Below are 72,089 nucleotides of genomic sequence, written 5' to 3'. Positions count from 1 at the left end.
AGTCAACGAGGTAATATTAGTGGCACTGTTTAAGGCAAGGATGAATGTCTTGGGACTGAAGGAAACACAGGGACAGTAACTGACCACAACATTTGAAGGAGTGGCATTTTCCACATGAACACACAACATGCTATCCTGTTAGCACTTGACCACCTGCAAACCTGAAACCCAGAGGTATTAATCTAAAATGTTCCTAAAGTGAGACAGTTTTGTGAATGGGGGGTGAGTGTGTGTAGGGGGGTCGCTTGGAATACGCATGCAAATGAGTTGGTAATTGCCAGTTCTTCAAATTGGCTGACATGAGCACACATCTGCTGCAAGTGTGTAGTACGCAAAGTGCTTGCTAATTAAAATGTTTGAAAGTCAATTTAGGAAATTGAAATTATTAAATGTTAATTTATGTAATTCAGTCACGTTGGGAATGAGTGGTGAAAATGCTGTGTGTATAGTGCTTTAGAGTGCTGTTGGCAGGGAACAACAAGGGGAGGTAAAGCGCCATATTTATGGTCCACTGTCAGGTTGATGATGCTGCATTTATTGATGCAGTAATGTTTAATTTAGCTGCTATTACAGTGATAAGCTATTAGTAGCTGTGCCTTAGTGCAACATTTTTATGGTGTTATAACGATAAACAGATGCCCTTGAATGTCACACAAATGCACTAAAACCTTTGTGTGTTAGCTGAAATGTTGTTGAATAATTTCTTCGTGCATAATGTGACAGGTATGCGAATTGCAGCTGATGTAGGATTTTTTGGGTGTAATTTTATGCAATTTTGTCCCAATAATGTGATTAAATTAGGTTAGATAATGGATGTCATAAAAACAGTAGAAGCACTCTTTTAATAAAACTGTCATAATGCCAAAGGGGGGTAATTTTTTTAAGTATCTCAAAAGGTGATTGAAGCCAAGTCCTTAAAGTGAATTATAACAACATCACTCAGATTTAATTGAGACATGTTCATCTACAGGCATATCTGAATCAAAATTAATTTAAATAAAAATCTGCTGGGAATGTCTAAAAAACTGCTCTTAAAACAGCATTGATGTCATTCCCATTGTATGCAATGTCAAGGGGAAAGACACTGAGGATAAACTGAAGGATCAGACTTTGTGCTTGTGACCTCCAAAGGCCTGCTTCTGGAGCTCCTCCTTTGGCAGATGATTGAGTGTCCTTTGGTTTTATGATTAATGTCCCCTTTTTTTTTTTTTACTTTTGTCACTTAATATGGATTATGCTTGTGTTTGGCCCTAGTTCATGGGATAAGCCATTTCTCTCATAAGGACTCCAAAAACTGGGATGAATAGTAGACACTTATTTTCACAGCTACAGTAATAATGGGAGTATAGGCTCTGTCCAATAGTGTAACATGAGATGGAAGTGAGTGGAAGAAAGTGTACAGTACATGATCAAATCCCTCTCCGAGTCCATTCAATGTCTATACAGGTTCTCCTAATGAAACATGAGTGGTGATCAACCATCAAGTGTTGAAAGCTTCAAGATTGACAGCTGAATATTTTGACTTCAGTATTTGAGACACGGACTGGCTGATAAAAGAGAATGAGTTTGGCTGCATAATGTGTTGTTGACCACAAACATGAAACTATTGAAATTAATGCAAAACATGCATGTAGTAAGAATGACAAGACAGAAGCTCTTACAAGTTAGCTAAAGCTGTTGAAGTTTTTGTTGAGTTCTTGTCAGAGGTGAAGAGAAGTTGCAACTCCACATCACAATTGCACGTGTGTGCTGTGAAGATTGCCAGCGGGCCGGAATGGTATGGAGCTTGTGTCTGCTGCACTGCTGATCAATGATATCACTGCAAATGCAGAGCAGAATAACACTTCAAAGTAGCAGTCAGTCATAGCACAGGTGCTGGTCGGCTTTATTAGCCTGTTTTTCGTCTCCCTCCTCTCAATCGCTCAAGTTCCAAATATCATCTAGTTTCATTGTTTTTTATTCCTAATAAGCAGCTTTACAGAGCACATGCTACAAAACAGACAGCGCTCTCGTAATGGCGTTGAGGTGCTGCTGCAAATTTATCATTATAATGGATCATTATACATCTGCCACTTTGTAATGACGGTGAGACTTAAAAAAAACGCTGCATGATTAAGCTCGCTGACATACCCCCTCGTATTTTAGTTTGGAGAATTATCACACTGTGGCATTCGTCCCGCTACCGCGCTGCAAAAGAGGTGGAGAAATAGCTTGGGCAATTTAGCAGCACCAAGTTGTAAAACTTGCCTCTAAGGACAGTGCATCAACAGCCTCCCCAAGGATTTTACGAGTTGGGGGACAGTACGGGCGAGACCTTGTCTTTCCTCTTAACAGGGCGCACCTCAGTGTCAGGGGAGATTAAGTGAGGCATCTGGGGGCAAGAATGCAGTTCAAACCACGGTCACTTCCAATAGTAGATGCTAGGTAGAGGGCCAGCTATTGGCCCAATGCCCCCAATTTGTCACAGGTTTTAAGACCTAATAAAGGCTAATTCTATGGGACAGTAAATCAGTCTTGAGTGTTGGAGGGTTGGACCAACTTTACGTAAAGCTATTTATTCATAATTGTAAGATGCCAATTTGTGCTTACTGAGACAGCAAATGAGGCATGAATTTAGTCATTATGATTATGTGGCGCAAAAAAAAAAAAAGAAAAAGAGTATGACTTTCCCACATGCATTTTACAGCAATTTCAGGTCAGTTATAACTGTCAACATGTCCTGGGGACAGGTAGCAATTCCTATTCATAGAAAATGATTAGTGTAAAGCTTTGTAGTGCATAGTTGTACTTGTCACGTAGCTAATTAAAACTAAAAAGGGAATTGTAGTGGAACTAGTTGTTTTATGCCATGCTCAGAAACTGCATTAGGATTTAGTTGGTAGGCTCAAAGGTTGCAATAGACAGTTGACTAATGTTGAGTTCATTTATGCTAATTTGAGGAACTTTATATGCAGTTGAAGGTTGAGAGTTGATATCAGTAATTGCCCAAATCTTGTCTAACCATGCCAAATTATGCCTTACTTTCTATTGGATTTCAAAAGAGTTGGCTATAAATATGGTACATTAAGTTGCAATTGTTATAGTTCTGGTGTGTTGCTTGAATTGCGTTGCACTTATCTGCAAACTTCCCACATTGAGATTAGAACATAATTGCACTGTACACAAGGCAACAGCTGTTGTTGTGTAAGAAGTAATTTGCTTTTGAAGGAGTACTCTAAAATAAGATTGCATTGCTGTTCTCCTTTCTCTCTGACACTCCACTGGCTTTTACTCTGACTTTACACATAACTCTCACATAGGCTACTTTGTGCTATACACATGCTCATTTTCCAGCATCCCCGCAATATCAATTGGAGGATTGTGAGGCTGATCTGAATGTCTTTAAAAAGGGCAACAATGATTTCTGTATGGTCTAGTATGGAGTGATAGTCTGGGAGTGTTTGAATATTCCAGAAAGTAATGGACCCTAAGGAACTCCCTAACACAGTTATTATTTTGAAAGGGCTATCTTCATTTAACTGTACCAAACTTGACAGTTGTCTCAGCTGGGGAACACATAAAAGCAAATGTTGGATTTAGCACTTCTATCTGAGTGCAGTTTATTTCTACGGCAGTGCTTTAAAACAAATGATATGCTGTATACTTTGCTATCATATCAGCGTGGTGGGCATTTTAGTGTATCTGGGACTCTGTGGGCAATTAGAACAATCTGCATGAGCTCCATCGATTAGCTGTACGTCCAACAAAATGTGCAGTCGAAGTCGGAGATCTAATGAGATACATGACAGGTACTAATGAGCAACGCTAGGAACCTCTTAGCTCTCTCATTGTGAACAAAATTATCATTAAATCAATGCAACCAGGATTAATACAACAGTGCTATCACGTAGATCGCAATATCTGTAAAAGTTTATATAGATAACAGCCTCATCAATCTCCTAGCATGATTATGCCACTATATTGCTAAAAGTCTCAAAAGATGCTAATTAATCTCAAACAGAAATGGATCAAAATGCCCCCTGATATCTTTATGTAACATTTCATGCTGTCTTGTGGTGGCGAGAGAAAAGATCACACAATCCCTTTTGACAGCATGGAAACCGGCTTTAGTGGCACCCTGGAGTGGGGGAGAGAGAGAGAGGGAGAGAAAGAGAAAGGGAGAGAATGCTTGCATGAGAGCGAGAAAGAGAGAGAGAGAGAGAAGGGGAGAGAATGCTCACACGAGAGAGAGAGAGAGAGAGAGAGAGAGAGAGAGAGAGAAAGATTGTTCCCTTCTGGTGGCCCTCACCATGACTGGCAGTTGCGTTTCACAAGGTCGTCTGAACACCACAGCAATGTAAAAGGTTAGGGTGTACAACAGGCTCAAGGCCCTTTCTGCACTTATGTCCCTTTGGATTTGTTCTAACTCAGTAATAGCTCACAGAGCGGCCGACGCACGTCCACGTGGATGCAAATGAGTCATGCTAACTGATGTCAGACTTCTCCATGGCTAAGCAAACGCATAAAGGGGAAAATATCGGGGATCATGCCAGGTCATTTATTAAACAGTACCTTACCACTCTTGTGTCATCAGCTCATTGGTTTAAGTGCACATCGAACTGGCATTTCAGTGGTGACTCGAGCGTTTAAGAGAGAGTCGGACAGTGTCATCAGCTAACAGGTCAGTTCCTCTGGCAGCGATCAAAAAGACAGGATGATAGACTCCACCGTGCCCATTTCAGGGTTGGAGTGGATAATAGTTTTTGTCAGCATAAACAGTTTTTGTGTGCGCCCGCGAAGCCATGGAGATAATCTGACTCAGCACACTCATAAATATCCTCTCCCTTATCCCTGTGAGGAGATGGGGCCGAGGCTTACCAGCCGTCCATCCACTTCTGCCCCACATGGCCCAATACAGTCACAGATCAGGAGTTGGTGTGGAAGGGAGAGTTGCCACACTTGCGATTTATTTTAGCGAATCCTAAAGTGATACATGTGGTGTTCATCTAGAGGAGTCTTGTTTGTGTTTTTTTGTTTATGTCTGCACACATGTAGACTAGAGTGATCGTAGAGGACAAAATATAATCAAGAGGCACTTTGAAATCCTTGTTTATTTAAACATGGAGACTGGGAAATAACAGCTTAGGAATAGGGATGTCACTCTCACGGAAATCACTTTTTTTTGCCTCCTCATTTTCAAAAGATGTAAACAAAGCAGCTGGTAAACAAGTCATGTTGTCCGTCAAAGTCGGTGCCTTACATCGACTCAACATCTCCCAACAGCCCCCGGAGAATGTTGTTTCAAAGCCTTCAAGATGTGGATCAGCATGCGTGTCTTTCTCCGGGATCAACCACTTTGTCAAAACTAGCCGAGACAAAGGCCTGGGCCTGCGGCCTTTGGAAGTTACTTGACTGGGGCTGAGAGACCGAGTCAGTCAGAGGGCTTCTGTCCTCTGTGGCCTCTGCTTTTGTGGTTCTGCCCACACCTCCCTCTCAACAAGACAGTGACAATGATGCAGACAGATTTTCCCTGGCCAGAGATAAATCACTTGCGCTTCTCGACCATTCCAGTGACCCCAGGGGGCATAGTGCTACCTCGAGAAGTATACTGTGCAGGCAAATTGTGTGCTCCGGTCTGGCATTTTGCATAGTTGCTGGAGAGAATAAAAAGCTATGTGTGTTTTTATTTCCATTAATTCGTTGTTGACTTACAGGCATGTGATGTGACCACATTTACAGCCATTTGCAGTGGCGTGTTTTCAGGCAGTGATGACAAAATTGCAAAACCAGTGACCTCTGCTTTTGTGGTTCCATCTGCAACATGGCACTGACAGTGATGCATAGATGTTTTTTCCCTGGCCAAGGACAAATAATTCTTTTACCTTTTGGCATGACCCTGCAGAATTCAAACTGTTACCAAAGCAGATTATATTTGTTGTGGCTGGAGAGAGCGATGAAAAAGTAGGCTACTCCTCTTGTTAGTCACTGCCGTAATATGGCAGCTATGATATACATACATTGACATCAATTTTGTAATTTCAGGTTTTGAGGTATGGACATCAACATTATTAACAACCTAATTTGTAGTTATTTAGGTGTCAAGGAAGAGGGAGCATACAATCTAGAATCAAAACAATGCTGTTTGCAATATGACACGAGATAGTGTGGTGTTAAGTTAAGTGCTTGAATAGCCTATTTGTGTATACGTCTCATATTCAATTGTGCATACATACCCCTATTCTCATTTATTTAAATCTCGGTCTACGTAATGTTATGAAATCTCTGCCCTCTCGCTGTGAATGGATGGAATGTTCGTGTTGGATAATTCAGTGCAATATGCAGAGTGATTGCTACTGTAGCTACAAAACGCTCAAGTGGAGATGTCCTGAGATATTGCCACTTGTGATGGCGAAAGCCTCTCATCCAGTCAGAAACTCGACCTGACAGTAGTACAGGAAGGTATTATAAGCAAAAAAATAAGAAATACGTCATTGACATTATATTACTTGAGGTCTCCCATGAAGTTACGTCAGTTGCAAACTGCAAGAGGATGGAAATTTGACCATTTTGACTGCTATCCTTCCCTAGACGGAGATTAGCTGTTCACGTTAAACATTAAGTCAGTCCAAGTCAGAATCCAATAGAATTGTTCCATGACCAACATGCAGAAGCTTGTCTAAAAACAATGTTGGTAACTATGGTAACTATGGAGAACTGTTGGCACTGGCATTTATGTGATAGCAGAAACACTGATTTTGTGATTTAGGGAGTTTTTTTTTTTTTATGTGGTTCAAAAGCAGAAAACGTTAATTCATCAAATTAATTCAATATGTTGCCCAGCCCCACTTCTGGTTCCACTGTTGTTTATGTTAATTTAATGTTTTCTTAAAGCTTTAAGCTTAAAGCTGTTACAGATGCACATCACCACCACTCTGGTAGAAATGCAACTAAGGGAAAGTAATAGGAAGGAGAGAGATGCTCTCTTGCATGGCCATATATTAGACCATGCTCCTTGAGCTCTACTGAGAAGCAGAAAAATACAGCCAGTTATTAAATTAAAGGCAGATATGTATCTGCAACTTCAAAACCAGGCCAATAACACAAAAAATATGTAAGATATCAAATAATGAAATAAATGTTGCACAGAAAAATGGATGTTATTTCACCAGGGATGAAATGAAATCCTTGATGTGAGCAAAGGTGAGGAGATGAGATTGTCAGAGCATCTTGACATTAAAAAGTATTCCATTGGTAAGGCATAATGAACGCTGTCTCCATCTTTCCCATGTCTTGGTTCTTTACTTTAATGCATAATTCAAATGGTGAGGGACAATTATATTATTTATTGAAAACCCCAGCAAGGGTATTACCAAAGTCACTTTCTGAAATCCAAGACCAAATATTACCATATTGCATTTATCAAAGAAAGTAAACCTTTCTAATCAAGCCCTTCTTCAGGAGATAGGCCCTTTTTCCAGCAGTGTCCTTCACACTGAAAAAAAAGCCCTGATGAATCTTCAAACTAAAAGCATTATCAATGCAGATAAAGGCTTCTGTTGCTGAAAAATGCGCTGAACAGGCTATGTAAATCTAGCGTGAAATTAAGTATGCGTTTTTATTATACATACGGCACCTCTCATACATAAAATATTGCCACAATGCACAGCGCTTTGCACACTTTGGCACCAGCGCTTGGCCATTGCAATCTGAATGCACCAAAGCACGACAAAACAATTTAAGGCCTAAAAATGCTTAACTATAACAGTCTCAGACAACCACTGTCTGCAATGATTTTAAGTGTCACCATAAACGGGTCGGCTGCAGCAGTTCTAACATTTCTAAGCTCTATAAGTATTCTAACATTTAGAATCCTAGCTCCGAGTATTGAAATGCCACCATGTTTTATCTGTTATTTTAGAGATTTTTGAATTCTAAGCCCAATCATAAAGGTTGCTATGTGGTTCACAATGAAATCCATCTTTTGTCATTCTTCACTCACATTGACACACACAGGCACACACACACACACACGCATTTCTCTCTCCCTCTCTCGCTCTCTCGCTCGCTCTCTCGCTCATTCATTCACTCACACTTGCTTTGATGCTGCTATTTTAACCATCACTGAAGTGTCGTAACTATTCATACCACTAACAAATCAATTATGTCTCCATGGAAACATGGACAGCCAGAAACCTTTTTTTCTCCCATAATGAGGACCAATGAACATCAGGCTTTTTTATTTATTGCAGTGCATTTCCTATGATGTCACCACACTTATGCATTACAGTAATACTGTAAACATGTTCATACTCTTTAGCAAATGAGAAAATATGATTGATCAGTTGCACAGTTTTGTTTTGGTCCCTTGTTTTCAACGGCTTATCAATTGCTCCAGTTAATGTATAGCAACATATGCAGCAAAAAGCTGTTCATGTTGCTTGCGTAGCAGATACTCTGCAGTGATATCTGCCTGCAGTTTGGAAAACATTTTTCATGTTTCTGCTGCCGGCCTCCTCTCAATTTAATAAGACCTTGTTACCAGCGGAAGTTATGAGCAGAAATGTTCACTCCCGGCCAGTCATCAACAATTTTCTCCCGTAGATTTTTCGTGATGGTGGTGGTGGTGGGGGTCGGGGCATGATGGGCAGCGCTGTGCAGTGTGTCCTCCAGTGTGAGCCACAGCCATTCGATAGTATCACTTCCTTTGAAAAATTGTGCTCATGCTGGATGATGTCAAGGGGTTTCTCCTGCGGAGCGCGGCTTTGAATTATTCAGTCCGGCCACAAGGACACCTGCTGTCCCAACAACACAGCTGGAGCTCTTCCTCCCTGCCTGCCAGACACACACACACACACACACACACACACACACACACACACACACACACACATTCCCTCTCTAATTGTAGTTTGAGGGCTGAAGCGCGAGGAGCATCTGTGTGCTGGGAAACAAGGGTGAGAGAGAATAGAGGAAAAGAGTTCTACACACCATCTCCTCCAAGGGGTGATCTTATGGAGGGCTGGGTATGCCACTCCAGGCCGGCTTTTGTGGTATTGATCTGAACAGCTGGACCAATTAATCATGTGGTCATCGCGCCTCGGCTCCATTGTGTAGAAAGAGCAGGCTTCAGCGAGAGGCAGAGGTGTGTGCACTGGCTTGTATCATCCATGCCAGGCTGGGGGGAAAAGACACAGTAGACTTCCTGACCTTGAGATTTTATTATTTCCATTCTCTCTCTCTCTCTCTCTCTCTGTCTGTCTCTCCTCTTGCCTTCATCTTTTACTAGCAGGGTAATCAGACTGAAATGGTAATGTAGACTTCCGACTTCAGCAGAGACTGAAGGTCTCGGGAGAGCACTTGACGTTTCTTGTATCCATTGACAGTCGAGCATAAATGAAGTAAACAAACTCGTCTCGATAAATGAGTCACAGTTGTTGAGACGAGTTCAAATCCAGTTGGAAAATTCACAGGGGTGAGGTATTTAGAGACATAAATAATTAAGGCATTCTTCTATGTGTCAAACTTGTAATGAAATCACCTTATTCAAAAAATGTCTGAAATTCTGGCTCTTAAGACTCTTCAACCACTTTTTTTTTTTTTAATTTTAGAAGTTGACAGCGGAAGACAAGATAAAATGGCATATCGGTGTGTCAAAAAGCATACAGTAAGTTGCACCTGGCAGCTGGGTTGTGTTTTGCACAGAGCTCAGTGGCAGCCCTGTTTACACAAGCATAGTGTGATGACTGCCTACTCAGATCCTTGAGCTGTCAGTCTCGAACTTAGTCATACTGAAAAGGTGAGAAGTCTTTAAAACATTTATATTGCGGTTATGTACCAATAGTGTCAGCAACTGCTGTGGATTGTGTTACACACGGATTGTGCAAAATAACTCTGCTGGAGGAAAAAAAAATCCTGTGAGTGACTTAAGTATAGTTGTTATTGTGGGGATTTTTTTTTTTTAGTTTTGAATATGGATGTTTTTAAAGAATTAGATGAGAATCAGGCCTTCAGAGTCTCAAAAGGCAGTTTTTACATGTACTGGCAATGATGTGGTTTTCTCTGCTCAACCCCATGAATGCAGCAGTCATCATCAGTATCAATGGCATCATCAACAGTGTTATCAGCATGGATTCTGGTCCTCTAAATAATCTGTTGGTGCTTGAAGCTTTTTATCAATATTTGATTTTGTAGACTGTTGTTAGCAGAGCACAGTCCAGCCCTGGAGTTGTGCTTCTTTCTCTTTTTCTTTTTCCCTTTTTCTTTTTTAGGTTGAATCTAGTTCCTCCAATGCACCATCTGTAGAGGTCTTTTTCTTTCAAATCAGAGGTATATCTTCTGTCTTCAGAGTAGGCTGCCCTTCACATTAAACACTATGTTCTAGTCTCCAGCTACCACAAAATACTATGAAATAATTTTAAGGTTAAGAGCTGTCAAACTTACTTCAGAAATATTCACATGGAAAAAAAAAAAAACATGAGATCACTGAGATGCATGCTGGTCTTTCTTCTCCTGCAACGTAAAGACCGAACACGGGAAAGACAGACCACTGCACACAGTTTGCAGGCGTTGTTGCTACCGTGACCCTCTAGCGATATCTCTGCTTGAAACACACCGTACAAATATGTCCTGTCATGAACCGGTACTCGAGTGCGGTGAAGCCAGCAAGAGCAGGAGAGCGAGTACACCAGCAAAGTCCCGTGTCTCCACAGTAGAGCACCGGGGGGTTGTTTGCGTATTGACAGAGCGGCCCCAGGTGGGGTCGCGGGGTCATTTCTTTCCGCCACGCGACTGGCCGTGTCTCACTCCGGTGACCTCTGTCTCCACCGGTCATCAGTCCTAAGGATGGCAGATGTGTCTTATTCAATCCACACTGTTAGTGTGATTTAAAGCGCCGTGGGCTCCTCGCTCCACAGCACCGCCACAGCATGCAGCATGACACCTGGCCCCGTCCTCCCTAATGACCTCATTTGTTTCAGGTTCTTTTCCTCCCTCGCTCGCTCGCTCGCTCGTTCCCTCCCTTGCTCCCCGCCAGATAACGCCTCAGCCGAGGAGAGGGAGAGGTGCGGACATTATTGCACTGGACACGAAGCACTGCGATCTCGCGGAATAGATTCACCCCGTCCGACCAGACTTTCGACATGGTAATTAGGCACACTGGCGGCAGAGGAACAGGCTCGAATGGAAACAGGTTTTCAATTAATGATCAATCTAGTGGGCGGGATTTGATTGCACTGATGTCACGAACACTGGGATTTCTCCCACTGCCAAGAGCCCTCGCTAACAAGTCGCGGGGTAGAGAAATGAAAGTGAGTCGCCTGGCCAGACCCCGGTTTCTATTTCTGCCCCGCGAACAGGACGGGTTGACGTTTGACTAAGCGCTGGCCAAAAACCAACACCGTAACATGCAATTAAGCGCTGATAAATTAGGCCACATTTGCAGCGAGTGACACGACACTTTGTAGGACCGCAAGGAAGATGAGCATTAAGAGAGGCCGATGACAGATCGGGGGACTCACGCTGGCCATGGCTCCTCCAAAGCAGACTAATGAATAGTGATTTGGGGTGAGCCTGGGATATAATTACGGTATCCACCTCTCCTGCTCAATGAGGCTTGGTCCTCTGGGGAGAGGCCCATTTCCACCAGGTAATGGTGGAGGGAGACGGCGGGCTGACTGATCAAATTGTCTGGTCCATGGCAGGTTTTTGCTTTCCTGATTGTCCCGAAAGACATAAAGCGCTGACCCAGGGATCTTTTTTTTTCTCCCTTGCTTCTCCCTCTGTTCTTTGCCTTTTTTTCCCCTCTCCCCCTTACTTCCTCGGGAGTGGAGCGAATTTAAAAGGAAAGCTCTCCCCAGACACATTGTTTGGGTAGCGGGCCAGGCTGCATTTGATTTATGTGGTGCTACGGCAACATGAAAGTAATGAAGTTCTCACAAACACATGTTTGGGCCCAGAGGAGTGAGTTTCCTCGGAAATAAAATGCATATCTAACTGTTCCATCATTGCCTCAGCATGTAGCTACATAACTAATGCACCCATGTGTGTGGAGGGCTAACCCACTTTGCCACTGAAACACCACAGTGCCATCTGGAAGTAGGTCCCAAATGTGCCCCTCAGAAGGGCTGAGCATCTTATAGCTAAGTGTTGTAGTATATGTGTAGCTAAGAGAGTGAGATGGGAGCTGCATAGTGTGTGTGTGTGCTTGTGTGAGTGTGTGCATGTGTGTGTGTGTGTGCGTGTGCGCCTGCCTGTGTGATGGGGTGTGATGTTGTAGAGAGGAGAAAATGAGAGGCTGGGATTGACTTTCAAGATAAACCTTGAACGCCCAGTCCAGTACAGCATGTCCAGTAAGCCTACCACTGACTGCTCAAGAATGCGTCATGGGTACACCATGCGATCAGTTTTTTTCTCCCTTTCAGGGCAAGCTTGTCACCAGGTCCCTGTAGATAGTTTGCATTGTCTGTGATGGTTTATCAATACTGGGAATCTTAAATCTATTTTCACACTGCTCAGTGGCACACAGGGACTTGGAAACCATTCTACATCGACCCCTCTCTGTAACTCATGACAGTATGACTGAATGCCCTTTGCTCCACTGTTAGATTGTCTTTGGGTCCCTATGGAAATTAACTTCAACATCAATGTTTGTTCACACTTACGTGTACAAGTTAGAACAAGACTGTAAATAGTTATATTTAATTTAAACAATCAAACATTTTCTTATGATATTTTAGAAATGACAAGTTGTCATTAAACATCTTCCGAATGAAGGAAGGAAATAACCACGTGCTGGGGCAGGTTTATTTAGTGTCATAATGAATTCAGTATAATTTGTTGCTCTCAAATATTGACTTTTGCACATTTTCTGCTTAATTGGTCCCAGTCACATGTGCAACCGTGTTGACAACCATGGCACAACCTGGTGTAATAAGCGAATTTCAAGCACATCCATGTACATCGCATCCCAAACTGACAAAAGAATGATATCGTTAAAACACTGTATAAGGGCGATTCAACCGAATTCGTGCAAATTGCTTTCCCGGAACCAAACAACTAATTTAAAAAGCATTAACGTTTTGAACACTGTTGGAAGCGTGCCGGAGGTTAGGGAAGCATTGATCACATGTGTGGTGGCTGGTGTGATGATTGGGCTGATGGACTGAAGCAGGCTCATAGGTATAGGTTCCAACAATCTCTTACAGATAATGTGGTAGTGGGCATGGGATGTACAGTAGTCTACCCCCTAACTACCACCAAGGGCCTCTGGAACTTGTAATTTACCGCTGAAGTTAAGTGTCCCACTCCGCCCCTGTGTAAGAAAGACCCTTTTTAAATTTTCTTTATTTATTTTATATTTCTATTATTGTGGGTATTGATATGAAATAACATTATAATAATTTGTTGTATATCTGATTGTTAGGGATGTAACGATTACCAGTGTAATGGTAAACCATGATAAAAATGTTGACGATAACAATTATCCGTTGATAACCACGGTCTGGAAACCATGTGTTAAATTCCTTCAGCTTCATTCAAGCCTGCTTTTGACATACAGTAGGCCTGGTATAGGCTACTAGGAAACAAAACTGGTACCCTACTGATGTTGTCTATTGATGGATTTAACCACGATTCAGAAGGTGGAACATTTTTACAGCAAACATGCGTATCATATAGCCACTCTGCATCTTTTTATGTAGGCCTACATTCATATAAAATCCATTTCACTAACACAGGGGTTCCCAAACTTTCCCATGACAAGGCCCCCCAAATACCACTAGATTGTGGCCAAGGTCCCCCTTTTGCATGATGTTGTATTGAACCCATCAACGATACGGCAAATGTAGAAAAAAGTAAATAAAATAGCCCTATATAGGTGAAAATCTATTTATTTTATTATGAGTGGTTCGAGAGTTATGCATGGAACACACAGACAGACAGACAAAGTAACACACAGACAGACGTTCCTTGCAATAGATAGATAGTTGACCTTTCTTCCATGATATTTGAAAGCAACACAAGCTGACAGCTGGAGCATTATGTTTGCTTTGTTGAGAGAGTAGCTGTAAATGCTGATGAAATATGTAGTGCATTGCATGACATTGCAATTCCCACCTGCAGGTCCCATACCTCAAGCACACAGGCGCTAGAAATGCTCAGGCTCACAATGGATGTACACTGTTGTACTCCATTAAGTGTGTGTGTGTGTGTGTGTGTGTGTGTGTGTGTGTGTGTGTGTGTGTGTGTGTGTGTGTGTGTGTGTGTGTGTGTGTGTGTGTGTGTGTGTGTGTGTGTGTGTGTGTGTGTGTGTGGACATGCAGAGGTGACACGGAGGTGAGTGTCTTCATCCCTTTCTCGGACTCCCCTGTGCCCCCTCTTCCCCAGATGGGTATCAGGTGAGAATATACATGCCACCGAAGCGCTCCATATCCGCTGTCTCACCCCATTCATCACCCTCGCCGTAACGTTGGGGAGAAATATGCTGCGGGAAGTGTCATCTTTCATGGGAGTCATGAGGTGAAGCTCCCATTTGTTTTGTGGACATAACGTTCCTCTAATTCCAAAGAAGAGCCCACTGGGTCAGGGGGCCCACAGTTAAACAGCAGAGCACACTGCAAGTGCAGAGCTAAGATGGAAGAAATAACACAAGCACCCACGCAAACAAACAAACAAACAAACAAACAAACAAACAAGCACACAGGAGATAAGTAGTTGATTAACTCTGCTCCTGTTTGTCAGCTGAGGCTTTGCCTTTGTGTGGACATCCGAGGGCAGTTGCTCTGCCTGGTCACCATCTCAGCTAGTGCAAGTCTGGCTTGTGCTCCTGCCCTCGAATGCAAATTTCAAGTGGGCATCAAGAATGCAGGTCTTCACACATGAGTTTGACAGTTCTGAAGATGTGAAAGATTATCTGAACATAACTGAAGATGTGAACATTTTTGATTACATTTAAAAAAAATAAAAAAAATAATGAAATCCAAAGAATTGAAATAACATGAAGAATTCAAACACCATGTCTTCATGTGTAATGCATGAAAATGCTATAAATTATTTATTTTGGTGATATTTCCTCAGGGAGGTGAAGTGTATTTTAAACAGTGGGGCGCAGTGTTCAAGGTACAGTGAGAAGCCTAGTGACTTCTGATCAATTTGCAAGTCAATACCACACTGAACAAGTAAAATTTTTAAGTTCATGAAAAATTCATCACAACTGGTGAAAAAGCATGTGTTGTACATCTCCTGGTTAAAACAGACACATGTACTATTCACATCAATACCCTGTCGAGCTAAATTTCTGAATGATTTATGACACTATAGACAGGTGTCTTTATTCTTATGCCTAGATGGGATTTCTTAGGTCAAAGCGGACACGTTTGAACCCCTTCTGCTTAAAATTCAAGTCTGAAATCCAATACCTGTTCTCTAGCAGCATACATTTCAAACTAATTGCGTCATTAACAGAGAAACAGTGACACGGCAACATTTTTCAGAGCTTTTGAAAGTGTGAATAACACTTTCTGTCAAAGAAAAGGATTATATGCAGGTTTCTGTAAAACCTTTACACACCTCAGAGGACCGCCTTTTTTTGGTGTGGCAGTCTTGAAAACATTTCAGCTCGTGCATTATATAGATGTTGGTTCTACAATTGGTTTAGGGTGATGAGTTGCTATCGTTTGCCAGTCTAGCAAAACAAGTCAAGCCTATCTTGAAACAATACATGAGCACAAGAGCATGCAGAGCAAGACTGTTTATTTGCAAATGTTTGGGCCAGCAGAGACATACAGTATTCAGAAATATGGAGCAAAGTTGTTCAGATTATATGTCTTTGATTAATTATCACAGATGCATTGTCTGCAACGAAAGACCTTGTGCATGTAGAGGAGTCATTGTCTGAGACCGCTTTCAGAGGTACTGAACAATATCTAAATGCTGGCGCCAGACGTACGATTTTACCGTTAAACGCTAGATTTTCTCTTTCTATTGAGTGTGTTCCCATTATATCCTTTAGCACGGATCACAGGACATAAACTCCCCTTTAAGAGGTAATTATGGTTTATAGGGTTTTGTAGCCTACTTTATCTCCCTCAAGGTCATTTTATGCTCATAGGCAGGATACACTCCACTGCCAGGGAGCTTCCAATGATAAACAAATAATGCCGTCATTATGTACAAATGATGAATGGGTTATCATAGATAGATACCTTACTTATGAAACTAAATTATTTTCAGCAGGTAAGCCTTGTGCTGTTTTATTCCACAAGTTGTGGTTCATGGGCAAACACTGCCATTGAGTCCCTGGAGACAAAACAATTGGCTGGATTAAGAAGCAAAGCCAAATATATTCATTCCCCTGGAATTTTGTGTCTGAACAACATTAAAAATGGAAATCCTTTTGATACTCGATGTAATGTTGCAAAACATATTCAACTCAAGTTCAGTAGTTGGTATTTACTTTCCAACTTAACTTTTTACGCCTGTGTGATATTTCTAAGTATCTTGTGCCGTGTTTTTGCATCCTTTGCAAAATGGGTTAGACCACTGGCTCTGGCTGGAGGGACCTTGTGGCCTTCAAAAGCGCTATGGGAATCCCTGCCCCCGTTATGAACTGTCACTCCAAGTGCTCCTATCCCACATGGCTGCTTAAAACCATCTCACTTGGCTTCAACATCAAAGGTATTCATAAAGTGTTGGATGGAAAAACACCTAAATAGATGCTGAGTGCCAAAAATATATCAGAACTCCCAGCGTGCATCCATCTCTCTAGCTAGTATGAGCACAAACTGCAGTACTGTAGTCTGTGAAACATCATGTGCAGTTATTTTATGGGGGATGGTCAGATTCTACTGTGGTCTTGCTGTATGATGGGGCTTCATTCAGTTCATTACATGTCTTGTATTGTATTGTCAAGGGTTCTAACTCTTTCCTTTTAGATGGAGGCAACACCCTTCTAGGCCTTCATCTTTTGAAAATGACAAGTGTCTACATTATAGATTCATAAAGAACTGTGATCTCATAAAATATTTCACACCCTATCAACCCTTCTGAATTGAAATCAATGAATTGTCTTGTGATGGTAATAGAACTGCTCGGTGATTGACAGCACATTGACCCCTCAGCATTTCTGGGATCTGGGGCCTCATTTATAAAACTTTGCGCAGGATGTACGCCAGAAGATGGCGTGCGCTCAAAACTCAGAAAGTGCGTGCGCACAGAAATATTCTGATTTATAAAATCGTGCGCACGCACGTTCCACGCCAATTTCCCTTTATAAATCAAGCTCTACTCTACATTTGCGGCACCTGTGCGTACCTCAAGACACACCCATAATTGCTTATAAATATTCAGCGAAACGCCCTTAATGAATATTGATGTCTGTGGACAACATGCCAAAAACAGCGGGAAAGACAAAAAACGCAACTTCATTGACTGTTTGTGGGTTCATAAATGGCGTGAGCAGCCACCGTTTCAGCGGATATCCACTGTCACCTACAACATAACTTGAATGAGTAAAGGGTGAATGTTTAGAAATGGTCGAAAAATTGCTACAAATTCTTTTAGGATTTACACACAGGATTTAAACACGATTCGCCCGCACCTACAGTAGAAGCCACCATCGCGCACAGCTCCAGCATTCAGTCTGCGCCCAACGCTACAGTATGTCTCAATATGAATCAGGCCAACATTTGTGAGCAACATGTCCGTGTCACATATATAACTTGGACATTGAGGGAATGAAAATGCTTCCTGTTAACAAAGGCACATTTATTTTCACTCGGTGGTCTTATAGCAATATGATAGCAGTCAATAGCACGGATCACATTTGGGAAATTAGACTGCGTTTTTATTTGCCTGTTCACCATGTAAGGAAAGTTGATGTAGTTTGGTGATGAAGCAGTTACACCTCCTAACACGTCTGGCTAAATTCGGCTGAAGGTTGGCTATTCCAGTCCGGTCAGCCAGTTCTCGATTCAGCCAGTGGCAAGAAAGCCGATGCAAGTCAGCACTTACTGTATATAGCCTACCATTTGCAAGCTAACAAGCAACATGTTTGAGCCTTGATTATTGACAAATAACAAAACATGCATGAAAGCCATAAGTGGATAATTAACAAAACATACATAGGCATAGCCTATCAGCATGTCTTTCTCGCATCAAATATGATGGATTTTTTTGACGGGCGCACGAAACAACAATCAACCACGTTTTAGATTTTAAACAGGATTAGGTTAAGGCAGTTATGTCATTGATGCGCGTCATTGCGCGATGTTATGCTTGTGTTAAACTTCAATTATTGAACCAATTTCGGGTCGTTGTACTTGTTTCCTCCTGAGGTCGCAGTTTCTGCTTTTCCCTTTTTTGTGCGTACGCATGGGTCAGAGCTTGCGTGGAGGTGCGCACATTTTCCCGTCAAGTTCACGTTTTATAAATACCAAAGCTTGCGCAGAACGAGGCGTACGCATTCTTTTGTGCGTACGCATCGTTTATAAATGAGGCCCCTGGACATGATTAGAAAAGAGTGAATGATCAGCAGATATTCTGAGATATTCTTCCTAGTTTTACCATGTTTCCTTCTCTCGCATACTGTAGAGTTAATATGAATCATTTCCTCACCCATTTGCAATTTTTTACGCCCTAAAACTTAGTGCCCCAACTGACTTCCCCAGTGAACTGACAGCACTACATTGAAAAAAGTAAAATTCACCATTTCACATGATCATTTTTGTGCTTAAACTGGGTTCCATTATTATTTTTTTAAAATTAAAGTTGCACTGTAAACAGTTGCACTGTAAACTGTTCACACCATGTGTGTAGGAACCAGGGGGGTCGGGACCCCCTCAATGTTGGACCCCCCACTCCCGAAAATAAATGCTGCAAAGTACAGACGTTGTTGATTTCTTAGGCTCAATTATATCCCCCTGAGTTACGGCCCCATAACTATAGCTATCAGTGCACATCGGAGGTCTTTCACAGAGTGTTTTAAAGAGTTTCCCGAAACGAAGCCCGTCTCAATAAGCATGGAGCACTTCCTCACCTTGAGTGTCTGAAAGCTGCCGTAGGCTGCTCTCGCAGTCTATATCTTTAGTATACTGCCTTCTTTCATTCTTTTCAAAAACGTTAAGAGGATTGCGGCCTATTGTGGGTGAATACAGTAGGCTACGATAGCCTAAATAAGTTTTGGCCTCATCTTACAGACAGCTGTCGATTTTTAATGCTACATCACTTGCGAAATCGGACGTGGCACATAGCCTATCTGGTTACCTGGATTTAATAGGCTATAGCAAGTCCATACACTTTGTTCATCCTATATTATATGCTTTTAAAATGAAATGTGTAACAATTTGCCTTTTATAATCAAGAGTACACACTGCCACGACGCATAGCGGTTACGGGCGGATATGAGCAACCGCATTAAAGGCTTTGGTTGACTTAGGATAAACGGGCAGAAGGCCTGTTTGCAAACTACTTCAAACATGCAATAATCTAACAAATGAAAAAACACAAATTAATTATGAATACACACTGTATTGTGTCACAAATTAAGCAATGAGTTTGTGGCCACCTACAGTGGGTACGGGTTGAGAATGCACCTTCTCCCGCGGGACTCCCGAAGAGATCCCGCAGGCCGTCAAGCCGATTTTTTTCGAGGCTAAGGCAATGTACCCAAACAACCACCAGGTGGCAGAAAGTTTCAACTGCATTTAATGATGAAGACCGCATATCCGTCAATAGTCGACTCCTTAATCTCATTGAATCATTAAAATGAAGGTGATGACTGGCGAAATCATTCAAACGACACTTCAATGAACCATTGTTGAAATGAATGAAAATGGTTATAGAAATCGCCTACAGCCAGCGTTATAAGAAATATATAAGTAATAGTTAGTCTTCTTCCGTATTAAACAGATAGCCTACGGCACGCTCTTTGTTCCGTAGGCTATTTTAAGGAACTACTCAATGCACACACACTGGGTAAACTGGCGCGCTACAAACATTAAAATGTCAAATCATATTTATTTCTCTTTGTCGCCATGGTATTGGGGGAAACGCGGAGAGACGAGATGGTCAGTCCTCGTATTTTTTCTTCGCGCTTCGTTATAAGAAATATATAAGTAATAGTTAAAGTCTTCTTCTGTATTGAACAGATAGCCTACGGGACGCTCTTTGTTCCATATTTTAAGGAACTACTCAATGCACACACACTGGGTAAACTGGCGCGCTACAAACATTAAAATGTCAAATCATATTTATTTCTCTTTGTCGCCATGGTATTGGGGGAAACGCGGAGAGGCGAGATGGTCAGTCCTCGTATTTTTTCTTCGCGTTTCGTTATAAGAAATATATAAGTAATAGTTAAAGTCTTTTTCTTTATTGAACAGATAGCCTACGGGACGCTCTTTGTTCCATATTTTAAGGAACTACTCAATGCACACACACTGGGTAAACTGGCGCGCTACAAACATTAAAATGTCAAAGAAATATATAAGTAAAAGTCTTCTTCTGTATTGAACAGATAGCCTACGGGACGCTCTTTGTTCCGTATTTTAAGGAACTACTCAATGCACACACACTACAGTGAAATTAGGTCCGCTTCATCTGATAATTTGCTGCGCAATTGACCAAGCAACCGCGGACCGACAGAAAAAGAAAGCAAACGTTGCTGCTATCGGGAGGAAATGCTTGCTAATTTGATGTGTTCAAACATAGAGCCATACAATTAGGTGTGTCTGTTATTATGATAATTTTCGAGCATAACTGCTTGTCCATAGCTCAGTGACAGGTGTTAATAGCCTTGCCATAAGCACTGCCCAGAACAACATGCTCGGATTCACCAACAGAGTCGCGGCAACGTTGGTAGATACGGATGCCTGCTCTTCAAAGCCATCACCACAAAGGAGCACTACAGAGCCGGGTGCAAAACCACCAACTGGGATGGATCGAAGGGCAAGCAAGCACTGCCACACAACGTCAAGACCTTTGTGTTGTCAACACTAAGCAGAAAGTGTCCTACGATGGGGAGAAGTGGCCGCAAGGACTGCATCGATAAGATCAACGAATGCCTTCGCAAGCCCCGAAACCCTGGCGATACATTTTCTTTCCTTTAATTCAATAAAACATTGTTTATCTGAAGAACTTTTCCGAGGTTGTCTTGTCTACCAAATCCTAAACTTAAATAGAGTAAACATTTTATCTTATGAAAAAACTCTTAGGGGGAACAGTTAGGCAGCCCTTCCTCCATTATCGTAGTAGGACTATAGGCAATTTATTAGAGGGGTCAAAACTCATAAAGTAGGCTAGACTAAATGTGTCACTTTAGTGATTGGCTCTTTCAAATGCAAATTAGGTGGATGGGCTTTTGAATGGGCCTGCTGCAGGTGAGAGGACAAATCCTAAGAATTTATTGTTTTTAGAAAGTGCCATTATCATTGCCATATTCTCTTAAAACATAGGCTATATATTTGAAAACGAGTTGATTAAAGGCTTCTAATGGTGTTTCTATAATATGATAAAAGCAGAGATTGAGATGTGTGTTTGGAACAGTTTTTCAAATCCCCCGGGGGTATTTAGACTCCAGGGTGTTAAGCACTCATTCACAACTGTCCCATCGCTAAAATTGCTCTCTTGTGTTGCGTGATCACACAAGTATACCTGTCGTAGTGTGCTTTTAATTTGATAGGCCTAATTATTATCTCCGCCAAGGATATAGGATGAACAAAGTCTATGGATTTGCTATCCAGTAGCCTAATAATTAGGCTATGTGCCACGTCCGATTTCGCAAGTGGTGTAGTAGGCCTAGGCTACATTTAAAAATCGACAGCCGCCTGTGAGATCCATTTCATGAAGAGCAATTGTCTTGTGCGATCATTCTCCCTCCCCCACACTCGTCCCCACACCAGTTCACTACATTATAGCCATATGCGGCACTGAGGACGACACTTGAGCCCGACACTATGTCAATGTAAAAATGTGTGTGAGTGCGCGCTGAACCACGAATTAGCATATTAACTTTTCTTTTCAGCAGACATCGCAAACATACAAAGAATCTCAAAACAGGAAATCTTTCATTTCTTTTAATAAATCAATGCTTTTGTTTTGATGGATTCCGGAGAGGTTCTTTGGCTGGGTTTCGAACCCCGTTCGCTGGCGTACGATACATATGCTTCAACCACTTGCGCCACAGTTGAAGGTGAACTTCGTTAGGCTTTATTCGGTATATGTACTTGAAACGTTGCCGGTTAAAATGAACAAGCCTCCGTTTTAAAATAGCTTAGGCCTACACATTTCTAAGTATTCCTATCATGTAAATGTTGCCAAAATGTCCATCTTGTCCATCTCTTTCGTCTTCGCCTTGACGTTGACAATAATAGCCTATTCACGGAAATGCGGTCTTGTAACCGTAATGAATTCATGAATTAATCTAAGGTTGCCTTTCGAGTAGCCTATTTCAGGTTGAATTGAAGGCTATTTCCTTCTGATAGGCCTATAGGTTTCTAAAACCATTTTCATTCATTTCAACAATGGTTTATTGAAACGTCGTTTGATTAATTTCGCCAGTCATCACTTTCATTTTATAGGATGAACAAAGTCTATGGATTTGCTATCCAGTAGCCTAATAATTAGGCTATGTGCCACGTCCGATTTCGCAAGTGGTGTAGTAGGCTACATTTAAAAACCGACAGCCGCCTGTGAGATCCATTTCATGAAGAGCAATTGTCTTGTGCGATCATTCCCCCTCCCCCACACTCGTCTAACCAGTTCACTACATTATAGCCTATATGCGGCACTGAGGACGACACTTGAGCCCGACACTATGTCAATGTAAAAATGTGTGTGAGTGCGCGCTGAACCACGAATTAACATATTAACTTTTCTTTTCAGCAGACATCGCAAACATACAAAGAATCTCAAAACAGGAAATCTTTCATTTCTTTTAATAAATCAATGCTTTTGTTTTGATGGATTCCAGAGAGGTACTTCGGCTGGGTTTCGAACCCCGGTCGCTGGCGTACGATTTATATGCTTTAACCACTTGCGCCACAGTTGAATGTGAACTTCGATAGGCTTTATTCGGTATATGTACTTGAAACGTTGCCGGTTAAAATGAACAAGCCTCCGTTTTAAAATAGCTTAGGCCTACACATTTCTAAGTATTCCTATCATGTAAATGTTGCCAAAATGTCCATCTTGTCCATCTCTTTCGTCTTCGCCTTGACGTTGACAATAATAGCCTATTCACGGAAATGCGGTCTTGTAACCGTAATGAATTCATGAATTAATCTAAGGTTGCCTTTCGAGTAGCCTATTTCAGGTTGAATTGAAGGCTATTTCCTTCTGATAGGCCTATAGGTTTCTAAAACCATTTTCATTCATTTCAACAATGGTTTATTGAAACGTCGTTTGATTAATTTCGCCAATCTCTTTCATTTTAATGATTAAATGAGACGGATATGCGGAGCATTTCTCTCCCTCTCCATTGGCCAAAACGTTGCTCTGGCATCTCTGCTGGACTGACTGAGTTATAGGCTACGTCGAGTGAGAGAGCTGTGAGGTAGGCTGTAAACATTCGAAAACTCTGCAACTGCAATCTAACATGCCGAGCGTCATGTCTCTTTTCTCCGCTTGTCACCAGCGCGGTGTCCTCGGGTTTTTCCATGAGCCGAACCTTCATATTATTAGGGCGGTCTATGTTGCCCCCTTGCGGTTGCAGTTTTCCCGATGCTTCGGGAGTCCCGATGTGCGGGAAAGAAAGGAGCATTCTCAACCCGTACCATCTGTAGCGCGCAACTTACGCGCTGAGGTGAAGGCCCGACAGTTGTTTATTAACACAAAGCTTCTTAAAGCACAAACACCCCCCCAAAGTTCAGTGTCCATAAGTCCAAACCATAAGCATAAGAATCCGACAGTCCTAAACGACAAAGAGATCTCCCAGAAACGAAAACCAATGTTTATCTCACAGTTTGTTGAGTAGTCGTTCCAACACTGATGTACAACGCAATCTCAGCTTTCGCGTTCGTTAGCTGTATTCCCATGAGAAAAAATCCACAAGGAAAGGGTCACAGCAATAGCCTGACGAGCCAGACCCACAGATGTAGGGTCTGGACACTCACCGTAGACAGGGCGCAATCGGAGGGGTGGGATAAACATTTGTCTTTCAAATTCCCTCCCCGCAATAGGATAACGCTAAACGAATCATCTTCTTGTTTTCAAGTAGCAGGATGCGTAACCTTCCCTCTCCGCGCAATAGGATAACGCTAAACGAATCATCTTCTTGTTTTCAAATAACAGGATGCGTTACCGTCGCAACTTCTGGTCGCATGTCAGTCACCATTATGTTAAGCCCACCCACCGACTCTATACACGCTGTGATTGGAACGCTGGTGCTGGGGGTTCTCAGCTCCCTGGCTCAATGGATCGTGCCTAGACTGCCCCGCCAGCCAAATTACATTTGCTGCCGCTAGGGGCGTCTAGATTTCTAGGCTATCACGGCAATGCAGCATACAGGAATATCCTAACCACGTAACTTTGTTGAGATGGCCCCATACAGGTGACAATAGCCACAGTGCGCTCTCCCCACGCCTCCATTTAAACTTAGGGCAAACCCATTTATTCGTGCCCAAAACGTGCGTCCACCTGTCAGCTGACATAAAATTTACTTAGATGGCGTATGAAAAGTCAAGAAGAAGAAACACATTTTCATATAAGCAACGTTTATGCAACCATGTAAAAAGGTGATTTTAGGCAACCTTTACAAATGTGCTGCGGGGAAGCATTGGGGGAGTCAGTTTAGGTTGTCCTACAGACATAGCTGTGTGCGTTTTCAGGGAAGAAATGTGTTCTGAATATGCACAGATGTTCTTCCCAGTTCCAAAAATAGGTTATCAAAGAAAAAGACTGAAATACATATTTTCAAAGCGACATCTTACAGAGGGCCATTAGAACTTCAGCAATAGGTTTTTATATCTTGTGTGACTTATAATTCGCCCCCCTTTATTTATGAATATAAAAAAAATTCCAGCTCGCACTCCGCGTGCGACGGACCTCAGTCTTGTCCCCCCCAATGCTAACTACGTTCCTACGTGCCTGGTTCACACATCACATGTTCATCTCTAGGTCACTCACAAACTAGAATTATAGAAAGGCATGCCATTTTATCTCCAAGCCATAATTATGAGAGATGGATGTTCCATCACATTTCAAATGTGTGACATTTCCAAGCACTTAGGAAACTTTTCAAACACTGAAATGGCTCAGGTTTATATTCTCCAGAGAGTCACCGCTCAAGAAGGGAATATTTTACCTGCACTCTCCTCTCTTGGGACATCTTAGAAGACACAAATCATGTCAGCTTGTTCTCAACTTCACCTCACCGTCAGGCGTAATGTCCCCTGTTCAGAGAAGGCACTAGATGGGTTCTTATGTTTAGTCATCGTATCCTAGAAAGAAAATGTGATGATATGATATGACATTAAGACTGACCAAATCAGTGGGCACATTTTGTGTTGCTTGACATCTTAAAATATAATTGAACTAGGGTTGGGACTTTAGATGAATTTTCATGTTCGACTAATCATAACGTTATTGAACAATTAATCGATTATTTGCTAAATCATGACGTCACATGGCATTCAGAGCCATGTAAACATTTGCCCCCACCCATCACTCCCACATGTCCAACACGCACACAATTGATATTAACGATGATATTTAAAAAAAACCTTTATCAAGAAATAAGTTGTTTACAACAAGTCGTAAACTTTATTTTACAGGGCATTATGCCATCCGACTTAGGTCCTATTTGAACATGTAGGCTAGCGATTGCAACGCTCACTGGTCATCTCCGGTGCTGGTTTCGTTTATGGTCGGATGAACATTTTGTTACCTTGCCGGTCGGCCCGTTATCTTATCACTTTTAACTTCACTTGCCGGCAGCTTGCGAGGTAATCGTTCAAACACGGGTTATCCTAGTGGTATATTGGTGATGAAACAATCATGCTGATGTAAGTGGGCCAGAGTATATAGACCAAGGGTTAGAATTGCTAGCATCTGATAGAAAATAGTATAGAAATCATAGAAAACAGATCTAAGGAAATGTGTTCTTTCACACCCATGAACAACCATATATGCACCCATATTGAAAGAGAGAGAGAGCAGGATAGGGAGGGATGGGCAAACATTTTAGAACAAACCATGTACTATAGTGACTTGACCGCAATAATGCTTTGAATGGAGGCGCCCATTTCTGAATTTAGGTTGTAATGTGTTCCCTGCAAAGCTGTTACCTGATACGAGTGCAGAGCGTTCTCTTCTCTTTTCCGAGCCACTCCAGTGGATATTACATTTGTGGTGTGGGGCTGTAGTGACCTTTAGGAAAAACCAAGACCACACACTGGCTAATTTCAAAGTTCACTTCACTTTGCTCATTCCCTGACCTTCTTACCTACACATCTTGTGGGAGACGTAGCCATGTGGGAAAAGATCTGCATTCTGCTATACTGCCTACCGTGCACTAGTTTAAATAGAGTAATTTGCAATTGAAATGTGATTTTCACACATTATCAGTGAAGGACAATTAAGTTTTAAAACCACATCAAACATCTGTACAGCACTGCGAGATGTATTTCTGAGGAAAGTGCTATATGTGCCAATCCACTATAGGCAGCACACATCTGGTATTCACAGTACATCAAGCACATTTGCTAACTAATAATTCCTTGTGTGCATATTCATTCTGCAGAAGAAAGATCCTTGGGCTTGATCACACAATGTCTTGATTCCTTCATTCAGGGCGTTTTTTTTTCAGGACTTTTTTTCCCCCTCGGTTGTACTTCTTGCAGTCTCTGCGGATTAAGTGACCTGTGAAGGCTCCTGCTGTAATAGCCCACAGTGGCCACCATGGTGGTCAAAGGTGTGCGTCATACACAGGGATACCAGCAGTTCCATCCTTCTGCTTGACCTTTCCGTAGAGCATGGCTCCCACAGTTTGCAATTATGCATATGAAAGCGTTCTGCTGGAACAGTCGCACACCATCATTTACAACGTCTAGTGCCTTATTTGTTCACTTCCTGCTTGAACATCTCAATCTATGTTTGTGTTCAGTAAATAGACGGTTTGACGGTGGAGTGATGAATGGACAGGGAATCCGTCTCTCAGTGAGAAACATGACAAGGTTTATGATTGTTTTGATTTCACACTGGGGTGTATCTGTTCTCTCCCTCTATGGCCAGAAGTAGGATAGGTCTTTGTCTCATCAACATTCTGTGGTTCATTTTGCATGACATAAAACACAAAGGTAAAGTGAAAAGAAAGAAAGAAAAAAAAAACCCAGACAAAACAGTGTTGATTTAATAATGGAAATGTCATCCAGGAGTGGAGTGATATGAATCTCTTCTCCAATTCAGCCTCACTTCAGCTTCCTCATTACATGTACAGTATAATCAGACTGTGGAACAAAGAGACCAAACAACATTTCTTTTTTCTGTCAATCCAACATTATGAATTCCAGCTCATCCTATGGTAAAGCAATTACTGTTATTGGGGCCCATTTTCCAAAATTGTAGATGAGAATTTCAACTGCATTTGAATTGCAGGGTGAATTAATATTACACAATTCATTTTTGACAAACAGATTAGTTCAGGAAAAGCAGAATGTCTGCTTTTGAGCCAACAGTATGTTTTTTTTTAAATCTTTTTGGCACTTATGTATATGCCATTTGATTTTCTTTGTGTACAATTGCACCTCAGTATTAAAACAAACTGTTACAACAAACATTGTGGGCTATAGATAAACTTGCCTGATGTCTCTCTCTCTCTCTCTCTCTCTCTCTCTCTCTCTCTCTCTCTGTCTGTTTGTCTAAGCCCGGAGATACCCCATCTATCTCCCAAACAATAGAAATCAGAACAGTGGGTGTTGCCTGTCCCCTGATGCACAGTATACTGTAGATGACTGATTTACTTCTCAAAAAAAGAACAACAACAACAGTACCTTCTTGTGTCCTTGACCTTCTGAGACCAGACTGAAAGTTCCCCTTAGCAATATCCACTTTTTATACAATACTCAAAAGTGCAGTCAGTGATTGAGTATGTTATGTTTGTTTATGTTTATATTTATAATTCTTAGGAGACACCTTTATCCAAAACAAAGTACATTATATTTTAACCAAGGACCATACAAAACACACCAGTGAGGTACAGTAGCTCATCTCCCTTCAGTATTCCCAGAGAAACGTTACACAGTGTTTTTGTTTTTGTTTGGGGGACAGGCTACCCCCACTTTGTTTGTTTCCAGTTTTCAGGGCCGGGGCTGCCTACAAAGACCTGATTATTTAACGGTATACTCATAGGATGGGCAGCTAGCGGATCGTGAAGAGATGTTAGCTGAATGTCATAAAAGATGTTATGGGCTTGAAATGGCATATCACTGACTGCACCTTTAATACATAAAATACTGTTTATGCTTATTATACGGGGGTGGTGTTGACATGCATATTTTATGTCAGTCAGTATAGCTATGTAAAACACAATCTGCATACTTTTTAAGTGGAATCTTTCACACACTGTATTCTGGTTCAGTTTGATGTCTCTGACAAATTGCCTACTCAAATAAATAACAGTCACTTTTGTTCTATCATCATTAGACGTTACCTAACAATATTTTACTATTGATTGGTGTGACTTACTCATGGGAGCTAATTTTATAAATGGTCTCTACAATAATTGTTTTGAAAAGCGCCTGGTGAGCTAGCTCACTTAGCCATACGGTATGGCCCATAGCTGTGTCTGTTTTAGCTATAGTGTGAAATAGTCTTGGTGTCCTGGGTTTTGGGTTGTTGTCTTAACAATAGCAAAAAAGAACAACGTCTGATCGTCCCTTGAAGCAAACCTCACACTGTTTCGTGACATTTTCCAGTGTTGTTGTTTACAGGCAGATAAAAAAGGGTCGCAGGAACACAGAAGCTTGTAAGACCGAACAAGCACAAGCCAAGCGTTAAGATGTCCATTTTCATTTTGTTCATTTAGGGCACCGTCTTCATTTTATCATGGTTTGTTGTTTCTTTACAGTCACTAGAGTGCTGTCAATGAAAGATGGAAATGGTTAAGACCCATTACTTCCACACCATTAACGGGAGCAGGCTGCAATCTCTTCCAATCTGTCCTATTTCTCCTGATATGCTCCAAGTTTGGGAACTGCCACAGGAGTATACGGCGTGTGTGTGTGCGTGTGTGCGTGCGTGTGTGCGTGCGTGTGTGCGTGTGTGTGTGTGTGTGTGTGCACAGCAGTCCCTCATGAGTGTGTCCTTACGGAAGAGACAACTTGATGAAATTATCTCACTGCACTGAACAGAATTTATATGAAGCACCAAAAGGATGTACCCATTTCAATTATATAATTTTCACTGAACCACAGTGCGAACTGAATACAGAGAATTAAATAGGTACACTGAAGAAAATGGCATACAATTATATAGTCTACTAAAAACAGTTTAACATGAATGATCTTAATCCTAAATGTAAAGCATGGTTACTTACTTCTACCACACGCCAGCCAAAGTTCCATGATATAACAATGCAATAATGTCTAATATCTGTTGTTTAGTCTATCGTCTATTAATTTTGTATATTGGGGTGCTTAAGTAATACTTACTGTTCCATATCAATGGTCTTTTCAGTGTTAACAACCATAGTAAACAACGTTTGAACTGGGAGCAGACTTCACAACAATGAAATCAACTGTAACCAAGCACAGTTGCCACTGTCAGTAGCCAAAGAAAGTAATACAACAAACAGTACAAAACTTCTTTATTAACTGAACCACATGTTTAATTTGTGTGCTATAAAGGCATGGGTGGTAAGTGGGATAACAGCTTTGAACATGCCCTGATGTACAGAATTAAAGGTGAACGATTTAGGAGTGTTGTAAAATATACACGCTAAAGCGTAGGGGAAGCTCTGCAGAGAAATCTGCAAGCGTAAAACGTGCGAAAAAGAAAAGCGAAAGCGAAACCGGCAATGAAATCGCCAAACCTGCATACCGTAGTTTACCTTTAAAAGACTCAGCCTGAGGAAGTCCATTCTGCGTTGGAGTTCTTTGCCTCTCCTGCCATTAATTCCGTATCAGGACAGCTCGGCGACCCTTACACAGTTGGTTATTAGTATTTGTCATAGACTGGGGTGGCATGTGAAATTTCGAGCTGACAATAGTGACATCACACATACGTATCACTGGAAACCACCTTTTTTTTAATATGCAATAATGCAGTTATTACATGGCAACGTTAAGTCAAATAAAGTCTATTATAGGCCAATGCCATGATGTGTTTCTGATGGACATGTCCTAGGTATTACACTATCTGATGTGTTGCCATCCTTTAATTTCTGCATGCTTTTGTCTGGGTATGGGTCAAGGATTTAACCCAACAGGATCAGATTACACATCATATGTTGAAAAATGGATGCGTTTACAGCTAATGTTTGACAAAGAGTAAAGGACAAATGCAGCATACATTTCAATATTGCTGTTTATGCAGCAAGTAAAGATATGATGAATATGTAGCATATCGTCTGCACCACAAAGTGTGGAACATGGTCATGATTAAGAAATAGCAGCTCTTAAACGCCACGGCAGGGGACTCTGTCACAATCCCTAAAGTGCTCGTTTAAACAGGCACAGATTCCACATTAGTCTGAGTAAGCCAGTCAGCACACAACTCACATGCTGGGCAGAAGGGAAACAGCAAAAGGAAACTTGTAATTGCTCTCTTCTCTAATTGTTCTTCTCTTTACTCCTGTGTAGACATTTCATTTGTTATTGTACACTTTTTAAAAAAGGAGTTCTTAGAGTGCTATGTAGAACAATGCATGCAGGCTTTAAAGAACCCTTTGGGGTTCCTTTGATAAATCCTTCAAAATGGTTTAAAGAACCATTTAGGGGTGCCATATACTGTATGAAGCATGCAATAGAACCATTTTTTGATTCTATATAGCACCTTTCTGTGTAAGAGCGTAGCCTCAAAAAAGTCAGAACTTACAGGAGAGGTATGTGGGTTATACAGTATGACACAAGTCGTTAGAGGTGACCATTTTTTTGTCTGCTATACGTAGAAATATTGATATTCATATTGCTTGCTGCTATTTGCCGTAACGTTGTGTATTTGCACAGACTCTAAAACTGCCATTCATTTATCTTAACATGATACAAAATCCCAAGAGAGGATAAACAGGGATATTCTGTCTGTCTTTTGTGCTCCCGTTCAGCCTCCGTGGGGTGTTTTGTTATCGGGAAGCAATAGCACATGCGGAGTCAGAAAGACAACAAAGGCGAGGAGCGAGTTAAAAGCGCCACCTCAGATCTGCCTACACCACCCGAGGCGCCACTCCTTCAGTGCAGCGTGCACAAATCTCCTAATGATGATCGCTTTTCAACAGCTTGTCGTCTTTCTGATGATTAGTCAAAAGTGTTTTCTGTCTGTTGATTATGGGGAAAAGGAGAAGGGAAGCTAACCATCTCAGACAGAGGGTAAAAGACAGAAATCTCTCTTCGTCCCTGGTAAATGATGGGACACTGTTGGTTTTTCGGGATGAAAAGGTTGCAGAGGTTGATCTGAAGGCATTTGTGCAGGGGAACTCATTGATATTCACACAAACAGAACTCCTGCGCAAGAAAACTTTCAATGAATATTAAGTGAATGGCTTATATCCCCCAGGTTAGAACAGGCACTGTTTTATCATTCCTAGCATCCATTATGATCTTTTGAACTTTTCTTCTCTAGAATCTGTGCCACATGTACTTCCCCTGAAGGTACACAATACATAGTACGAGAAAAACACACAGGTGAAAAGAGTATGAATATTTAGAGACCCTTGGGATCTTCTAGTCTGTAGAAGGTGGATCTTTTAGACTGGAGACGGCGGTGGATCAGTTAAATAAAAGAGGGAAAACACTTTGAAATGACAGCATGTCTCTGCCCAAAGTTAAAGGGGGGAAAAAATCATCAGAAATGTATACCCTTCAAACATGACATACAACTTCAAAAGGCAGCCTTGGCCTATACAGACTAAAGTGTCAACATTCCAGATTTTTTTCAAAAAATAAAAAAAATAAAATAATTGGACACTGTGTGAAGCAAAAAAAGTCAGCCCATACGCCCATATTCCAAATTTAACTACTCAAAAATGGATTAAAAGAACCTCTCTCCACACTGTTGGCTGATTTACTTTATACTTACAGGTGTGTTTTCCTGTGTTTCTGGCTCCACAAAATAAATAAATAAAATCGGAGGTAGGATACAGCATCTAATTTGATATGAAGACAGCCACAACTCTAGCTTCTACCCTTTTCCCTGATGCCTTTCTATGTTTGCATTTTGTGATTTGTGAGTTTGGCTCTACTAACCTTTCTATTATGCTAATTGAGTGGGATATGGCTCTTCTAAGATTACTTCAAAGCTATGAAATGTATGCAAAATGTCAGGTGGCAATATTTTAAATCGCACTTGTGATTTCTCCCCCCCCACACCCCCCTCACCAGAGGAACATATCCTCAGGGTCACCCCTGTAGGGCTTTCCCTCTGTGCGTCCAAGGCACTGTGATGAGTTTTAATACAGGGGAGGAAAGAGAATGTTGTGTGCTGTCATATGTAATATTTCAGAATGTAGGTAAGTCCATGCTGGGGTGCTGATTGCTATGCCTCTAGTAAAAATATCAAATAGGATCATCAAGCTCCAATTATATTATCAAAGCTCATTCGGTTTTCCTTTATTTTAGGAATGCATGTAATCAATTATGATTGTATTCATTCATAGTCCTTTTTTTATCAGGCTTGTGGCTCTCAACAAGTAAAACAGAACAGGACTGCTAGTCTTACATTATGAGAACGCAGGTCTGTGGAATGCCGACACATTATGTGAAAATTTTAATTTTAAAACTAAATTTGGTTTCCTTTTAAATTGTAGGATGATAAAAAAAAGAATAGGACGCACAGAAATTGTGATTTTTTTTTTTGGAGTGTGTTGTGTTAGAGTGGAGAGGGGGGCGGTGGGTTTGTAAGGGCTGTAACTGTCAAATAACTTGTCTTACACTGCTGCCTTCGCTCTCCCTGAGCTTGATTTTGAAGAGCTTGTAATAAGCTCTTATCTGACCTCGTACTTTCACAGTACATCAGCTGTCAGAGCTGTGCCGCACATCCTCGTGGGTCACAGCTGTGCATTAAAGGACACCCTATAGATAATGTGTAAATGAAGAAGCTGTAGAGGACCCAAACTAATTATCTTAGCAAGGGTTATGAAGGTTATGGAGCCATAATAGACTATAAACTTGAAGATTGATGGCAAACAGAATGCTGAGTCTGGCCTTGCCTGCCCCTTTTCAAGAAATTGATGCGAAAAGTGGTACTGATGTTATAGCTAAGGTGGAAAGTAACAACCAAAGGGTTTTGGACGCAAAATATATTTTACATTTTGAGCTGTAAATTGAAATGCAGATATTCTTTTAGAAAAATGCATTACATTTGAAATGCAGTTCTTTCTCTACAACTTTACTTTTGAATTGGCTTAAAGCAATAGTTCGGAATTTTGGACATAGGACCTCATTTCCAACTCAGTCTGGGTGATATAGATCGGTGAAGACCATTTTCAGTGAATTTCTGCCCTTCCTATGAGTTGCAGCGTTCATCTCGTGCTAATCTGGTGCCAAGATAACGCAAGTCAACGGTAACATCCAGCCTGCCACTGAAAACACTCCACAGAACACCCGAAACAAATACATTTTAACGTCAGACTATCGATGCACATGCCTAGTGTTGATAGAACCATGTTAGAAATAAAACGAACCTTGCATCGCATTGCAATAGCCTACTTTGTTCCCTGTATGGCAGTGGCGGATTGATATTGAGAAACTAGTCCCTCAAAATGTAATAAATCATTGAGTTGCAAGGTTAGTTTTATTTCTAAAATTATTCTATCAACACGGACATGTATATCGATAGTCCGACGATTTAATTGACTTGTCTCGGGTGTGCGGTGGAGTGAGTAAGAGTGTTGTTGATGTCAGACTGATGTTACCGTAGAAATGTGTTAGCTCAAAACCAACGTTAGCAAAGGGGGACGCTGCAACTGAAGGAAGGGGCTAAACGCGATAAAAAACGGTCTCCACCGACCTATATCACCTCGGTAAAGTTGGAAATGAGGTCCTATGTCCAAAATTCCGAACTATTCCTTTAATGTCTGTCCATTCCTGCCATACATGTCTCATCAGCAAAACAGAAAACTTGATATAATATTTCAATCGACTGTATTGTTGTGTTCTAGGGCCTCAATTAGCCCTTAGCCAAAATGTGTCTGTATTTTTACTAAATAGCTTCTCACTTAAAATCATTAGCGTATTGATCAACTCCTTAGTTACCAGATAGCTCAAGGTCATCTTGAGACAACAGCCTCAGTACTGAATAGCATGACATTTATGAGTGCCTCCATTTAAAAATTGAAGGGGTTGTTGCTTCTCTCAGCCACTTGATGCAACCAGACAGCATTGCACATGATTTTGCTGCTGGGTGAAGTTAAGTGTCAAGGACCAGGATAACAGGTTTTTAATGCAGTGTTTAAGAGTACTCAATGATGGCTTCAAGTAAAGAACTGAATTGACGCTGATAGGTGCAGGAACTTCTGTTCAGTGCGGTGACATCCCCCCCCCCCTTGGCTGAGGAGCTGCACACTCTGAAGTCACTGAATATGTCAGCAAACCCTTGAAACGTTAACTCCTATACGTGGGTGCTTCTGTACCACCCTGGCATTGTCAAACAGGAGTAATGGGATGGCGGGAATGATTCAGGGTGTTGTACAGTTGCTCTCACAGTGGAAGAAATAAAAAATGAAATGGAAAATGATTTTTGACAGAGGTTAGGCTGGTGGCATTGGCATTCACACATTACCATGTGGACAGAGTGCATCTGCTATTTTTAAAGAGCCTAGGTACAGTCAGGAACCAACCCACCATGGCAACACAATGCCTATGAACAATGTTAAAGCCTGGGTTAGAACTGAGAAAGTGGGTTTGGCAAATCTGGCAGAATCGAAATTCTTTCATTGCTTTGAACCTTTCAACTAAAATGTGATGCACTTGACAGCATTGCCATATAAACCCAGTTTTCTTGTTCCACTTAAGTTTAACAGAAGTCATATGAAATGAATGCCTAACTTTGGTCTTGCTTGGGCAGCAAAACAATCAGTCTTGCAACACAAATATGTCAGTCAATAGATCTTGCTTTCAATGAGTCTATTGTTTGAGATCTTGTCAAAAGCGAAAACAATGCTTTTAGCTAGGATGCAAAGCTAAGGAAGCTAATTGATCTGTCTTCAAATGAAACCATATTCACATGAGGATCCACGTGGATTCAAATTGAGCCATATCTAGTGCCTTGAGGACTCAAAAAGTTAGTTCTTCAGTCACAGAACAATCAACATAATTCCTGTAACCATGCAGTCTGAGGTGTTTTCCAGGAAAGTACTGAGAGAAAGACACATAAAACACGCTCTTGACTCGAGTCCTTTTTTTAAACATACTGTGGAAGTGCCTCCACAATATGAAAACAACCCAAAACACAGCGTGAACACCTGTGCAGTTTCCTTATGTCCAACCAGCTCTCAGGCAAAAAACAGGGAAGCTCATTACCGTGTGCTTTAGCACCGCCAGACATTTTTTTTTTCTCCACTACTCTCTCGCATTGTAGCATTTCTTTTAAAGCTGTCCCCCAACCACCCCCCCTCCCGACCACCACCACCCCTCCCCACCACCACCACCACCCCTCCCCATCCAACCATTCTCCCACCCCCATCACTCCGCCATCCTTGTTAAGCAGAGCCTCACATTAGTCTAACTCGTTCTTCCTCCGAGATTTCGAGCCTTGTCAGCCCCAAGGTTTACTTAATCACTCAGTGAATGTGGCCATCCGGCAGCTCCCCTCACTGGCCCTGGACGCTAATAGAGAGGCCAGTGAGACCCAGTTGGAACATGTGGGGCGCCTCGTTAGTGATGCAGGTATTTAGGGAAGCGGTCAATTTTGAATCACAGGATAATTTATCATATACTCAACTATACGCCATTGAGCGATAGGCACGCATACAGTAATTCCAGAGCAGATGTATGTATTTGTGTGTGTGTGTGTGTGTGTGTGTGTGTGTGTGTGTGTGTGTGTGTGTGTGTTCTCACAGGTGTGGCGAGTGCTGGGGATGTTGACACACTCAATTTGGGCTGCAATAAATATTTCCACTGTTTAGGTGGCACACCCCCCTCCCCTCAGAAATGAGATTTGGTTTGTAATGTAGAGCGTGCTTCGCTGACTCTTGCTTTCTGGAGGCAGCTGTGAAGAGACAGACTCAATGATGATAAAACGTCACCTTCATCTGCAGAATGACGTGGCTCCACATAATTGAGGTTTTTCCTGCAGCTTGCTGTCAAAGTCGTGGATTTGATCAATGTACTCCAAATACCCTCGAACAACAAAGTCTTTTGTTTACATTGTGGAAACAGCACAAGTGGATTACAAATATCAACCAAGGGTGAAAAAAATGAGGCATGGCATGTACTTCCACAAACTGTTTTTTTTTTTTTTTTACCAAAAACCTGGCACCTATTATTCTTTAGCCGGAGACACTGCAAACATGCCACTTAAGTAAAAGCACAATTTCAGCTGGAATTCTGGTCATCTTTTTTCGAGGACGACTTTTCTTTGTATAGAGAGCAAGGAGACCTGGCAGCCCCGCTGGCTGAGAACAATCTCAGTCCTGAGTGTTTATTATTAGGACTGTATTATAAAGGCTGGCACCGGCACGTTAGAAATGTCATGCATCCTCCGTAATGAACTGCGAGTCCACTTTATTCCCCAACTTCCCCGTCGCTGCTTTGCCGGCATTATAATCCATTGCAATCTGCCACACCACCTCGGTCCCTCTTCTCATTAGCCGTGACAGGTAGCACAATGCAAATAATGAGGAAATGCCCGCCAGTCAAGCCAGCCCGACATGTATGAGACTGAGCGAGAGAGCAGGAGGGAAGAAAGTGGCGAAAAAGCGGCATGAGTGAAAAGCCATCATAAACGAGAGAAAATACCCGAGAGAACATGGCCGCCTCCTCGAGCGGTGGCGAGGAGGAGAGGGTGGGGGGTGCTTTCAGGACAGATTCATTTCGCCACCAAAATTGTGGCCTTCCTCCCGGCCCCCATGTGCCAATCACCACCTAATGATGTGAGTCCCTGCAATGTTCAAAATTAGGCTGGGATATAAAAAAAAACCTAGATGACAATAAATGCCAGTAACTCCCCAGTAGCAAAGGGATTCCTGTGGAATGTAATTTGATATTGTTTACTTCAAGACATGGGAAGTTGTGACAAACAAAACAATTATTTTCTTCCCTGCCAGTATGTGTCTGCCAGGCCCCACGAGAGAAGAATACCATTCTATCTATATTTTCTCAAATGTATCTCCATGGTGTCAGTGCAATCATTATTATCCAATCAGCACAACTGAGATTAATTGGTTGATTGCCAAACAGTGATTCTAAAACCATACTGTATGCCATAGTCCACAATTAATTAATCTTCCTTTTGCTCTACTCAAACTCCTACCCTAGCAGAAATGGATAAACAGATATATATTCAATTTTCACATATTTCCTTGTACTAACTGTGACTTCAGTGGAAAAACAAATAGAATCTGTACTTAGACAGAATTTTACTTCAACATGTATGAGGTAACGGCATGAGCATTATTATTTGGGCGGGCCTTTTTCACCTTCCTTAGCGTAAACAAGAAAGCAAATATTCAAACCTCTAACTTTTATAATAAATTGGCTTTAACTTTTAGAATTAGCCGTAAAACGATCTAGTAAATGTCTAAACTGATATATAAACTGTAATATAGAGCACTTACACGTATTAGTGTTCAGTCTTTGAGAGTATGGCTTGTTTGATGTTTTCAATGTCACATAGCCTGAGGTGAAAATAATGCACACAGTCCACTAAAACCCTGCCCTGGAAAACCATCACATTGCAGCTGAATCATAGTGAATATCACCATGTCACCTTCATGCTCGTATGGAGTGGTGTAATGTATCATCGTATTCAGCAAAGCACAATGTGTGAAAGAAAGACGCCATGACTGCTATGACCAAGCTCATCAGTGAGGGCAGAAAAAATAATACTATCCATGTCTGGAATATCTGTCATATTATTCGTTTGTTTGTTTCTTTGTTTGTTTTTATTTTTTTACAATAACATAAAAGCTAACTACCTTAACGATTTTGAGTTTTATCATTTCATTTCTCCACAGGAGTGACTCTTGAGATAACACTTTGGAAAGATTTCCTTTAAAATGGTGGGATTTTGTGACTTTAGCAAGCACAGCTCTCTCAAAGGAGGAAACTGTTTTGGTAAGATTGATGAGCCAGGTCTATAGTCCACAGCACATCTCAATCAGCAATGCTTGGGCACAGCAGTGCAATTTCTTCAGTCAAAGAGAGAGGCCCTCCACACGGCACACAGAGGTCGAACAGAGAGCTCCTTCAGAGCAAAATACAAAGCAAGGATAACTGAAGGAGCCTTCAAGGAAGCACATCTATTTACTGCCAGTGATTTGACTGAGAAGATGATGAAGTATTGCTTATTACTGTTAAATCATCGTCGTCATTGTTCCTCCATCATCACTATTATCAGTGGTTAAATTTCTACGTTAAAAAAATGCCACGAGTTCCTGTTCTGCATATGCACTACCTCAGCAATTTTCTGTAATAATGCCTATATATTTCCACTGCTCAACATCACTAATAATGTCACAATGCCCAGTGCACGCAAACCATGCAACGCAAGGAAAATTACTGCAAATGAATTCCGTATTTTACAATGTGGGACAGAAATGATGTTCCTAATATAGTTTTTTCCCCGCCGCCCTGGTCAAACTCCCATCGTGGAATTGAAATGCTCTTAATTGCTTCATGCCTATGAGGGTGTTAAACTGCACAGCATGTGGATTGTGGATGGGCCCAGCAGGTGCTGGGAAGAAGACCCTAGTAATTGCCTTAAATACATTCTTAAAAACTCTGCATGCGACGCTGCGGTGGAGGAGGTGTGCAAAACGTGGCGCTGAATTAAGAAATTGAGGTGGCCAACCTTAGAGTTTGCCTTCAGCTATTTCCCTTCCCAAATGAGGAGTTAAGTTCACAGGAGGATGCTGTGATTTTCTTAATAGTGAGCAAACTGAATTTGTTTGAACAGTTGCCTGGATTTAACAATACCGGTATGCCTTGGCACAAAAGACATAGAAGGAACGGCAGGCCTGTTTTATTTTGTTTTCCTGTGACACTAATGAACTATTGTCAATGGCCCTGGCCTTTAATGGAAATGTTGATCCTACCTTGAGAGCAAAGTAATGGGCTTTCAGGCATCTTGAGAGTACAGACCCAACTTCTAACTGGGTTTAAAGTGCTTCATAAGTTTCTTTGTTTTCCTACTTCAGCAAATAATGTCTTGCTCAGGTTATTTACACCTGTGCTGTCTTGTTTTGAGCAGCCATTGCTGGCTCATGTTAACCAGACAGACACTGTTGTACTGCACAATTCACTGTTCACTAATAGCTTTTATAAATGAAAAAAAAGAGAGAAAAACTTTAGCGTAGTTCAGTGAGGGAATGTTTTATGAAGGCCTTATCAAAAAGCTCCCTTTCTTTTTCATTACAGAGCGTAAATCAGTGCTGCAAAATAATCTGATGCTGGAGCTATTTCCGTTTCTTTTCTAATCCTGTCCAATTGCTGGGCCTTGATTGAAACTGGGGATCACTGAGAGACACATTTGCATTTGGCCGACCAAACCAGTTTTTTTTTTTATAGGCCCCCTTTTCACAATTACATACTCTTGATGTTAATATAACTTTCAGACAGAATTACTTCTTTATGTGCTCTGATGCTTGTACTCCATTAATTTAGTTTTATTGCCACTAAATTAGTTTCACTTACCCCCTCTGGCAGCAAAACGTAATGTGCATAAATATAATTTATGCACCTAAACATCGGCGCTCCAAATATTCTGAGGGAAGAGAAATGCCACAAGAATGTCAATTACCTCTCAAACGCACTCAACCTCAGAACCTTGAAAAAGGAATGCACTTTGGCCAATCTATTTAGGAGAGAGTTATTCTAGTAAAAGTCTTTCACTGCTGGAACACCATGTCTCGCAGATAACATTTTCCTTGGGACCACTTTTCCATGTGAATTGTGTTTTTGCTATAGTGTCACCTTCACCTGCAAAATTCAGTCTATGCTGTTTCAATTTCATGCATGCACATTACATTTTAGTGTCTCCATTAAGGTTGTGGGAGTGCTTCTATTACATCCACAAGGTGTGTATTGGGGACGTGGAGGAAGACAAGGTATTGGGAAGAAGGCATCTATTTTGGAAGTGTTGGCTGATTGGCTTGTATGATGATCCGTGAAGTGCACTGACTTTAAAAAGCAAGCAATGAAGTGGTGCGGAGATATAAATAGACAGATAATGATGCAAAGGTGTAGATATATACATGCGGAAGCAGAAAACAGCATTTTTCTGGTAGGTGAGCTTTGCTCAAGCATTTAAACACATGCGTTATGCACATTCTTATGTACAACCTAGAGTTGAACACATGTAAAGAGTGAATATAAAACAGGAATGGGCCTTTCCTGTAGATATCTGATCTGCACATTTCAATCACTTTGCATAATCTGACATAATTGCAATAATAAGCACCCAAGTCATGCATGGAAGATGAGTGATGTCCTACAGTATGTTTAGATGGATAATGAATTAGGTACTGTGCAAATTAATTTTCTAGTTCCTTGTTGGATTACTTGAAGGTTAAGAATATGGATACTGTTTGACCAAGGATGCATGATGGCAACATGCATGAACTTGTTATAAAATATGAAGCTAATCAATTGAGTACCATATAATCAACAGTATTTGAGGTCAAATAGCACTATTTGAGTTGCATTAAATACTGTTGGATACAGATACAGTATCTAATTGATTCGTTTCATGTTTAGTAACAAATTATTGAATGTTATAGAGTGATATTTTGAAGAAGTTTGATAGTGAGTCCTACCTTACTAGCCTCACATGCAGCTTTTGAACATATTCCCAAGTCTTAGAAAAAGGGAGCTACTCGGCATCTGTACTGTAGCAGCCCATTTTGCAGCCCTGCATGTATGTGTTGCTTGTTGTGTTCATGGAGCCTCAAAGTCAAAGTGTGAAGTGTTCCATTATGTTGGAAACATCAGCTACATGCTTTTGCCTCTTCTATGTCTGGAGGAAAGTAACAAAAAATAGAAATCCAACTGAGACTTCGCTCTGGGTTCTGAAAGTGCATCCTCGCTGGCTAAAATGAGACATAAATTTGAACTGACAAGACATCTGTCTTGACAACAATTGTCTATGGCTGGATTGGCTTTGAATGTGCATCTCTATGGCCCAAACCTGCCATATGAAAGCCCCTGGATCAAGCATGCTTCCTCACTACACCTCAGGATTTCTATAGCTTATATAAGTCTGACGTTGGTTGCATTTCCTCCTTCCAAATACAAGCTAGTTCAACATTTAGTATTGCATGTGGGTTTTCTAGCATCTGTTTTGGTAGACATTTTGGAAGTATCTTGTTAAACAGGCTCTCTTATTCATCTCATGAAATATTATATAATAGAGCTATCTATTTAAATTAAGCTTGAGCACTATGGAGGATCAGCTTTCATAATCTTTGAGTTGTTTTGCCGTAGGTAGTTCATTGTTAATGTCTTTGCTGTTACATCATGTGCATCCCCATCTTCCATAGATGCCGTAGATACTGTAATTAAATGGGAAGCCTCTGGCCACTAGTTCTTTCCTAATCAAAGTGACAGGAATGCTGGTGGGCTAAAGGACTGATATTAAAATCAGTGCAATAGCTATGTCATACAACTCTTTTATGTACTGTATATACTGCTCTTGCATGCACATGTCCAAATATAGTACAGCGAATGAAAATGAGCCAAATGTTTCATCTTTGTTTTTGTCAGAGAGTTAAATACAAGGCATCTGTTAGTAGACTGCCATCTAGAAAAATCTAATGAAGATTTTCCTTGAAACACAGCACTTAGAAATGTGCTTGATTTCAACTATATACTGTGTATTGAAAGTTAATTCTCAGAAAATGGCCTCATAGTGACCCTCACTGCCTCTTGAAAGTAAAGATTGTGCACAATTCAGACTTTCATTCACTTTCATTAATGAATTTAAATCTTTCCTTTTACAGTAGGTGCCATTTCATACACTTCCACAGTAAGTATTTGAGACTGCTGCTTCTGTGTTGCACTGAAAGTAAAAAAGTGGACGTTTGTACTGATGCAGCGACGTTTGATTCCTTTCAATAGCTTATCCCTCTGCTCACTTCCCCTGCAGGAGTGATGGCTAGAAGGAGAAGCCCATTCCGTTGTCCGTCTCCACGGATACACACAACTCTGCCGATTGCAGTGGACTGGAGGGCTGTGGTAGAAACATCGAAGGTAATGGGCTTTGATTCTGTGCCCGCCATTCTTCCTGCACCACCACATCTATCAATGTAAATGCAAAAGACAGAGTGGGTCTGCGAGAGGTTATTCTCTGCCTGTCACCGTAAAGCCGATCGGCTGGACCTGACTGACCTGTGGAGAAAGCAATTCTGCTCTAGCGCTTTGTCACTGCTGCTCCCGCTGATGAGAAGTGCAGGCTACTCCAAGTGTGATCGCCTGCCTCTCACTAATTGAAACCTAAAACATGCTCACATTGAGGTAATTAGAATGAGGCATTTGAAAATTACAACCACATTGGATTGCGCTGTGATATCGTCATAATTCACAAAATCAAACTTGATTCGGCTTTTAAAACCTATGTTTAAATTAACAGTCTTTACATTATGCATGTAATACATTTCTAATGAGGGAATGTTTATGGAGCAATAATGAATTACAAATAAATATCTGACATTATGTTCACTTCAGGGGACTTCAAAGTATAAAAAGCAGAACCTCCCTGGACAACCAATCAATAACCTATTTAGTCCCCTTTTCATGCCCATCAAAAGTTGGTTGAAATGTTTTGCAACTTCTCTCCATTGTAGTATGTGCACCACTTGTTTTGGCGGATTGCTTTCAAGGATATCCAAGGGGAAAAGTCATTAGTGGGGGAACAAGTCACTGAGTGTTTATGCCAAAGACTAGGGCGAGCAATGCTCCAGGGGGCTAGCCGGCTTTAATGTATTATTCGGTTGTCAGGCATGTTGCATCTTGTCCAAGCCTTTCACACAGATGAATTGCAAAGGTTCACTCAAGGAAGCGGCTCACAAAAGGGGCCTAGAGATCCCGCTTGCCAAAGTGCTCGGCGAGACCCTCGATACAGCGCTGAACGCAGCCTCACAACGAAATGAGATGGTTTGGTCTTTGTGTGACATACATATTGAGAAGTTAAAACAGAAATCCTGGGAATAAGAATGCAGCTTTGAAATAAAGACACACTATTGTGTGTTGTGATGTCATTTAAAAAGTAGAGAAAATGGAACAACACAAATATAAAAAAAAACTGGATACATATATTTTGTGTTCAACAGTGGGGTTTGCAGTGTGCAATTCCTGCTTATGGAATCGTGATAATATCAATTAAATTGTAAGATTTACAGAAAAAAATCATCTTACGAACAAATTCTAAAATATATTTACAGACAGCACATAAAAATGACTTTTATTTAGTGTATTAACAAATTAATGTTTTTTTTGTACATTTTATGGAAATTATTCTTGTAACCTTTTTTCACAAATAAGAGGTTTATAAAAATAAAAGTACATGTAACTGAACATACAATAGCAAGTGTGATGAATTCTGTTTTAACAGGATTATTTTTCATTATTATATGCTTACAAATATTTGAAAAATAGTACTACCATCAAAATGAATCTGCCTATTATTACATATCGCTTCATGTGTGAGACACTGTGTTCACGTTAAAAAAAGAGAGATCTGATATATTTGAGTAGTCTGGCATTCTACCAGGTACAGTGGGACCTGATTACACTAACGAGGGTGGGTTCAAATTCATGTGTTGCTCATACAATCAGCTATAGAAATAAAAAATCAAATGCCATGCTAATTATAAACAAAAAGCTGTTCAGCCCAAATAAGATTTGCACTGTAAAACATCCTTCATCGAAATGTTTGTAGGTTGCTGTGCAGCTAAACAGCTAGAACATCTTGATTTATTTTTCAACCAACCGGCTATCTGTTCACTTATGAAACATTGAAACATGTTTCATGTTCCCCTTTATTGGATTGAAAAAGGAAAAAAAGGCATGACGGCCATTCAGACGATCTGCTAATCTAGTGAGAGCTAGTGAGAGCTAGGCTAACATTACGCCCCCCCAACTACCTGGCTGATTAACAAACACAATTACTGTGAATGCCCCCCACTGATTTACTAACATTGCTCCAAAGTGTAATCAGGCCCGGGTGATTGTGCCGCCGACACGTGCGACACACAAGATTGCCTTGCTTTATTAACTACATAATTTGGTTGTTTCGTATTCCATCGAGTTTGGTTGTTTGGCACTGAAGACCTGCAGAGCCGCCTGGATTCTGATCACGTCCGTGGTGGACAGTTTGAGCCGGTGGCGCAGCAGGCAGGAGAACAGGTCCAGGCGCTGCTGGCCCGGCGGCGAGAGCCGGTTGACCCGGTCCCGGATCTCCAGCAGCTGCAGCAGGGCCGAGTCCTGCGAACCCTGCGTGTACGGGTAGTCCAGCTGCAGGATGAGGTCCTGGATGGCCTCCGGGTCAAAGTGCATGCTGTAGCCGAACACCTGCATGCTGTTGATCTTCATGTAGCCCAGGTTGCGCGAGGAGTCCATGACCTCCAGGGGCTCGTAGTAGATGGAGGAGTTACCGTGAGGCGAGGGCACCTTCACGCGGCTCCGAAGGTAAAAGTGAACCGTCTCAAAAAAGGTTTTCCACTTGTTGCCCAAGGTTAACGTCCAGTTGTAACAGTCTAGTGGTATGTCTAACTTGGTCCTTTCCCAGTCTGGATAATTGTTCTGGTCTATGGGCATGATCCAGCTCTCCGAATGACTGCCCCCAAAGGGGTTGATATAAACAGAAAGCATGGGTTCCAGGGTGCTGTTTTTAGTAAGGCAGATCTGGAGGGACATTCCCAGGAGCATGTGCACGTGGCTGGACTTGAACTTGTTGCTCTTCAGCGTCAGCAGCATCCGCTTCCTCCACGACGGGTCGAACCAGTTGTTGAGGCGCACGTCGTTGCTGATGAACATGGCGTGCACCGTTATCCGGCCGTCGCGCTTCTGGAGCAGGTAGCGCATCTCCGTGTCCTGGAGGTCCGTCTCGAAGCCGATGTAGTTGTCGGTGGAGTCGGGCACGGTGTTGCGGCAGGCGCCCTGGCTCAGCGTGAAGCCGGGATTGCAGCCCGAGCAGCGCGAGCGGTTCTCGTAGGAGCAGGCGGAGCAGTAGGGCCCGTCGCCCACCGCGCACGGAATCACGCCCTGGCACGTCGGGTGCTCGTAGAGGCACGAGCAGGAGCGCGACTCCTCCATGTACGAGCCGATCTGGTTGTTCTCGCTGCAGTACAGGATGGAGAGGATGTAGCTCAGCCAGTAACTGAAGGGCCTGGATAGAAGAGAAGGCATGTTCCATATGAGCCAATGTATATTTCATATCCACAGCATTCCCTCTTTGAGCTAAGACATGAAATTTTCACACTCAGGGGAAAGAGTACAGTGCCAGACAGAATAGGATACAGCTCAGCAAGTACAGTGGGTATAGTAAGTATTCATACCCATGCTAAAGTTGACTAAAAAGAGGAATATAAAATCATCTTTTGAGAATTGATTGTAATGCCTTAATTCAAAAAATGAGTAAAAATCAAACCGCTAAGGACACTAATTTTCTTTGTGATTGAAGAATGTATCGTAAATAGATAAATGTTCTTCCTTAAATACAGGGAGCATAAGTAATTGACCCCTATGTTAAATTCCCATAGGAGCAGGAGGATTTTTTATATGTTTTTATTTTTAAAGGCCAGCTATTTCATGGATCCAGGATATTATGCATCCTGATAAAGTTCCCTTGGCCTTTGGAATTAAAATAGCCCCACATCATCACATACCCTTCACCATAGCTAGAGATTGGCATGGTGCTTTTTCCAGTTAGCCTATTAGCCTGTTTGATGCTCATTGAGCTCAATGCAAATCAAACAGGCTAATAGGCTAACTGGAAAAAGCACCATGCCAGTCTCTAGCTATGGTGAAGGGTATGTGATGATGTGGGGCTATTTTGATTCCAAAGGCCAAGGGAACTTTATCAGGATGCATAATATCCTGGATCCATGAAATAGCTGGCCTTTAAAAATAAAAACATATTAAAAATCCTCCTGCTCCTATGGGAATTTAACATAGGGGTCAATTACTTATGCTCCCTGTATTTAAGGAAGAACATTTATCTATTTACGATACATTCTTCAATCACAAAGAAAATGAGTGTCCTTAGCGGTTTGATTTTTACTCATTTTTTGAATTAAGGCATTACAATCAATTCTCAAAAGATGATTTTATATTCCTCTTTTTAGTCAACTTTAGCATGGGTATGAATACTTACTATAGCCACTGTATATGACAACACATAAAGAAACCTCATCCATATTTATCTGCCTTCTTTATAAACCCAATAAAATACCATCTATAACTGCTGGGGGAGGATTTTCTTTTTATTAAACAAAGCACAGCACAATCCAAATACTGTGTATAACGTCAAGCACATTTGCTGAAAGACTTTTGAGATAAACTAATGAGACGCAAGCTAATGAGACGCACATCCAGTCTTAGTGACAAGATATGTGCACGTGATCTTAATTTACTGTGTCTTTAGCTTTATGTCGCTAGAGTGGGTTTAATTTCTTCATAGGAGAGATTCAACATGAGTGTGAAATGATGACAATTAAAAGTAAACATCCACTCCAACCATTGTTGTACTTCCAGTACATTTATGCTCATTTGTGATGTTTGATATCCACACCTTAGAGGGACAGATGGTATTGTGATGCTTTGGCTACCAGTAAAACAACTTGTTTCAGCTATTGTGAGACATTTGTAAAAGGCATGATAATCAATTTGCTGTTTTGTGACAAGGAAGCGTTAATATCCATATTGCCAAGCTTGCACTGTCACTCAAGTGGGCAGAGAAGATTGCTATTATTCTTAGTGCAAACTCCTGCTCTGCATGAAAAAAAAGGTGCCCTTCCAGCATCAAACATAAACTAGGCAAGCAGAGGGTGTAAATATTCATGGGGAGCGCTTGACTGGGAGACAGGAAGTGTGTAGGTGGGTGGCAGTGGAAGAAATCTCTGCCAGCTGTCAGCAGTTTTTAGGGAGCAATGGGTGTGGGTGTGGGTGTGGGTATGGGTGTGTACGTGTGTGTGTGTGTGGTGTGTGTGTGGTGTGTGTGGTGTGTGTGTGTGTGTGTGTGTGTGTGTGGAGTGGGGGGGGGGTGGCTGAGGCAGGAATGCATCCGTTGCTCTGTGAATAACCAGATTTCATTTCATGAATTACAATTGAAGAATGAGTATCGTACCCATTACTGTGATGAAATGAATCAAAACTCCCTACTCGTGTCAGAACCTCTTCCATATGCAGTCATTCAATGTTGAGCCATAATAAATGGTATTAGCCTCAGGGTTTTTCTTTTAATTTAATGTGATATTCGACGCCTGCATGGCTCTTACGGAAAATATATTGAATTTATGGTGAATTTAAGCGAAGAGTTTCTGGATATAAAGAGTGTGGTCCTTCAGAGGACGTGCAACGTATAACAAACATAGAATCATGGGGAGATTCAAAAGTAAAAACGTAGAATCATCTTTTGCATCTAAGGGCTTTAACGCCCTCCGCCACACCTTCAGCTTCCAGTGAAGGAAACATAAAAGGATCTCACTGTTCAGTGCAAGGAGACCTATAGCAAAGAACACACATACAAGATGGAGGGGTGGATATGTAGATGACAGCTCGGATATAGAGATAGATGGGGCAGACTGTGGGAAGAGAGGGATTCAAATAGAATGAAATTGTTGTAGGAAGAGGGACTGACTGAAGGGTAATTTCAAGCTTGATTTCTTTTATTGATAATTGCACCATTGCTTCCACTCAAATGTGAAGAACTTAGAATGTATGCATGGGCATATAAACGGAACAGTATGAATTGAAAATCTAAATAATATCAACCATAATATCAACATAAATAAATACCATCTACCGCATTTGTGAAATGCAAGCTGAGATGACATCTGCCAGAGTAGAACATAACAAAACAGACAGATCTGAGTGGTTTTCAGTAACTTAAGAATGGCTCTTGCAAAACAAGGAGTCCCACTAAGCACCATAAGAACGTTCTGAATCAAATTCACAGTGTGAGGGTCTATGCTCTCATCAGTAATAGTGTATAAACTCATAGTCCTCCCAGTTGGCGCACAGTTTCTGAAAAGCTGTACCCCAGCCAGGGCTAATCCTGCATTAGAGACAAAGAGGGGCTATTCTCTGGCTTTCCTTTTTTTTTTATGTTATTGTCCCTCCAGGCACAGAATGCAAGTCAAACTACAATCTTGATTAATCTCTTAAATCTTAATATTAAATCTTGGATTTAGTGTTTCATTCCCCAGAACAAGGATTGTTTTGTAATATAACCTAAAACCATAATCCAGACACAAATGGGAAAGACATGACAGAGGCAGAAAAATAGAAATAAATAATACATAAAACAAATGTGTACTTTGTTCTGTGCTAGAACACTAGTCTCCAAACCACAGGAGCAAACCTTGTTATTTACTGTCTCTTAAGACCTTATACTGACAATGTCCCCAGTTATTTCTCCTACCCTTAACCATATACAACCCAATATGTTGACCTATAGCTCTCATTGTGTCTGTTTTGTATAGGGACGAGACAATCTATTTATCCCTGGTCTCTCTGAAAAGATAAGACGTGTTGGGACCGACACTGGGACCTTGGCCAAGACTTCAACATTAACACAATTATTGTCTCCACAATTGCCCCTGGTTCCAGGAGGAACAGACTATAAAAGGGTATTGTTTCATAATTAGTTCAGAGGACACACCTCCGCCTTGCCCGAATCAGTCAATCCATTTAGAGAGTGCTTAGGAGGCAAAGCTCCCGATGGGAAGCGTCATGACCTTGGTGAGTCTCTCTTACAAGAAACTGAGGCTTTGGTCAACAGCATCTGTAGGTTGACTCCTGCGAGCTCTTACACTATTTCTGCTGAACTTTTTTCAAAGAAGCATCAGATTATTTAATTACTACAGACTTCGGAATACTGCTTGACGTTATATAATGTAGTATGTGGTAGCTTGACATTTATGTGACATGCAGAAAGGACTGTGGGATAGGGGGAAAACTGTGAAGGCCTTTGATGTATGCAGGGAGGAAGGGATGCTGCCATTCAGTTGAAAATAAAAAGTGTATTCTGAATTCCTCATTAACATCTCATATAGTATCTTCAGTCCATGTGCACATGTATAGATGGATGATTTGCATTTGGTTACAGAGGCAGCTACTTTCATCTGGTGGGAATCATGCCACAGTGATGTGCCACTATACATGTCTGTGGGCGCTGAATTCTTCTAAGAGCCACTGGGAAGTTTTACAGCTCTCTCCACTCCGCCACCTCCGTGACTGACAGTCTCTACTTCCCTCTCTCCATGGCCTATACACACTCAATGCATGCCTTGTCACAGCTGACAGAGGCCTTGAAACAAGTTCTATTTGTTCGGTGGGTATTGTTACGTGCGGCGATCAGCGGCCGCTGTAATCCTACCTCTCTCTGGGCACGGCGATTCGTGGCTGAGTCCGGCATCGCTTGCTCAGCGTGAAGAGCCTGCCGATGATCCGCCGGGCTTTGCTGAGGAGCTGCCCGGTTCCGAGCTCCAGCTGCTGGTAGCGCTGGTGCACACCAGGGTCCATCTTCCAGAAGTACTGGATGGCGGACGAGTTTAAGGCGTAGAATGTTGGCAGTCTTCGCACAAAGTTCTGGAACTCATCTGGAACATAGCGCACAGCACACCAGGGCGAAAGTGAGCAATGCACCATCTGGCCTTCTTGCTGGCTTGTTAAAACGTTCAAGCTGGAGTGTCCATCGATAGGGAGTGGGTGGAAGTGTATAGATTCGCCTCGAATAACATTTTGACATACACCCTCCGCAATTGCTAATGGGGATAGAATATTGTTCTATCAAATGCTTCTACACAGGGCAAATCAAGTTCAATTAGAAAGACGGCATGGCGTCAAGGCATATAAATCTATTTTGGAGGAGAGTGAAACAAAATTCATATTTTCATCCGCAAAATCAATAACTATATTATCTCAGTGACCTCAATTCCAACAAAATCAATAAAGTCTAGCTTTTAATGAGAAATGACTACGATGTCTTAAACAACTGAGGTTTTTATGGTCACTTATTACTACCTATTTCTATTTTTTACGATGGGACACACTTGAGTAAAAAAGATGTGCGAGGGCTTTTTCAAGAGGAACCTGTTGTGCTGAGTGCGCTACTCAGAGACTGTGTGATTGCACATCAGATTATCCATCTAAGACTTGATTGTTAACTGATTATTATGCGGCGCATTACCACTGTTTATTTGTTATCTTTGTAGTCATTAGTCGGCTATTTTCACATTTTCGAATCAAAGCCTGCTGCTACAGGAGGTGAAATTACTGTGCTCCACTGTTCCCTGAATAAAAGCAGCGTACAGCTGGCAACTGGCCCAGAAAAGGGAACAGGAAATCCTGCCAAGTCCAAAATGCTATTTTACCACAATGACAATGGCACTATTTCCCTGAAAGGTATAGGCTCTTCTCACCATTTCCGTGTCAGGCTCTGTAGAATAACAAGGCACAACATAGCGATGTCGTCCTGCTAGTTAGAAGCACTGTGCAGCTTGAGGGACATGTTTTCCAGCACCACTCAAAACAACCACTAAATTGCTTATTGAGCAGCAGGAATCTGTCTCAGTGGCTGTCATGTCTGACAAACTATGCCAGGATGTTGTCGTTTTTTTAACTGTTGTAGGGTCTTTTTCTGTGTTGACTGCAACATCATGCCCTATGGGGATTTTGAGATCCAAAACAATAATATAGCATAAAACATGGATGAATATAGCAAGCCAAAGCATTATCCAAATTTAAATGGATTCAGTATAGAACACATTGTCCAAGTGTCCAATAAGTGACATGTTGATGTTTTTCCTACCCGATTCCTCAAACTCTTGATTGGCCTGCTTCCATGATTCTCGAATCTGTCTGAGACTGTCCTCCATCGCCTTCAGGTTCAATTCAGGACAGTTGCACTGTGGGAAATCGGGACCGCACCGGCACCAGCAGTCATTATCTCGGCACACAAACTCTCCCTCCGAATGACACCCGATGTAGCTGAGGGCAGCCTGGACGAACCGGCTCCTCAGGTAGTCTGGTAGAATGGCCTGAAGTCCTGCAGCAATGACAGTGGGCAGACGCTAATGAACACATGGTACAACATGATGAGCAGCATGCTATTAGCATTCACATTTGCATTCCAATCGGTCAACAGATGCCATGATCTTAAGCAACTTGCAGTAGGCCTGCGCTTTCTTGATAATAGTTTTGGAGAGAAATATCCTGAATAAATTATTGTATACACAAATAAATACAGAAATTGACACAACAAAACATATACAAATAAATACTGTTTTCTGAAGCCTTTTCAGACCTTCCAAATGCTTCAAAAACAAGTGTCTGGTTATAGAGTGTAATAATATGTGTTAAAATATTAAAAGTGAGAGCTTGATTGGTTATGACATCCGTATGCCTATTCCAATATCGGCATACAGAAGATGAAATGACACACTGACAACTGCATCAGAAACTCTGGGATTGGTTCAATTATGGATGTTCTACCTTGTAAATGAATCTTGTTTTCAGGACTCTGAACCAGAACTGAACTGACAGAATCGAGGTTGTCATAGTTACTGCATCCGAGAGGGCCTGTCCTTGTTTCCGTCACCTAAAGGGAGGGAAAAAAAGACACATGGCAATACTCAAGACACCCAGACTGGATGCCACCACAGTCATTAAAAATGCAAAAAAGCCAGCTGAATGTCACATGAAATAAGATTAACAATACATTTGCCAAAAACAGCTATGCGGATGACACGAAGGACATGGCTTTAGACTAAGGGCTCAAACCACAGCACGCAAGCTAACAAGAGAAGAAGAGAAAAAAATCTGTAAAAAGACAGGATTTAGACTCAAAATAGTACATTAAGTATGCAGATGGCTAGCTTGCTAATTGGGCAATATATGGACACAGAAAAGCTTTCGATTACTCAAAGGGACTGCATCTGATGCTGCCAGCCCAAGACTGGAGCTGGCCCATTCAAATAGGCAGATGTTGGTGTTCAACCCATTGCAAATTAGTTGACTTAAGGCAAAAAATATCCTGGCCAGCTGAGAACAACCAGATTTGTATTCAAGTTCCGTGGTGAAAACCCCAAGGAGTTGAATGTGAGCAGCTTTTCAAGGTGTGTTCTTACAATCTACTGAGGTCCTAAAAAAAAAAAACGTATGTGTGTGGGCGTGTGTGTGTGTGTGTAAGCATCATTGCTGCATCGCTGACTCTAAACTGACACAGTGGATTGACAACAGGATCTTTGTTCCCCTTCGAGAGCAGCGCTGAATTGTGCACAATCACAGCTCAATCATCCCTGACAAAAGTCTGATTTAAGGCTGCCGTACATCAAGTTTCCACTGGCATATCACTAGACAAACTGCCAGCCTCCAGGCGAATATATCTCCTTCCTTGTCACTTACAAATTATTCTCAGCGCTTCAGCAGCTTCTTTTAATATTTTCCCAGAGGGCCAATAAAAGTAACCACATCTCCATTGTAGATGAATGGTGACCTGGGATGTGAATTTTTGTCTAGGATCTTAAAGAGGAACAACTTTAGTTCCCCCCTTTTTAAGTCCAAACGTTGTGAAAGAGTTACCTTTCTTCGCCATCTACTTTAAGGTCAGTGAGAATACTGTGAAATGGATGACTGGGGACTTGGGAAGGGGCGGAGAGGAAAAAAAGAAAACCTCCGATCCGTACCTGCCGGGCTGTACGCAGCATAGATCCCTCAGAGCTATGGGATCACCGGCCCATGACTAAGTAAGCAGACAGGCTGGGGAACCTCATTTATGAGTTACATAAGGAGCAAATATCCATTATCGAGAAATACTTTATTGAATTTTTGGTAAGTGTTGAGTTTGAAATAACTTTTCAATAAGCGCGGCGAAAAGCGAGAGGGGGGGCTGGGTGAGGGCGAGCGAGGCGAGAGGGAAAAGCACAACTTCAGCAACCGCCGCTGCCATTTCCATTCTCTCTTATTGATGCATCCACACAATTAATTAAAATCCAAGACGGCTCTACAGGGATCGGCAGATTAATTTCTAACAGAGACAGATGTCCGACTTAAAGGGGAAAAATTGACCAAATGCAAATATAAAGATGGGTTTTCTATGCATAGCAATGAGACCATCTGCAACAAGAGCCCGTAGGAGACCAGCATGTGCTAGAGTCAGGCTATTCGATCAGTAAGCGAAAAAAAAAAAATCTCAACAGTTGTCTGTAGTCTGCAAAATCTACAGTGACTTCAATATGGCCAATTTGGCTCTCATTACAATAATTATGGGGCAGAATATAAATTATCTGGATAGAAAAAATGTTTGTATATAGTAATGCCCTATTATCTGTGGTAATTAATTCATGCTGACTACATCAGGAATACCAACAGCTGCATTTAATGAGACTGGTAATTGGTCTGGGAACGACTTCCTGAAATAAGCAGTTCAAGTTTATTGGTTTTATTAAAGGAAATGGGTCATCATGTCGAGAAGCTCTGCATTTCTCCACATCAGTAGTTATACATCTGTTAACATTTGCTTTATCTCCATCATGTGATGTGCTCTATCCCTTAGCCCAAAGATATTTCATCGGTTATTGAAATGTATGCAGTGCTTTATACTGGAATGCTAAAAGTGGTATTACAGCTTAATGCACTCAAATGCAGCATCAATTTTGACTACAACGAGAGCGTGAATTTTGAACAGCGCACTAGACATTAGGGAAGCTCACCCCACCGATACGGACGTCCTTCGCCTGAACATTTATTAAGGAGGCTTGATGCTTTATTAATGCCACCTGTGAATAATTTCACACTGGGCTGTGGACAATGTGGGAGCTATTTGAATAATAATGGGCTTTTAAATGCATACACATTCTTGTAAACGACATTAATGTTTCATGGAGATTGGCACTTGTTTTTACAGCACTCCTTGACGTCGCTTTTTTCCCTAGAACAGTCCTCTTTTTTTAATCACAGAGGCCTATTCAGTCAGCCCATCCACATTTGCATCGGAGGACATGTTTACTCAATACTTTGAGGATTCCGGCAACGGTACAGAGGGACTTTGTTCTTGGTTAGCTCCAAGTCAGCATGGGCTTGGTGTAAGCTTATCTTAAAAAAGAAGAGGAGAGCAATAAGAGGAACAGAATGGGATTATATTCCACCCTGGAAAAAATAGAGCCCCTTCTGAACGCAGCAGGGAACCTTTGAGAGGGGAGTGTGGTGGATAACATGTCCAGCAGTGACTTGGGAGTCCTTCAAATTAAACAGCACTATCCTCCCGTTTTTTTTTTTTTTTTACAAGGGACTTTTAACTCAACTTCTCTGCGTGGGCGGTGAAATTCCCTGTGATTTGGAAGCTGTCTTCCTTTCCCCTGCTTACTTCAACTGTTCCTTCACTGGTTCATGTGGAGAGTGTGAGTCTGAGGTGGTGAGGGAAGAGTGAGTAACAGAGAGTGTGTGTGTGAGAGAGAGAGAGAGAGAGAGAGAGAGAGAGAGAGAGAGGGAGAGGGGGGGGCAGGGAGTCAGGGAGAGAGAGAGAGAGAGAAAGCGACAGAGAGAGAAAGAGAGAGAGAGAGAGATGGGGTGAGTCGAGAGTTGGCAACTGTTTAGTTCCTCACAGCTTGCTGCTGCGATGCTTGACTGATGACCCAGACAGACGTCAAAGAGCCACCGATGGCAAAATGCCCAACTCTGCCTCATCTCCTCATCTCGTTTTCTAAGTTTTGCACAGACCATAAAGTTTAAGGATACATTCCGCTGGAGTTCTTTATGTCCTTTTTTCCCCCATGCAAACCTTTTTCTTTGGGAGAGGTGACAACATAGTGCGGAAGGTCGAGAGGGACATTAAGAATATATGCGCCTTTGAATAATGCACCGGCCGAATTTGTCTTAGATGAATTTTTCACAAGTTGATGTGCCCAGCCCCGAAACGCATAGCTTTCGCTTCATTCCATCGGCTCACTGGTCGACATGCTTCTGGCAAGTCACATTTACAATGCGAGTAGTAAATGTAGCTGCATACCTCTCAGACGTAGGCTATCACTAACCAGGTGTCAGAGAGTGATCTACGGTACGTAACTAGTTCTGTCTTAGGGGGTGGCTATGAATTTGTGATGGAGCCGCTGCTTGCACTTTGTCTCTGTGCGAGCGGCTGTGGACTCTAAATCAAAAGCAAAAGAGCTGATTAACACCTTAGTAGAACGCGGAGCATTTCCTTCCCTGTCGACACGCTCAGTAAGGTTAAAGGATCATTTATTACCAGTGGTGCAGAAAATATTCTTCATAAGTCTCCGATTCATTACAGCCTGACACCTAACTAATATTCAAAATGGCTGACAAATGGGGAAAGGGCTGTACGAAAATTACTGAAATGGAACAGATAATTTGTCATGCTAATGCATAATTGTGGCGGGACACTCTCGGTTATTTATTTTTTTTATATTTCATTCTTTTTTTTTCTCTTCTCCCCTTCAAATCACTTGCATCTCCGATATTAGAGCAGACAGACTCCACAAGAAGCAGCAGGGAATGTGAGCTTCAAAGCAAGGTTGTGCACATTTTCAAAGTCAGGTTTGCATTAACATCTGTCTTCCCAGTGAGGCGAAAATCCATGCACCGAGTTAAAGCCCACTGATCCCGTGAATACTTCACATCTGTCACCGCTAGTACCCCGTGAACGAACGGCCCTCGGAGGACTCAATGTCAATTCATCTCCCACACCTCTCGGGCTGGGGGTGGGGGTGGGGGGTGTTGCTGGTGGTAGCAGGGGTGTAATGTGTTGTATTGCCAACAATTACAACTGTAGCGCACAATGGTATATACAACTGGGCTGAGGGTCCGCTTGTGAAAAATTGCAGTTGATGTTCAAACTAATGGCACGGGTTCCCTTCCTCTCCTCAGCTATATTGCTTAATGAAGTATGGCAAGGAAAACGCCAAAAGAAATTCTGCTCTTACGCTGCTGAGACTTGAGGCTACTGGAGTGGGGAGGGAGATTCACAAACATTTCTCATCCCTATGCACGAACATAATTTCTCAAGGTAAATCATTGCTTGCCATGGATTCTTTGCCGGAGGTAGATAAATAGTGTTCCATATGAGAATGAATTACCTCTGAGACAAGAAGGGCAACCTCAGCCATTCATGCTCAAAATGATACATTAACTTGTTTAAGTGTCCTCACATGACAGATGTGCATGGGCACTGTATATTCCCACCACACAACAGCATTCCGCAACGTTCGAGCCATCATCACCCTTGTTTCATGTCAGCCATCACAACTTCAAATGACTCCACCTTAGCCGCACACATGGCATGAAAATGCCTTTATGGTAAATCTACTGTACCGACGCTTTATCTAAGCGTTGCTTCCAGTGCTTTTATATGTAAATTAATGGTGTCAACAGCACAAACGCCCTACATAATGCATGACCCTTAAAGCCTCATCAGTCCTCCGACCAATTCATTGCCTCTGTAAGACAGCTACAAATTCACAGCGCAGCTCACCCACATTCAGGAAACAACAGAGGCAGCTTTTTGCATGCTCTAAATATAGTGGCGTAAACATCTTAAGGGTCAGGTCCCAGCTCCCGACACGGTGGGGCCAAGGGTGGCGGTGGTGGTGGTGGTGGTGGTGGGGGTTACCTTGATGGCAGTGGAGGCGATCTGGAGGTGGTGCAGCTTGCGCAGCGTGCTCTCTCTGTCGATGAAGTAGGAGGCAGCCAGCTGGTGGAGGGTCTCCAGAGTGACGGCCGTGCTGTTTGAGTCACTCGGATCGGCCGTCCGGCTCAGCTTGCGCTTATCCACAAAGATGGTCAAGGCCTCCTCTCCTGCAGCAGCCGAGCAGAGAGCGAGAGAGAGAGAGAGAGCGTGCAGAGCAGAGGGCAGAACAATGAGAACGCAATACACACACACACACACACACACACACACGTACACACACACGTGTGTGAGCACACAATGCACACACACGTGTGTGAGCACACTGGGAGAATACACACTGAACTCAAGAGCACTAGAGTAATAGAAATATGCAAGAAAACGCTTATACACTTTCCACACAGAAAACAAAACGTGTAATCCCCCCCCCCCACACACACACACACACACACACACACACACACACATACAGAGATCAACAGAACTCCGGAATGATTTTGAATAAATACTGTAGATCTGTGAGGGGGAAGTGTCTCGCTAGACAAGGCTAGCAGTTCGGAACATTATGTACCGGAGTTCCCTTTTTTATATTCTGCGCTAGCTATGCCCGCTACAGGCTCAGGTTGTCTATGAAACAGATGCTGTTAGGTACCTCCCAGTGTTGCGGACAGCAGAAAGTGCGTGCCGTATTTCCGGATGATGTTCTCAGTGATGGCACCGGTGGTCGGCCGGCGGCCCAGGTGCCTGATGGTCTGCATGAACTCGGGGTCGAGAGGCAGGGCCACGCCATTGTTGTCCTGTCTCTCCAGCGCCAGGCTGCTCACTTTCCAGCGGCCAAACTCTCTGCAAAGTCACACACAGCAGCAGATGCGGTCCAGCTCGGCACAGTCTATCTGCGAGTCCCTTTCCCATCCCTGTTGTCAACTGGGCTGCAGAGCATAAACACTTTTTTTTTTTTACTCCCTCCAACTCCCAATACCAGATTAAAAGACTTCCTGTGAAAACAGAATTCAATGATGGACAGAAAAATAATCCATCTGAAAGGGTATTATGCGCATACGGTTGTATATGGCGGCAAAAAGCAACGATTAGAAGAAAAAAAGGAAACAGAATCGTGGCGGAGGAAGAATGGGGAATGGCACAGAGCCTCAGATAAGGCCTGCTGGGGAGAAAATGTGATGCCTGCATGACCTCCTCTGTGCTATTCGAATATTTTTTTTTGCATTTTTCTCTTCTGTTTTTTACCCCTGCCCTCCCCCCCAAAGATGAATTGCTCCATGCTGTTTCAAGTGAGCCCGGGGAATTGCTCGTCCCCCGTTTGCAAAAATGGCCCACTGATTTTACATAGCCGAGCGATCTATGGTTATTTTCTCAGCTTATTCCTCAGTAGCTTGGCCCGGCTGCAATGAGGGACAATAATGAGCTGCTCGCAGAAAACGAGGTGGGCTGTCAGATGCGCGGAGAGGTGCGGATTGGGCCATGAAGCCCGAGATGTCAATTGCCCTTTATCTGCCACCTCGCGCACCACCCTTTGCTTCACAGGATGAAACAGAATACTCATGGCAATCCATTTACAGCTGGTCATATGGAGGTCAGGCTTTAGACTGTACACTTGTCCTGTTGTCGTGGTGTGTCTAATTCTACATTAGTAGGGTTAGTTAGTATACGGTATGAGTCCTCTGTGGCGTCTGTCTTTTCTGTGTTTGTGTTTATTTTTTCTCGGTACACACACAGTAACATGAGTTAAGTTATTGTGAATGGTTGCACGTTTGTAATTACACGGCATTGAAAACGAATTGGAAAAACTCCACGGAAACGTGCCATGCTGAATTAAAATGGTTGCAGCCTTGAAAAGCTTTGGTGTCTCTAGCTGCTGCACTGACTACAGTACTGTCTGCTCAGAATGGCAGGAGTGTCAGTCTTTCACCTTCCTCTCTGCTCCAGAGTGCAACCCCGCTGTCAATCACACATGGCAATTGAACTGTAAGGGGGCAATCAAGTACGCGGCACTCACAAAGAGTCTCTGGGAAATCATAAAGGGAAACGAGGCGTCAGGGACCCACACGCGTGTGGTTGAGAGGGCGACCTTGGCCTGTGGACTTCGTATGGGCATGCCTTGGCGAAGAGACATGCATGCATTCATAGACCACTGGTATCATACTGCACTGGGGGTCTCATATGTCATGAATAAGACAGGATACTTGTATCCTACTGCTTTGCCCATGAAGAAAACCCTCACCTAAAAGGGGAAATATTCTCTGTTGTAATATAGTTGCCCTTTTTACATGTTATTTTATGTATGTTGTTTTAGGCATGTCAGCCAACATACAATCTAAAGTAATGTGCCTTATTACAGTAAATACCACAATAGAGAGATTATTATACAAACAGTATGCAGCCAATTTTATATTACAGTGTGCGGGGGGGTGGAAAATATCAGAACATCTGGTCAAGATTGAATCAAGAACTGACACCAGTTATTTATGCATAAGTTGTATCATTTTGTCAGGAGATGTTTGGTTTATACAGAAGATTAACTTAATAACAGGGGTGTATGAGTCTATTCTTCCAAATCATCTATCATTTTTCCATTTGCCCATTGGCAAATGTCAGATAACACACCATGTTCCTCCACTGCTTTTCCCTACCATCTTCTAACACCCGATGTACTATTTAGACTATTTATGCAGCTCTTGCTGGCCTGGTTCTGAATGCCCCTTTTGAAACAGCATTTTAGGCTTCCTCCTTAAATCTCAATCCTTGTAATAATCTTCCATTAAAAAGTCCAATTAGTGGTAATGGAAATGGAAACATGACTGAGTTCGAACACAAGACCGGATTTGAGAAAAGAAAAAAAAGAAACTGCTGTGATGATTGGTAAGCGTCCCAGCTTGGCAAATGCAAGGTTCCACGCGTCATAATTTCTGTATTGTACTTAATTGTTGCAGCTCCTTAATGATCCCTGCCTCAACCAACTGCAAGAGGACCAATTTTAAATAGCAGTAATCAGGGAATGCTAATTACACACTTAGTTGCCCACGCCAGAGAGTCCCTTTCATTGTGTGTCTGACCTCACTTAATGCTTGCAGTCCCTCAAAAGTGCACCAGTAAAAATACGACCCATAACAAGCACGACAACAACAATAACAGAAAGGGAAATAATCTCATTACAGGCTGTTACATGTCAGCGTATCTACATAACGAGGGGACAATTACTCCCAACCGGTGCCTCAGAGACATTAACGAAGCGAGCCAGAGGAGCTTAGCCATGATCGACACAGGGGCCAGAACAGAGGTGTGTGTGTGTGTGTGTGTGTGTGTGTGTGTGTGTGTGTGTGTGTGTGTGTGTGTGTGTGTGTGTGTGTGTGTGTGTGTGTGTGTGTGTGTGTGTGTGTGTGTGTGTGTGTGTGTGTGTGTGTGTGTGTGTGTGTGTGTGTGTGTGTGTGTGTGTGTGTGTGTGTATATGTGTCAGTGTGTGGCTGCATGCATGTGTATGTATGTGCTAGGAGAGAGGGGGGTGGCGACAGTGGCGGCGGTGGTACCGGTGCTGGTTGATGGACAGTTACGGATGGTGCCTCAGGCTAATCCACTACTGGCCCTGCACAGTGGAACAGCAGGGGGAAGGTGAGGCGGTGCCGTGGGGGCGTGGTGTGTGTGTGTGTGTGTGTGTGTGTGTGTGTGTGTGTGTGTGTGTGTGTGTGTGTGTGTGTGTGTGTGTGTGTGTGTGTGTGTGTGTGTGTGTGTGTGCAGGAGAACTACCTGCCAGCCTTTTCCCCCCACTGAGACCTGTGGCAACCGAGTCAGAGCAGAGAGTGAGCACCGACAGTGGGGGGAGGGAGGAGAGAGGCGGAAAAAAAAACAATCAGGTCGAGGGGAAACTGAAACCGTTGCTCTCTGTGGAGCCAGGGGGACCTTATCAGCGGACTACAGCAACACGCCGCATTACACTGTTCCAATTCCTGTGGCATCCTTTCTAGACAGACAATGTAAAGGGGGTATTGTAATTACTCGCGGGTAACCATTCGCTGTTAGCCACGAACTCACTTATTTCTTTATATATTTTGTCTTTATTGTCATGGAAAAACAATGCAGAATGTAAGAAAACCTTTCATTTGACGTGTTTTTGTTTTGTTCATTGTGAAATTATGACATGCATTGTAGTGATCAAAACGAGTGACTTATCTTTTAAAGAAAAAGCCACCACTTACATCTGTACAAAACAAAGCCGTGCAGATATTCAAAACAACAGTCAGCGCATGATATTAATATTGGGGCTGCACTTCTCAATTCCCTCATAAAACAAGGTTGTGATTTATTAAATCTTAAAATAGGCATTCAAAATTGAAGCTACCAGAACATCACAGCAGAGTGCAAAGTGTTTCTGTCCTTGAGTTTGCAAACACGGGAGCACTCGGGGGATGTTCACTCGTGTCTTAAAACATAAATAATGACACAATTAGCCTAGAATGAACTGCCCCCCCCTCCCCCCCACACCACACACCACACACCACACACACACACACACACACACACATACAACCCCCACCCCCCATATTTCTATGTTCTCCCAAACATGAGTGTTAACCGGCATTGTAAATGGCTTTGCTTCAGGTCATCCTGGGATGTGTTCAACATGCAGGAGGATGGGCTGTGGCAAGGCTGGACAAAGGCAGTTCATTACGCCCCACCTGGGCATTATTAGATCATTAAAAATAACACATTTTGCTCTGACAAACTGTGCCACGAGAAGGGGGGCTTTATGGAAATTACTGTACCCTCATACGTTAGTGTCAGATGATGAAAGTAATAGCTATAATTTAGCTGGATGATGCACACACGCCGGGGAAGGTATTGGGGGGGAAAAATGTTGCAAATATTAATGATACTTAGATCACATCATCATGATAATCTTCTCTAAAACAACTGAAGGAATCCAGGAATAGTGTACACTTTAGTGATTAAATCTAGATGGGTTACAGACTTTGACAGTTTACTCTGTTTTTGCATAACAACATCTTAGGCTAATGGCACCAGCTGTTAGTTACAAGTCAAGAGGTTGACAATGAATGGAAGAAATAACAATGATGAAAAAGAAAGGAAAATATCAACACTAAGGTGTGTAACGTGACGATAGGCATCCACTGCTCTAGTATATTAGCAAGATTGTTTATATCATTATTAAATGTATAAACATTACTCCTGTAAATGGACAATATGCATCTAATACAAAACGAGCCAAATATATCATTTCTATCCTATGAAATCTATCCCTTAGAGCTTCATCTTTCAACTCCAATTCTGTCTCAGTTCCTCCAGGATTTCACCTTCTCGTCTTGCATTTCTGAATTCACCTGACAACAAGCACTTCAAAGAGCCTCTGCACCACACTAACCTGCAGTCATCAACACCTTATGTGCATACGCCCACTCTGCTTCACCCAGTCATTTTCACATATGAAAATAACACAAATCAGCCATTTCAGTGAAATTGTCTGATCCTTCAAAAACAGCATGGATGACTCTTCTATGTATGTACTGTATATAGGTTCTATGTACCTACTGTATAGGTTCTATGTACCTATCACATAAAACACACACATGAATTAATTCAACCTGTCAGTCAGAGACATGCCATAATTGATGTCTCTTAACTGATTGATGAATAATAAGGGAAAACAACATGGCAGTAGGTGTATGGAAATAGCGTCCAGATGTTTTACACATTGTGTTGCAACACACTAGCCATGAATAGAATTCTTTGTCGAGCCCAAATGACACTGGTTCCGTTGTCAGAGTCTTGTTCCAGCTGCAGGGGCCCGCGCTGAGATAACAGTACTTATCTAGGACTAGATCGCCACCAGAGAGATATTGCGTCTGGCCGGGACAGATGACCTGGCGTATTGCTGCTGATGACTGTTCCAGCCAGTTGCTCTGTCAGCTCACCGAGGTGAGCTAAGTCTACAGGTCAACTGGTGTCTATCAGAGACTTTGTGTCCCCAGCTTTGCTAGTCTATCGTGCCAGAGTTTCCTTCCGTTGTAGGGCAAGAGCGGTGGTGAGGTGGGGACAGTAAGGCAGTGACAAACTGAAGCCTCGGCTTTGGCTAGTCGACCTCATTGTTACTACTTCTCAGGTGATGAAATGGACCAAAACGAATGAGCAGAGAGGCATCCACCCAGTGAAAGTTGATGCTGAAAGAAAAGACTCATGGGCCATTTTAGGTCCCGAAAAAATAATTTCATGGCCAAATTTTACACTGTATTGATAGCGACTCAGAGCCAACAGTGCGTGGTATTTCAATCAGGGGATACTTAGCAGTGTATCATCGGGCTTTGCCAACTTTTGTGTTTGTGTGTCTGTGTGTCTGTGTGTGTGTGTGTGTGTGTGTGTGTGTGTGTGTGTGTGTGTATGTGTGTGTGCGCATGCTCGGAAAACACTTTCTTTTGTGAGTGCTTGGCTAAGCTGGCACCAGACAATACTCGTGACGCTTCACAGGAGGGAATTATTCTTGATCCTCATTGTCACTAAACAGTTGGGGCTAAGCCGACAAGTGGCATCGCCCGACACTCCCAGACCTACTCTTCTCCAGGAAAGAGTAGCCTAGGTTTTAAAAGAAGAAAAAAACAACCACGTGTACACGCATAAACACCACCAATACCCCCTGGCGACACCAGCTCCTTCAGGCTTCCAGCCTTCCTGGAGCGACGGTGACGTGCGCCGCACGACGCAGAGCTGAGGCTCAGCCGTGAAGGCCTCCCCCTGCTTGCAAGTGTCAAACACCATAAAGCTCACCGCTCGTGAGAGGCTTTGTCAAAGTTCCGAGCGCATGCCGGAGTGGGGCATGGGGCGGTGTAGGAGGAGACAAAAAAGCCTGTCCGTAGGCCGCGTGCGACCTTTCGCACGTGGATGACAAAAGGGGTGACTTTTGTTAGCATTTGCCAGCCGCCTGCCAGCAAGCTAGCAGGAGATGTTTTGGCCCAGCACGGCCATGCAAAGGTAAATGGGAGATTGTCTGCTGTGCGCGTACTGTGCTTTGCAATTATGAGGCTTTCATCGCTGAATAGGTGTTTCTCATTCAGACACAAGCATAATGGGGACAATTATCATTATTCAGGACTGCACACACAGTCTGTCTTTCAGATTCTCTTTCACAGACACAAAGATTATACTCGCAACCATACACCGGCGCGCACACACAAATCTGCATGTGTACACACAGACACAAAAATCTTCTCTTTTCATTGTGTTCAACAATTCATTTTCAAAATACCTGGAACGTACGTAGCCCAATGAAAGGGTAGGGAAAGGCAATGCTATCTTCGTGGCGGTGATGTTTTATTATCTTTTTTATTTTATTTTTTTTTATTTCAGCTGTGTATGATGTAAGCCCATATCATCAATATGCAGTCCCAGTGAGCACTGCCTTGCATTCATCCAGTGTGCTGGGGACTGGACTGGCATGTAAAGGAATGTGTTGTTCTCTCTCTCTCTCTCTCTCTCTGCCTCTGTGTCTCTCTTTCCATATCTCTTTCTCTCTAGCTTTTCAATCTCTCTCCACCTTCCTCTGTCTCTCTTCGTCTCGTCTCCTTTGCTGGCACTCTCTTTCTCCCTCTCTTTCGAGTACAAACACACACACAAACACCAGCACACACATTTACTTAAAAATAGATTTTCTGGCACTCTACATAAACTGCACTCTGTGCAGTCGTAACCCAAAGTATCCTCTCTTCAGTGTAGACATACTCGAGAGAGAGACTCTGCTGCTGACATTAAAAGACACGCATAAACAACCAAAACTAGTACATACCCACACAATCGACAAACAAACCTCCAAAGCAACCCAAAATAAATACAAACGCAAACACACACACACACATATACACATTCTTATGGATTGCAATACATTAACTGGTGTGTGCACGTGTGCATTGAGACACTCAGACACAGCCTCTACCTCCCGTCTACTGTCACGTCCATCATTTACATCTCAGAAGATTGCAAACACACAAACACAAACGCACACACTCCCTCTCTCCCCCAGTACCCAGGCCCCATGTCACCAGCAGGGGGAGATCAGGCATTGTCGAACAACAATTGCACCGCTCTTGACTCCCCGTTTCCAGCCCTGACAAAAAGGCCACCCGAGCATTTGGAAAATATTCATGGATGTAGAAGAGAGAAGACTGAGTAACCCCCGTGTTACATTCCCCATCTGCGCCTGGCAAAGCGTCTGCGTGTCGCTGCCAGGAGTGTGCGTCAGTCAGTCAGCCAGCCAGCCAGCCAGTAGCCCAGGCGGACTCGTTTCTCGCTGGCTCAGACCGGGCTGCTGTTCGCTCCATATAATCCCTCATCTCATCGCGGCTGAGCTCAACTCTCACCTGTCACCGGCTTAAACTTCGCAATCCTCCCTCCCTCTTCACCTTCTCCGACAGCATTCACTTTCTTTGGCATGTGATATTACGCACGAAGATAAACGCATGGAGTCGCCGTGGCTCTACTGTTATAGCTAGTCAGGAATTACATTTCAAATCACTGCGGTGGGGTAATAATGGTCCAATTTGTGATTTTGTTGGGGTAGTAAAAAAAAAAAAAAAAAACCTACTGAACGGTTTGAGTTATGGAGATGGAACACAATAACCTAGCGTTACATAGCATTATGTGACAAGCTATAACAATGTAAAAGAAAAACTTATTTTAAAATCACTTACCTGTATATCTTGTACTTTGTGGTGAAACCCTGTTGGTAACGCTCTGCAAATTCGGCAAATTCCTGGGAATGGTGAAAGGGCCCTTTATCTGAAAGGAGCCACCCAAAGGGCCCAGCGGCATCGCCCGCACCTGCTGCAGAGGCTGCAACCCAGCAGAAGAGGCTTAGTGCTACACACCTCCATAGACACATCAGATATACCCGTCTAAAAGCAATACACCGGTAGCTCATGCTTCACCCGGGGACTCCTCATTCTCTCCAAACTTTCCTTGTGTCCTGGAACAACAAAACAAGGAGCGGAAAGTCAGACGCCAGCTGTGGTTTCATGCGTTCTTAATGTCCCCTCGCACACATTTAAGTCACTGTCTTGCACCCTTACCATAAACAACAGCTGTTTTGTGAGAGCAAGACCTTTCTTCGCCATACTTTGCGAAACCCTATTAGCCTATTATGTCTTTTTCCGATCTGTTTCTCAAAAAACGCGACAGACCAAGTGCAATACGTGACTAAAAACACAAACACCCGAGTTTATTTTAAAAATGCATTTTACCTTGTTTTGCTATATTTACTACACTTAGGCAGACCGTTGAAGTTTAATGAAGCATAGAGACGATTTGGGGTGGAAATTGCGCTGTTTTAAACAACCCGATTCTTGTGAGGGTGACCTCCTGAGGACTCCCACACTTCAGTTCATGTTTCCCATTCTAAATCGGTCAGACGTGCATCAGGAAGAAGGGGAGCCTGCGGAACAGTGAATCTCATCCATTTGAACACCTTTCCCGTTGAAAATATTTCCAAGCGGGCAAGTCGCTGTCCGGTCTCCAAGTGCGAGGATGAAAGGCAGAGAAAAGAAACAAATTGTCGTTTTCATAAAATATGGACCATAGAAACCCAGCCGAACACACGGGTAAATCGATTTCTTTCGAGGATGAAGTTGAAGTTACGCGGCTGCTTTCCTCAACAGCGGACAGAAGCGAAAAGCACTTCAAGCAGACCTTCCCCGTCTTCACTGTCAACAGACTGAGCGATTTCCAACTTTAAAATGAATTTTACATTACATATCGATACACTCTCGGAGGCACAACAATTTCCCAGCCTGACCCGAGCTGTATTCCATGAAGCACAGCCGCTCGCAGGTTCTTGCTGGCTTGCACCCATGCACCGTCAAAATGTTCAATTTATTTCATTCTCGACCCTGCCCCACTCCGCATTGGCTGAGAGGAGATAAGAGAGGGCGGGTTTTGTGAAGCTGTCAACTTCCACGGACCGTTAGGAGGATGCTCTCTCTGAGGTGGGCCGAATTCGCGCACGAGAATGCCTGTGATTTGTAAACATATTGATGGAGATTATACGCGGTTAATTATTTAGTCTATTATGTTATTTTATAGCGATGCAATGTATTGAAGATCAACTTTTCAAGCATAATGTATACGCCAATAAAACCACACCAAAACAACAATATTGATTAACGTTTAATATCAGGCTACACTGACCATGTGGCAAATCTGAACATAGTGGAGCATCATGCTATCGCACATTTAACGGATGTCTTGCTTGCTGTCCCTGGCAAATTGTAGGCTACATAAAGCACAGTGAAGGAATCATAGGCTGTTAGATGACACCATACATTGGTTGAAAATGTGTAGGCTATACTGCATCTTGATTTGAAAAGAGCATTTATGTGCCTTTTAGCTTTAATGAATACTCCGTGGCATTTCCTTTATAAATATTTCTATTATGGATCAGCATCAAGTCAATATCCTTGACAATCTCACAGCAGAAGAAAGTGGTCTATAGAGGAATCTATGTAAACAGTGAACACACACACACACACACACACACACACAGAGAGAGAGAGAGAGAGAGAGAGAGAGAGAGAGAGAGAGAGAGACTCACGCATGCACACAGAGAGAGAGAGAGCACTAATCAATGTTCAAAACTAAGCATGGTTATACACAAGGAAATACATGGTTAGACTCAGAGGTGTCACATTAGCCAGAGCCAATCCTCCAACCCGACTCATAAATTGTGAAGAATTAAGGCATTTCTCCTGCAGATCTTTTCCCCCAGTGCTCGACTGATATTGCTGCAAAATGTTGCTGCAAAGATGACCAGAAGTGGTCAACAATGGATTCATCATTGATTGTGCCATTGATTGACCAAGTGGAGAACAGCATTAAGACCTGCCGAGTGAGAAAAGGGGGTGGGAGTGAAATCAAAGACTGCATCAAAGCAATAAGGGGCTCATCTCTTTGCGGGATTTGGTCATCCATTTGCACAACACAACTCCTCTTGTCTATATTTGCAGACCCCATGCAGGCACTGAAGGTCGAAAGGAGTATATGGGTTGTGCAACTGCGTCTCAGCCTAAAGCTGTGTGGGTTGCAAAAAGGAGTGGTTCAATCAAGAGGGGTTTCATCTACACAGACAGAAAGTCATTATGCCAGGTAAATGTTCACTTAAGATGCAGCCTGTTCCATGATGCCACTGAAGTGATGTCTTTGTGAGCAGTAATCTGGGAGTCAGTGCACAGATAATATTTTAATTAGACAGAATCTTGACAGGATTGTCAGTGTATTTATGGGACTGTGATTTGCATGTTTTTTTTTCTTCTTCTTCTTCTTCTTCTTCTTCTCTTCAGCTGCAGAGACTATATCTGGTTTCATCATAAATCCTCACTCCTCCACTTTGTCTCAACATATTTCTAAAAACAGATCTGAGGTAAGAGAACTAAGGTTATGGATTTGTTGGACGTAGCAGCACCTTTTCAAGTCTTGAGTGAAATATAGATTTTCTTTTCAGGCTTAACCTTTAATCAGGAAACACAACAGATGCCCACTTTAATGGAGTCAAGTGCTCCATGCGATCACAGCCCCCGCCACATGAGCATTGCATTCCTTCGTGCAAGCACGGGTAGTGGCACATGTACATAGGTTTTATGTGGAGTGTAAAATGATGGATGAAAGCATGTCCTTATTGAATTAGGCATTCACGGCGGTCATACAACAATCACAAACACGGAGTTTCAAACCCACGCTAAGCATGTGCATGACGGAACATCAAATGCAGCATTTCACGGCAAAGGAGACTGATTTTTTTTTAATGTTTTTTTTTTATTATTATTATTATTATTATTCAGGATGAGTAAGCCTTCAAATAACAGTCTGAACAGGTGCACCATTCTAGATGATGGTCTCCTTCAATGTTTGAGTCTCTCTCCTGTGCAGAGAGGAGATGTGGTTCATCGAGCTCTCGTGCATATCCAAAATAACAATTTGTCATTTGTCACATGCTGTGCATCAGATGGGTGGGAAACTGTGAACACAGCAGGATGTCATTGCATGTACTATGAAATTTATCGTCAGCTGTAGGAGAGGAGAGGGTTGGTTGAGGGGGCTAAAGCAGCTGTTAGCCTTGTCTTGACCACATGAGGGAGGGCCCATGAATATGGAGTAGGGCTGCACAAATTAATCTATTTTCATTCAAAATCCCAATTTGAACTAATGCAATTAGCTAATTGCAAAGGCTGAAATTAATAGTGCAGCTTGCAACTGTCCCAATGGTTAATATGGTCACATCTATGATTTTTTATATTCATGTCATCATCCTCGTCTGACAGACAGTAAAGCTCACTTAACATCTCATCTGAAGTGGCCCAACACAGAATCTGGAAACTTGTAACTGCTGCTTGACATTCAAAAATGATGCCACAAATCAAATCACAACATCTGTCAGAAGAAGTGCAATTAGATATTTCCCCAAAATTGTGCAGCCTTAGTATGGGTTATTGGAGAATATGCCACGTACCATACCATCTTCCCATTTATCTTGCAGCTAGATACTTGTATTTAAAACACCAAAGCATCCCTCTGCAGGCCAGTGTGAGTCAGTATGTTTCGGGCGACTTGAGCTGGAATAGCACTTTATCATCTTCCTTTTTCTCACTCAGCACAGAAGGCCGTGACATTTGATTATTGTGCGATCTACCACTCTAACCCCCTCCTCAGGGGTTGGTGTGGTAGTGCCATTAATGATGACTGATTGGATGTGGCCACAGAGTAAAGAATGCTTTTGGGTTGAATCAGGCAGGATGGCAATTTCATAACTACAAGTAGTCATGTTCGGCAAATTTGTACATCGGATGATTATTGAGAGCCTGAATTGTAAATAATGCTGTTCCATGATTGATATAGCTTCAGGAACACGGTAGTCTACACTGACCTTAAGCTTGTTCTTCTCGGACCACCTAATGTATATGGAACACCAACATCACTGCTTTGACACGAGCAAAATGTGTGAAAACACCCACCCTGAAACCGTAGCACCTTCCAGATGAAATAAAAAAATGTCCAAACTTCTTTTTCCTATGTCATGGATTTCAGGGCCTTTTGAAGAACTGGTCCTAACTCAGTGCTAGTGCTCAATGACAGTCTTGATATACCCATGAAAATAGGGTCTACGATTATGTCCCGACCAGCCTCAGTGAAACAAATCACTAAAGCACCAAACACAATAGGCTAAAGCTGGCATGGTGAAACTGTGTCAACTGTGTTGCGATGACAATATCAGAGGACAATTTGGAATATAGACCTTTCAGTGATGAGCCGCATTGTCAGTGATTCAGTTTAGACTTTCAATACTCGGTTTGAATGAGTCTCTTAGTTTCTGGACTATTAAATTCCTGGATCATTAATTGTTATTGGCCCTCTGAAAAGTTCAATCCATTTCTGCTGCTCTTGTGGAGTCTTAGACTCTTGTGATGTAGAATGAATTGCCGGAGTCAAGACGAGGTCAAGCTAGTGTTAGCTCCAGTCTCCTAACGACTTTGAAATATAAGTTCCCCTCCTCTGTGCAGCGTGCAGCCACACCGGAGGAAATGAGGGTGTCCTAAAATAAATCAACTCCCTTTGAATGCCTCACTTTGGCAACGTGCAGGCCTCAAATCAATTCAGCTAATTAAGAGCAAGCCCACTGTACACTATAGCTTTGTGTAAGGTGACAGCCGTGCCTTAGATTTCTCTGCAAAAACAAAGGACAAGGCCCCAGAATGAAGATTCAAGAAAACAGTCTTGAATCCAACACAGGAGCTCACAAATAGCCGTCTGGTGTGGATATGTTTAAAAAGAAGATTAAGTGCTTTTTTTTTTCAGAATGGGGATTTGACTTTGGGAATTGAAAAGCAGCTGGACAAATCCATATTAGCAAATGAAAAAGAGGAGAGAAAGAGGACAAAACCATGCAAGAAAACAGACTGACTGAAAGATCAATTATTATTTTAAGACCATGACGGTTGACTAATTTCCACACAGGTTGCATGAAGGTCATGCCATGTGGTTGAGATTGAGATTGGTGTTGAGACTACAGAAGAATATATGAAATACAATTGCTTACCTTCTCAGATTAGTTTAAACGTGCTTTGCAAAAATGAGTGCAGCAATTTTCTAAATCATAGTTCATCTGTAAGTAATGATTTGGAAAGAAAACCGAGGCATATTCAAATGTCTGTGTAACAAACCGCCTACACTTGAAAGGAGTTGTCTGTGGCACTGATGCCATTGTTAAGATGGAGACAAGAAAAAACGCTGTAACAGAATGAATTAATACTGCACAAGTGTCCATTAAAATAAATTATGATGGGGACGATTAGCTGTACACATTTAAATCTTCCAAGAAATGTTGGATGTGTACCAAAAACTCACTGACACCAGCGAAACAACAATCTGTCCTGCAGCACTGCAGACATATTGTTAACCCTGCAATCATTTTCACAGGGGAAATATTCCCAGGAAACAACCTGCTATAGCAATCTGTAAAGTAAAGAAATCAGACTTTATATCCTCCAGTGGATAGCAGCATGGTCAAGAGAATCCTTCTTATATACTCCAGTGGATAACAGTAGGAACATGGGCGAGAGAAATGTCAGCGAAGTCTTCACATTTTAAAGAATGACTCTGTGGCACTTATGAGGACTAAGTAATCGAAGGAGGCAAAGCACATCAGAAATGATTAATAAGGATAGTCCCTCTTTTATGTAAGCCATAAGAGAATGCATGAAGTGAATTTGTCACTTTGCTTCTTCCACTGTAATCCATATTGATTTATATATACATACATGCCTTCAGAAAATAGGTGCAAGGGATTTTTTCTCTCCAGGGAATAGTGTGACTTTTTGCTTGAATGGAACAGACTAGGGAGGACTTCTTGCTATTTGCCATTGGGCTGTGAGGGGTCAGACAAGGTGTGGCAG

General features: G+C 42.2%; 1 protein-coding gene across 1 annotated transcript; it reads right to left on the bottom strand.

Annotated features, from left to right (window-relative positions):
- Positions 1-43,707: 43,707 nt before the first annotated feature.
- On the bottom strand, positions 43,708-66,976 carry brinp3a.1 (bone morphogenetic protein/retinoic acid inducible neural-specific 3a, tandem duplicate 1). Its single transcript, XM_062555383.1, has 8 exons — positions 66,393-66,976; positions 65,844-66,118; positions 57,791-57,981; positions 57,124-57,308; positions 51,990-52,095; positions 51,307-51,543; positions 49,873-50,095; positions 43,708-45,660 (listed from the first exon to the last, which is right to left on the bottom strand). The coding sequence occupies exons 2-8, from the start codon at positions 66,071-66,073 to the stop codon at positions 44,544-44,546; spliced, it is 2,289 nt and encodes a 762-aa protein (XP_062411367.1). The 5' UTR covers positions 66,074-66,118; positions 66,393-66,976; the 3' UTR covers positions 43,708-44,543.
- Positions 66,977-72,089: the final 5,113 nt, after the last annotated feature.

Source organism: Sardina pilchardus, chromosome 15, assembly GCF_963854185.1.
Source record: "Sardina pilchardus chromosome 15, fSarPil1.1, whole genome shotgun sequence".
Classification (NCBI taxonomy): Eukaryota; Metazoa; Chordata; class Actinopteri; order Clupeiformes; family Clupeidae; genus Sardina; species Sardina pilchardus.
This window is presented reverse-complemented; position numbering and strand designations above follow the sequence as displayed.

Bases quoted from the DNA above. Each gene is read 5' to 3' on its own strand.
- brinp3a.1 (XM_062555383.1), bottom strand. From the start codon at position 66,073: ATGAGCTACCGGTGTATTGCTTTTAGACGGGTATATCTGATGTGTCTA. The intron at 57,982-65,843 runs GTAAGTGATTTT...GTGACTTTGCAG, and splicing joins ACAAAGTACAAGATATACAG to AGAGTTTGGCCGCTGGAAAG. The intron at 51,544-51,989 runs GTAGAACATCCA...TCATTGCTGCAG, and splicing joins AAACAAGATTCATTTACAAG to GACTTCAGGCCATTCTACCA.